The sequence below is a fragment of the Telopea speciosissima genome, chromosome 10, assembly GCF_018873765.1.
Source record: "Telopea speciosissima isolate NSW1024214 ecotype Mountain lineage chromosome 10, Tspe_v1, whole genome shotgun sequence".
Taxonomy (NCBI): Eukaryota; Viridiplantae; Streptophyta; class Magnoliopsida; order Proteales; family Proteaceae; genus Telopea; species Telopea speciosissima.
Window position 1 is genome coordinate 34,243,813 of NC_057925.1, and position 72,089 is coordinate 34,315,901.

Sequence of the window (72,089 nt, forward strand, 5' to 3'; positions counted from 1 at the left end):
GTAAATTTTTCTTACTAACCATACTCCTTACCAGTGCGGTTATGCCTTTCGGCGACACCATTTTTCTCAGGACTTCTTGGCATAGTAAACTGACCAACTATCCCAGAGTCCTCTAGGTATTTGGCAAACAGGCCCTTAAGCTGTCCAGCATCGCCATGTCTGCCATAATACTCACCCCCACGATTGGATCTAACAATTTTAATAACTTTTCCCAGCTGTTTCTCAACTTCAGTCCTAAAAATCTTGAACTTGTCAAGAGATTCAGACTTTTCTTTAATTAAGAACAAATAGCCATATCGGGAGTAGTCGTCAGTAAAAGTATTGAAATAAAAATCTCTACACAATGTGGCTGAATAGGGACCACTAATGTCAGTATAAATGACCTCCGAGAGGTCAGAACTACGGATTGCAGTTTTCTTCTTTATCTTGGTCATCTTTCCCTTACAACAGTCTACACAAGTTTCTAGATCACTTTTGAGAGTAGGTAGGATGTCAAACTTTATCAGCCTTTCCACTCTTACCTTAGAAATATGACCTAGCATCTTATGCCATAATGTGAAAAACCGTTTTTTAGGTAAGGGTCTTTTGCAAACGTTTTCAACATTATAGGAGGCGTAGATATCATTGGGAGATAAACACAATCTATACAATCCATTAGACATAATGTAGGAACCGACTTTACTTGAATTGAAAAACAAATTCACCATAATGTTCTTTATTTCAAAATGGTAACCACCAATGTCCAACACCGAAACCGAAATTAAATTCCGCCTGAAGGACAATACATAGAAAATGTTCTTTAAAGTCAAATTAAAACTAGAAATTAGTAATAAAATGATATCTCCCATAAACTTTGCATCAACATATCCATCGTTCCCTACGACAAGCCTTGATTCATCCTGATTTGACCTCTTCCAATTTATGAATCCCTGTATGGTAGAAGCATCATAGTTAGTTGCCCCACCATCTAGCCTCTAAGAACTGGATGAGGCTTCCGATAGATTAGATTCACAAACAAAAGCCAAAGAATCATTACCTGATGGCTTGGGTTTTGATAACCAATTTTGTATCTGTTGCGGTCCTTCTTTATATGACCCTTCTTCTTGCAAAAGAAGCAGCCATCACTCTCTTTCTTAAAAGAGTCTTTCTTGGGTCCCAAATTGTTATTCTGATCGAACTCTTTATTGGTAGACTTATGAGTATGGTTTTTAGATTTTTCACTCTCATGGGATTTGGAAGTACCAAGGGTAGTGTGGAGTTTATCTTTCTTTAGTTTCTCTTCCTCAAATACAACTCTAGGAATAAGGTCATTAATACTCTAGATACCATCCTGGAAAAAGTAGTTGGTTTTGATAATGCCATATTCAAAAGGTAGGGTATTAAGGATTTGATGAACAATCAAGGCATCAAGAAGAGCAATATTCAAGGTTTTGATTTTAGTTTGATAGTCAACCATCCAAACAATATAATCCCTAACACCCCCAGAACCATGATATTCCATCTTAAATAACCCTTGCAAAAGTCTCTCAATCTCAGCATTCGATGAAACTTGGTATCTCTTAGAAATTGCATCCAGCAATTCCTTGGCAGTACATTTATCAGGTAGACCACCTTTTAGGTGTTCCGGTATCGACCTCTTTATAGACAGTACAGCTAAACGCTCTTTTCCCATGCAGAATGCACATATTTTTCATCCTCAGTACTATCAGCTATTAGGCCCATTGGTTTATCTATAACAAGGGATGTATGCACATTTACCATTTTCATAGCAAACATAATGTCCTCTTTCCACTTCTTAAAGTTTGACCCAGTAAGAACCTCAATAGTGACCATGTTATTGTTGACAGAAAAGGTGACTGAAAATTTAAACAATGAACAGTATAATAATCAGCATGATACAAGTATAGCTTGAAACCTTATAAACTAATAAGAATTTTACACACATCGTTGTGAAAACACCTTTGGACTGAATTCCCAACATGCAATTGTAAAAAATCTCTGCATATCAGTGGTCATGGGAATACAACTCAACTTTCAAAATCCACCACCTTTGGGTGTATAGAATTCTAGGGTCACCTTATTCACATGCATACTGTATATGTACCCCTTCAGGTATCAATATATGACCACCACCTTTGGGTGTATGACCACACATCAAAGTTGAAGGACATCCCACAACTGTATGAGACTGGTGTTTCACAAATCCAATAAGGAAGGTTGCTTTGGCGGCTGCATCAACCCATGGAACCCTCTCTTGGGATTTTTCAAAATTACTTACATCCTTAAATAATTTGTGTTATTTTATGATTTATGACAAGGGGCTTAAATGTCTTAAAACTAACACAAAAGGCTAATAATTTTGTTCATCAAGGTAAGTATTCTAGCAAGTCAAAAAATTGGTTCAATTCCCAATTGAATGAACTGATAAATTCCAAAAAAGGGCATGCATAAAAAAAATACCAAAAATATTTAAAATATGTAAATCTGATCAAAACAGAGGGTACCACTGTGTAGAGCACTAAAAAATAGAGCCAACACAAAAATAGGACCCCAAACGGAGTCTTGTAGGCCCCAGAAAAGCCGATCAAAGTTTTAGGCAAAAAATAGTTGACTGTACTAGTTTGACCGGTCTGTATGGTCAAACCAGTTCAGTCAGACCGAATCAATTCCAAGTCAAACCCCGATTTAATCAATCCAGTTCAACCCCGGCCAAATTTTAGGCCACCGGATCGGGTCTTTGGGTAAAAAACCGGGTTGCCCCAACCCAGTAGGCTCAGCAACCCTTTATAGTTGTTAGGGGCGCACAATAGCAAAACCCCAGAATGTTGTTTTTTTTTTTTTTTTTTTTAACATCTACTGAAGAGTGAGATCTACTCGCCGTTGCAGCCGGCGTGTGAGGGCGCGTCTGGCGGCCACCGCCGACGATCCACCCACCGGAATGTCTAGTTTTTTATGCTCTATGTCCCTATATGATCAGATTCGACTTTCGCTGGAGAAAAATCCAACAGAATGCCAGCGTCCGTACTAATTTTTTCAAAAATTGAAAAAGCCCTAAAAATCTTGATTCGAAACGAAAACTTTTTAGTTCCCTTAGTGTGTTCTATTATTTTGAATCCATATAGGTTCAAGAATAGATCTATGAAGGCTTTGATACCACATGTTAAATTAAATCGATCCGAACAGGAACAAAATCCCAAAAGCCAGGATCTCCATAGGGCATTCAAGAATACAATCAAATAAATAATGAAAAACAGTGATAGAACCACCAACCTTGTTTCGCATCCATGGTGACGATGATCACAGGGAAAAATAAAGACCACAGATCTAGGTGCTTCTCCTCTATTCCCAAAGTAACTGGCTTAATGAGAATACCGAATGTACAGGGATGATGAACACTGAATATCTCCCTCTCTTACAAGAATGCACTCCTCAATAGCAATTGAGAATAATTAGTAGTGATGGGTAGAGGGGGGACCTAGCTCTGTGTTTGCATAAAATAATAACCGCAAGCGTACGGATCAATCGTAGCTACGGGTCGAACTCAAGGAGTTATACGCCACCCTATTTTCCTTACTTTAAAGCAATGCAAAGTGAACCAAATTAAAGTGTTAAATTAAACTAATTAAACAAACAAAAATTAACGCGTCCTAACTCACAAGCATATCTACCGAAATTACGCATCTAGGGAACTAAATTGGCATGAATTGATTGGCGTCCTAACACATAAGCATCTATCCTATCAAACTAGCGTGGATTGGAAGGAATAAATCGCAGCCACAAACCACAACCACATAAAAAGAACACAAGTAAAAGTAAAGATAAAAGATTAGGGAGGTAAACCCAAAGGTGCTTGAATTTGACTGAAATTGCTTGCTTCTCACACTTGAAATGATGCTATCAAATCTAAAATTAAAACAAAATTAATTAAATTAAGATCCTAACATGATGATAATAGTGAATAAAAAAAATAATAAGAATCCTAAAAGCATGATTGAACTAGAGAGATAGAGAATGAGAATAAACTAAAAATAATGAAGAATTAAAATTCCTAATAGAGTGGAGGGATTGGTGGAGATGAGAATACTAATAATATAAAATTAACAGAAGAAGAAAGAGGTAGAGAATAAGAAGAAGAAATTAGAAACTAGAAGAATTAAGAGGTTAAGAAGAGGAAGAACACAAAAATAAAAATAAGAAATTGATACTCCCTTCTACCCAAGTTGAATTGCATGAACTAATTAATCCTTGCATGAATGTAGTTAGTCTTCTAAATCTTCTCAACAGAATTTAGAAGCCTAGACTAGAAAGCTTGAAACTAAACTAGAATTATTATAACCATATTGAAGACATAAAATTAAAGCATGAATCAAAAGCATTACAACCATGGAATTAAAAGCATGAAATCAAACTAGAACTTAGAAAGCCAAAAACTAGAAGAAGAAAAGAATAAATTTCACTAATAATTTGAACAATTTACAAGCTTAAACCCATAGGGTATTTATAGGGGAAGGAGAGAGGAGAGAGAAGAGAGAAGAGGGGGAGGGGCTCCACGGTTTTGAGGCCTCTCTCCTTCTAAAAATGGTGGAGAGGAGAGAGAATGGGAGAAAGAAATCCAAAATAAGGAAATATTCCCTTCTCCTTCCTCCTTGATAATGCCTTGAATCCCAAGAAAAAATAGAAAAAAGAGAAAGAGGGAGAGAAAAGAATCCTAGCTACATAAACCTTCTATTTATTAAAAAGTAACCTTCTAATTCTAATCTTGTGCTTCCTTATCTTTGTAGGTGTCTTCTCCAAGCAATGAGATCAAGGCATCTTTGACTTTTCAATCTCCCAAGCATAAGAACATCTTTTTCAAAAGAAATCCATCCATAGTAAAATCCCAAAAGTGCCCTTAGAAAGTTGGAGGAGAGAGAAAGTGATGACTAGGCTTTCACTCAACAAATAATACAATACCCATCATGTCCTCCAAAAATCGTGGAGCCTTGTGAGATGAGAGATTTTAGGAGAGAGGGAAGAAAAAAAATAAGATAGAATAAAAATAGAATAAAGATATGTGTGAAAGAGAGAATAGGAGGAGATAACGTGGGAGGGGGGAGATAAAATAGGGTGGTGAGAGCCGTGATTGTGTGTGAAAGAGAGAATAGGAGGAGAGGTGCAAAGAAAGAGATGGAATGTAAGTGAAATTAGGAAGGGGGGGAGAAAGAAACGAGAGTGGTCGAAAGGAAGAGATGGAATGTGAGTGGGATGGATTATCTCTTCTTCTTTTTTTTTTTTTCTTTCTTTTCTTTTCCCTCCTATTTCTCTTTTCCTCCAATGGTGAAAAATGCAAAAAGAGGGTACATGCTTGAGAGGATCTCAACCATTAATCATAATTGTCTTCCTTGATGCCAAATATAACTCTCCAAAAATTCAGACTGGTCCGGGCTTGCGTTTTGGCTCATTTCGGGCCCATTATTCTTTTACGGTCCGAAAACGATAATTGCTTGCATGGAGGCCTAAAAGGATGCAAAGTTGAATTCAATCACATCCATCTTGCTCAAAATTTAGTTCTGAACGCAGCCATATAAAAATATTAGGCAGCTTTACGTGTAAATTTGGAGATGTAGTCCCCGATAGTCCAAAATAGCAATAAATAGCCCAAAAACCTGAAAAACAGGAGAAAACACCGAGTAACTCTATCCAGTGTGGTAAAATGTATGCTTTATGCCCTAAGATTTCACACATAAATGTGCTCATCACTCTGCTTATATAGCAATTCCTATAGAGTCTCACTCATCACAGTCCCAATAGGAATCTATATGCCCACACTAAAGCCAGTCCACATAGAATTCCTAATATAACCTAATGACCCCCTTAATTAGACCAATACCATAATTAGCCTGAGTTTTAAGTTATTTAATATTAGTCCATAATAGGTAATAAAGGATTCTATTCTAAATAGAATTCTAGCACTGCAATATCGACGCCCTTTCGAGTGGTTATTGGACAAGAGATGGTCAACTAACCACAAAAGTTGGCACCTCAGTCCATAGAGGCGCAATGGTTTTGACTTAAATGGTCAGGTATACTTTGCTTTGTCTTTAATCCGTAATAGGGATTCGATCCAGCTGGTTAAAGAGAGTTCTCCTAATCACAATAGCAATTTAAAGAAAGACACTAACGAAACTGAGCCTCCTTATCCAATGGATTCGCTACGATCTCAGTTGCTTCAATTTTATGTCTTCTACCCCATGAAGTTGGTAAGGATATCTTTGGTTACAAGTCTAGCTCAATTCAGATCCCTAATTTAATTTTAACCCTACTCAAGACATGATTCCAATATTTCTTCTCCCATGGTTTGAACAAATGGAATGAATGGATGATTGATGATGTGTGGGATTTTAAATGTTGAGTTTATTATTGATGAATGTGCTATGGTTATCCCACATGCCTACTACCATATTACGAATGCGTTAATGAATGCATGATTTCATAGGACTTATGTACGAACTAAGGAATGGAATGAATGTATGTATTCTTATTGTGTATGCAACTATGAATATGCTCCCTATGTATCATGTATATGAATGATGTTATAAATGATTTATGAAAAGGTATAAATAGTACACAATGAATGATCAAGGATAAGGAAAGAGAGTTATTTAGAGCCCTAAGTCAATAGACGACTCGGGATGGTATGTAAAAGTGCTTTGAGAGGCATTGAGGCCAAAGCCAAGACATGACCCGACACAATTGCTTTGATAGGTGTTTGATAAGAAAAAAATAACCACAAGCATATAGTATCACCTGTAGCTACAGGTCGAACTCAGGGAGGTCGAGTTGCTTAAATCTTTACTCTCAATTTAGGCAAAGTGTACTCAACAAGCAGTTTATATCCCTAAACTTAAACTAAGAAAAATACCAAGATCAGCTATCCAATTAAGAAACTAGGCTAAACTAGGGCAAACAGAATTAAAACAAAAAGTAAGAGAATGAGATGGGTAGATTCAAATTGAGATGGACTCTTGGGGATGGAATCCACTACAAAGTTAGGGTAATTCAATGATCAACACATCAAAGCATATATCATGGTCTAAAAAGGTCTATAGGAGATGCGGCAGAAAGGGCTAACATATCCTATGAGTAGTACACATTCAATACACAATTAGATCTTAAAAATCATGAACATGAATGGCATCACAATGGCTACGGCGACAATATTGCATCTAGTCCATTAGGATGACATGCACAATGTGGCGGTCAACAATTGTAAGCCCAAACAATGAATATGTCCATTAATACACAAGTATGCAAATCATCAACTCATCCTTCCCTCATGGCTTCATCCTACCCTAAGAGTTGAGGGTTTCGTTAGCCATAGAAAAATCGATGGAAGGACAGGGGGTTGATGAAGAGAACATTAAGACTAAACTATAAAAATAATATCAAAAGATTAAATAACTTAGCTTGTGTAGAACTTGAACTTGAACTTGAACCATTGAAGAAAAATTTTTAGCCTTAAACTTGAATCAACAACTTGAATTACACTACTGTATGAAGGGGATGAGGATTAAAAATCCTAAATTATATTAGATCTAGGAATGAAAAAGACAAAATTACATCAAAGTTCTAAGCTTAGACAAAGAAACTAGAAAGGAAAAGCCAAGAGAAAGAATGCCAAAACAAAAGACTAAAGAGAGACTGAATTTCAAGAGGGAAAAGACCTCCTATTTATAAACACAACCCCCAATCCCCCTTGCAAAATTCGGCCAGCCTTCCTCTCTCTTTCCTAAAAAGGTCTATAGGAGATGCGGCGGAAAGGGCTAACATATCCTATGAGTAGTACAGATTCAATACACAATTAGATCTTAAAAATCATGAACATGAATGGCGTCACAATGGCTATGGCAGCAATATTGCATATAGTCCATTAGGATGACATGCACAATGCGACGGTCAACAATTATAAGCCCAAACAATGAACATGCCCATTAATACACAAGCATGCAAATCATCAACTCATCCTTCCCTCATGGCTTCATCTTACCCCAAGAGTTGAGGGTTTAGTTAGCCATGGGAAAATTGATGGAAGGAGAGGGGGTCGATGAAGAGAACATTAAAACTAAACTATAAAAATAAAATCAAAAGATTAAAGAATTTAGTTTGTGTACTTGAACTTGAACCATTGAAGAAAAATTTTCAGCCTTAAACTTGAATTACACCAATGTAAGAAGGGGATGAGGATTAAAATTCCTAAATTACATTAGATCTAGGAATGAAAAAGACAAAATTGCATCAAAGTTCTAAGCTTAGACAAAGAAACTAGAAAGGAAAAAACAAGAAAAAGAATGCTAAAACAAAAGACTAAAGAGAGAATGAATTTCAAGGGGGAGAAGACCCCCTATTTATAAATACAACCCCCAATCCCCTTTGCAAAATTCGGCCAGCCAAGGGAGAGATTCCTTTGGTCAATATTTCCAGCCAAGAAATTCTAAATTTGATTTTTTTTTTTTAAAGAAGAAAGAGAGAGAGATTGAGATTTTTATCCAAGAATAGAAAGGGAGGAGGAGATTGGATCCACAACTCCAAAAATACAAGATCTTAATCAAATCACCAAGAAAATTGTTCCAATCTTCCAAGATTTGAGTAGCTTGCTTTGACTTGGGCTCTACTTCACAATTGAAAATACTAGATGTCACCAACAATGCACTTAGATAAAAATACCCCTTGGAATTTTCGATGGGAATATGGGCTGCCCCTATTGTTTGGGTCTTTATGGCCCAATGGTCCAGCCCATATATGAAATTAATTCTTGGGCCTATGGACATGGGCTTCTTTAAAACTTGATTCATTGCAATTTAGCTCCACAAAGGCTTCTTAACATAATTTGGGCTTCTCTTTCAAGAATGGACCTAAAACTTGAAAACACATAAGAACACCTCAAGTAGCTCTGTTCAAGCATGAAAATACAAGAATATAAAGATTTAAATTCACATAAAATTATATTAATCAAATAACCCCATACTTAAACTTTGTTAATCCTTGAGCAAACAAAAAGAAAACTAACCTAATGAAAATAAAGAGAAATGAAAAAAAAATCCTAACTCACTTTCATAGGAATCACGGTTGTGCTTAGCATGTGCAACAAGCCCTTAAACCCTAGGTCACCCTAGTGGACGAGTTGTGTCTCGTGAGTGTTTGCAGCGAATGTACACACAAAATTCAAAACCATGAAATAGTTGTAATCTTAACAAGGGCAAAGGAAAAATCCATCTCTACTCAAAATTGGAAAAAGAAAAGCGATGATGAAAACTCACGAGATTGAGATTCCTAATGGACACCCATACTTGAACTTTATTATTCGCTCCAATCCATGGAACTAACAAACATCTAAATTAAGGGATCTCCTCATATGTTTCACAGTATCAACCCCAGGGATCAAATCAAAGTATGCCCTCAAGGATACAGAAGAATCAGCTCGGAGCTTAAACAAAAAATTGAGACAAACGCACAAATTCAAATGTTCTTCTTCTTTCTTCTTTAGAATTGAACTCAGTTATCCCTATATTGCAATTGGCTTGAATGACATGCAGGGCTTGCACCAAACACCTAAGTTACTAAGTAATGTCAGAATTTTCTTATTGCATATATCTATGACTCCCACATTGATGCAATCTGAGTTCAAACTTCAATCACTTTCTTCTTTCTGATCCATGGTTGAAAGGTGTTTCGATCCTACGAACCTCGCTTTATGAGGCAGAGCACCAAGTTTAATACAACCAATAAACCAGAATTTTTTTTTTTTTTTTTTTTGAAGAACTTCTTTCAGGAATAATAACACTTTAATCTCAAATCTTTGTCTCAACTCTTATCTAAAACTCAAGTAGACAAGAAAAACTCATAAGATCAACCTTTTCAGAAAAAACAGTGTTATGCTTCTGATTTGGCCCCTACCTTGAGATATATATCAATTCCACTTCTTGAAACCAGAGCTTTATTACTTTAAAGCATAGGTTACCAAAGTCATCTCTCTCCCAATCAAAAATAAAAAGAAAAAAAAAGGTTCCAAAAAATTTTAAGATGGCTATAAACTCACCTATGCCTAAGTCAGGATCACAACATAATTCAGCTCAAGAACCTATCTCCCCCCCCCCCATACTAAAACTATGTAGTATCCTCAATCCAAAAAAGAAAGTAAAGATAAAGACAAAGGAGAGGGAAAATATTAGAGGCGATCAATCAGTAGAGTAAAGAGGCTCATAGAAATCCATGACCTCTTCCATAGTTGCAGTAGGCAACTCAATGAATGGCTTTAGGCGTTGACCGTTGACTTTAAAAATGTCATCATTCCCTGGATTCAAAATTTCTACTGCACCATGGGAGAAAACGTTATGTACAACATAAGGACCATCCCAACGGGATCTCAACTTACCAGGGAAAAGGTGTAATCGAGAATTATAAAGCAAGACTTTATCGCCTACTTGAAATGATTTTCGGAGAATATGTTTGTCATGGTAGGCTTTGGTCTTCACCTTGTAAATCCGAGCATTGTCATAATTATCATTTCTAAGTTCCTCCAACTCAGATAGTTGGAGTCTATGATGTATACCGGCATCAGACAGATCAAAATTCATTTTTTTGGATGGCCCAAAATTCTTGGTTTTCCAATTCAACCGGTAGATGATGCGCTTTCCCATACACTAGACGATAGGGAGATTGACCAAGATTGATCTTGTAAGCGGTCTGATGGGCCCACAAGGCATCTACCAATTGGTTAGACCAATCCTTACGGTTAGGGTTGACGGTTTTCTCTAAGATCTGCTTAATTTGCCTATTAGACACTTCCACTTGACCACTAGTTTGGGGGTGATAAGGGATAGCCAACTTATGGGTGATCCCATATTTCTTCATGAGGGCCTTGAAGGGTCTATTGCAAAAACGTTTACAACTATCACTAATCAAAGCACACGGTGTACCAAAGCGGGAAAAGATGTGTTCTTTAAGAAACTTGACCACCACTTTATGGTCATTGGATTTACTTGTCATGGTCTCTATCCACATGGAAACGTAATCTACGACCAATAGGATGTACAAATTCGTAAAAGAATTAGGGAATGGTCCCATGAAGTCGATACCCCACACATCGAAAATTTCAACTATCAAAATTGGGTTGAGGGGCATCATGTTTCTCTTTGTCACACGACCTAAAGACTGACATGCTGTACAAGCCTTACAATAATCAAAGGCATCCTGAAAAAGAGTAGGCTAATAGAAACCGCATTGAAGAACTTTGGCGGCGGTTTTCTTTGGACCAAAGTGGCCTCCACATGCCTGATCATGGCAAAAAGATAAGACAGAAAGGTGCTCATGATCAGGAACACAATGCCAGATAATCTGATCCTCACATGTCTTAAATAAGTAAGGGCCATCCCAGAAGAAATGTTTGACTTGGGAATGGAACCTATACTTGTCTTGGGTGGACCAATGATCAAATGTCACACCCGTAGCTAAATAATTGACAATATCAGCGAATCATGGTTTACTAGAGACCGCCAAAAGCTATTCATTAGGGAAGCTCTCGTTGACTGGGGAATCAACAGTCAAAGAATTGGGCAGCCAGGATAAATGGTCTGCAACTAGATCTTCAGTGTCTTTCTTATCCCTTATCTCGAGATCAAACTCTTGAAGCAACAAGACCCATCGAATGAGACGGGCCTTAGCATCCTTCATCTGTATGAGATATCTAATATTTGCATGGTCTATGTAAATGATGACATAAGAACCAATCAAGTAGGACCAAAATTTTTCTACAGCGAATACAACAGCTAAAAATTCTTTCTCGGTAGTGGTGTAGTTAAGTTATGCATCATTAAGAGTCCTACAGGCATAATAAATGACAGAGGGTAGTTTGTTAATCCTTTGCCCTAAGACAGACCCTATAGCAAAATCGCATGCATCACACATCAATTCAAGGGGCTCAGTCCACACAGGTGGCTGGATAATGGGTGCAGTGGTCAACTCCTTTTGAAATGCTCGAAACTCTCAAAGCAATCTTTGAAAAACTCAAAGGGCTGATCCTTAGCCAATAAAGTTGTCAGAGGTCTAGCAACCTTGCAAAAATCTTTGATGAAATATCGATAAAACCTGCGTGCCCCAGAAAGGACCGAATGTCCTTGACAGATCTGGGGGGTGGAAGATCTACAATCAGATTTACCTTGGCTTTGTCAACTCTAATCCCGTCCTTGGAAATCACATGTCTAAGAACAATGCCCTCTTTCACCATGAAATAGCATTTCTCTCAATTGAGGACCAAGTTCTTTTGTCTACATCTCTCCAAACCGAGTCAGAGATGATGAAGACACTCAGAGTAGGTGGATCCATGAATGGAAAAATCGTCCATAAAGACTTCAAGGAATCTTTCCACCATATCTGAAAAGATGCTCATCATGCATCGTTGGAAAGTTGCAGGGGCATTGCATAGCCCAAAGGGCATGCGTCGGTAAGCAAATGTTCCAAACAGGCATGTGAGTGTAGTTTTATGTCGATCCTCAGGGGCAATGAGGATTTGGTTTTAACCAGAGTATCCATCTAAAAAGCAATAATACTCATGGCACTCATGGCCGGCTAGACGCTCTAGCATCTTATCAATAAAAGCCAGGGGGAAGTGGTCCTTCCAAGTGGCCATATTTAGCTTACAGTAATCAATGCAAACTCTCCATCCCATTTGAATACGAGTTGGAATCAATTCGTTGTTAGCAAATTGAACTACAGTTATACAAGATTTCTTTGGCACAACCTGGACTGGACTTACCCATTGGCTGTCAACAATGGGATAAATGATTCCATTATCCATGTACTTCAAGATTTCTTTTTGGATGGCTTCCTTCATCACAGGATTAGCTCTTCTTTGGGGATCCCTAGATGGTTTGTGACCATCAATGACATTTATATGATGTTGCACAATTGAAGGGCTAATCCCCTTGATGTCAGCCATTGTCCAAATGATTTCTTGACATTAGTTGGTTTCAGCTCATGTAAGCCTAACTGCTAGTAGACAGAGAAAGGCAAGAGATTAACACTCGCTCCAAGATCAAGAAGAGTATGGTCAATCTTCGTGTTACCAATTACACAAGATATGGTTGGGTAGCCCGGGTCCTTATATTTAGCTACCATCTGGTGAGACAAAATGGAGCTAACATTTGCCGCCAAGAAGACTTTCTTGGGTACATTGGTTGTTCGTTTTTGAGTGCATAAGTCTTTGAGGACTTTAGCATAAGTGGGGACCTGAGAGATTGCATTCAGCAAAGGAATGTTGACCTGCACATTCTTGAAGACATTTAGGATTTTATCGATGGAAGCAATTTTCTTGTTATTCATTCACCAATCTCTTTGGGAATGGAGTAGCAGGCACATAGACTCGCTCAGGCTGCTCATCAATAATGGTTTTAGGTTCCTCAGATTAACCTAGCAGAGGAGATGGAGTACTGACCTTAACAGAAGGGTCCTTGGGATTTTTAGGTGATACAAGAACAACATCCCGTCTGTACTCATGACCACTCCTTAATGCGTAGATAGCAATACAGTGATTGGAGGGCTCTCCATGTTGTGAATTCCCTTGAATTGAATTTAGCGAATTAAGTTGTCCTTACTGAGTCAAATTCAAGTTCTTGGGATTCGAATAAGGTTGACTTGGCATCTTCTCTTTTTCCTGTTCATGTAAAGCCATAGCTAGTTGGGAGATTTGCTTCTCCATATTATGTTGGCTTGTCATGAAGGTACTCATGAGAAGTTCAATACTTTTCTCTAAAGAACTAATCCTAGCTGACTCACCTACTTTTGGAAACCCAAGGGGGATTGGACCTTTGGGAACAAACTGACCTTGATTTTGGAAATTGGGGGGTCCAGCTTGGTTATTCCCTTGGGTCCAGGAAAAGTTTGGATGATTCTTCCATCCAGGATTGTAAGTGTTACTATATGGATTGTTCGGGTATATGGCACTTACATTCTCATTGTCATTGCTCACCCCAGAAAGATTGGGGCATTCCTCTATAACATGGGTAGGGAGCATGGCAGTAATTGCACATAGGGACACTCTCTTTTATCTGATGTACTAGAGCTAGTCCCTTGACAACTATGGCTTCTAGCCTTTTAAGGAGACTATCTAATTGGGCTTCTTTCGCTACAAAACTGTCAGCAAAGAATCCTTTGGTAGTGATAGCTCTTCACTCTCCTAAGTTGACTCCCACTCCTGAGTCTTTTTGGCCAGCTTGACCAAAAAGGTCCAAGCTTCATTGTCGTCCATAAACGATGTAAACCCTATTGGGCACATAGCCTCCAACATTTGCTTGGTGTGGTAATGAATGCCCTCATAGATGATTTGGCACAAATGTCATTGGTTAAGGCCATGGTGAGGGCACTCTTGGAGAAGATCTGTGAATCTTTCTATGAGCTTGGAAAAAGATTCACTAGGTTTTTGCCTAAACTATAGGATGTTATTCCTAATTTTGTTGGTCTTATGCATTAGGAAGAATTTCTTCAAAAATTCAACGGTGAATTTCTCCCATGTGGTGATAGAATTAGTGGGCAACCCATACAGCCATTTCTTCGCTCCATCTTTGAGCGAGAAGGTGATGAATCTTAGTTTCACAGCATCATCCATAAGTTGCTGCAACTTGATTAGAGCGCACACTTCCTAAAATTCCCTAAGGAAGAGGTAGGCATCCTCAGAAGGCAGTCCATGGAAATGGGGTAACATGGTGATGAACTGAGATTTGAGTTCAAAGTTATTCCTCATGGCGTCTGGCAAACGTATGCATGAAGGTTGTGCCGCCCGGGCAGGATAAAACCTATCCCTAAGAGTCTTAGCCATGATTGGTAATTCTATTCGCTCTAGACGGTTTTTAGAGTTACGAGTCCAACCAACCATACACAGTCCATAATACCAAACAAAAATTAAAGAAACAAGATGGCAGCAATATTAGAAGCAATAACAAAAATAAAAGAAACAAGATGACAGCAATATCAATTCTTTCTTTTTTCTCTAAATTCGATGCGAATTGCTGGACTCATTTTGAATCGGGGTCAATTCAAAACCTCCTGATGATCAATGGCTTGTAGATCGGTCATACCTAGAACCACCTTAGGAAACAATGTCGTTATTGCTGCAGCTATTGGTCATTATTTCCTTTGGTAATTAGGTAGCCAGCATGCCTCATCACCACATCATGATCAAGATTGGACCATTGATTGTACTTCCCCAACAAAACGAATCGGAGGTGCAAAGAAATAAGTTCATGATCCACAAATATAGATGAGATAAGATAACTAGCTCAAAGTGAATCAAGATCTAACATTAAAAAAAAAAAAAAAATAAGCAACTAACAATGCAAAGAAGTTTTTTTTTTGGGGTTTTTTTTTTCCAAAATTAATAAAAGTAAATGAAAAACACTTCGAATCAATTGAAAGTGAAAACTAAACAAACGTCGTCCTCCCCGGAAACAAAGCCAAAAACTTGTTTGGTTTGAAAAATAACCGCAAGCACACAGTATCAGTTGTAGCTAAGGGTGAAACTCAGGGAGGTCGGGTTGCTTAAATCTTTACTCTCAATTGAGGCAAAGTGTACTCAACAAGCAATTTATATCTCTAAACTTAAACTAAGAAAAATACCAAGATTAGCTATCAAATTAAGAAACTAGGCTAAACTAGGACAAACAGAAGTAACACAAAAAGTAAGAGAATGAGATGGGTAGATTCAAATTGAGATGGGATCTTGGGGATGGAATCCACCACATGGTTAGGGTAAGTCAATGATCAACACATCAAAGCATATATCATGGTCTAAAAAGGTCTATAGGAGATGCGGCGGAAAGGGCTAACATATCCTATGAGTAGTACACATTCAATACACAATTAGATCTTAAAAATCATGAACATGAATGGCGTCACAATGGCTACGGCGACAATATTGCATCTAGTCCATTAGGATGACATGCACAATGTGGCGGTCAACAATTGTAAGCCCAAACAATGAACATGTCCATTAATACACAAGTATGCAAATCATCAACTCATCCTTCCCTCATGGCTTCATCCTACCCTAAGAGTTGAGGGTTTCGTTAGCCATAGAAAAATCGATGGAAGGACAGGGGGTTGATGAAGAGAACATTAAGACTAAACTATAAAAATAATATCAAAAGATTAAAGAACTTAGCTTGTGTAGAACTTGAACTTGAACTTGAACCATTGAAGAAAAATTTTCAGCCTTAAACTTGAATCAACAACTTGAATTACACTAATGTAAGAAGGGGATGAGGATTAAAAATCCTAAATTACATTAGATCTAGGAATGAAAAAGACAAAATTACATCAAAGTTCTAAGCTTAGACAAAGAAACTAGAAAGGAAAAGCCAAGAGAAAGAATGCCAAAACAAAAGACTAAAGAGAGACTGAATTTCAAGAGGGAAAAGACCTCCTATTTATAAACACAACCCCCAATCCCCCTTGCAAAATTCGGCCAGCCTTCCTCTCTCTTTCCTAATTCGGCCAGCCAAGGTAGAGATTCCCTTGGTCAATATTTTCAGCCAAGAAATTCTAAATTTTATTTTTTTTAAAGAAGAAAGAGAGAGCGGTTGAGATTTTTATCCAAAAATAGAGAGGGATGTGGAGATTGGATCCACAACTCTAAAAATAGAAGATCGCAATCAAATCACCAAGAAAATCTTTCTAATCTTCTAAGATTTGAGTAGCTTACTTTGACTTGGGCTCTACTCCACAACTGAATTTGCTAGATGTCACCAACAATGCACTTGGACAAAATATCCCTTGAAATTTTCGATGAGAATATGGGCTGTTCCTATTGAATTTCGAATTTGTTTGCTTGGGTCTTCTTGGTCCAATGATCCAGCCCATATATGAAATGAATTCTTGGACCTATGGACATGGGCTTCTTTAAAACTTGATCCTTGCATTTTAGTTCCACAAAGGCTTCTTAGCATAATTTGGGCTTCTCTTTCAAGAATGGACATAAAACTTGAAAACACATAAAAACACCTAATGTAGCTCTGTTCAAGCATGAAAAATACAAGAATATAAAGACTTAAATTCACATACAAATATATTCATCAAGAGGCGTTGAGGTTTTAGCCAAGACACTACTCGACATTAAAGGATACCACACCGAAAGAGGAGTTGAGACTAAGGCTAATAATGGAAATGTGTAACATATGTATGATTTAAAGAAAGACTACAATGATGTATGATGTATGTTACCCTAGGAATGGTAATGATTTATGTATATGTATAGATATGCATAATTTTTTATCTTACTCATTGGGTTGTAAAGCTCATTCCATTACTGTTAAATGTTTTCACAGATCAAGGAGCAAAGGATAAAAGAAAGGGAATAGTGATTGAGAAGGATCAATCAGACTGAAGAAGATCTTTCTATTCTTTCAGTTTAGTTAAGGTCAATATTATGGATGTTTAAACATTGTTTTGAACAATGTTTTAAAGATATTTTAAGGATGACTGTAAATGTTCAGGTTAGATGCCAATAATGTTACTACCCAATGAATAAGTATATGGGGTTTATGACTATTAATATTCATGTTTATTAATGTTTTATGATCCATGCATAGTATATGTTTTACATGAATGTTAAGTTTAACTTGCACAGACCCTAACTAGAACCGATGGCATGGGCCCCACTAGGTCTAGGCGTTCTGGGGGCGTGATACCAGTATTCGAAGAGAAGGTCTGGAAACTGGATCCACATAAGTTTACGCGATAGTTGATTTTGATTCACCTTGAAGTTGGTACACAAACGCTGGAAATATATGAATTGGCTTGAAATTCTAATCGGTCCTCTTTTCCAAATAGTGTTCATATTAGCTTCAGACAAAAACTGAAAATCACAAAGCCTTTACCAATTGGGATGATATTCACTTTCTCTTTGATCGGCCATGAAGATTTGACCGTCCTTAATTCCTCCAGTGGAAGAGATCGTTGATTCAAACGCCCGATTAGTGAAAACTTGAAAGATGATACCTGCGGTTCATAGATATTATGAGGAATCTTGAAACGATTTAACTTTCCCACGTTGATAGGATCGTGCAAGATATTAACGTTAGGCAAAACCCCAAACCCAATAGTAGCAGTAAATGACTTCTTGGTAGTAGCAAACGACTTCTTGTGGTAAACTTGAATTTTCAACTCGAGCATAATTCCTTCGAGTTCGGCTTAATGGAATCTTAAAAGTAGCTCTTGCAATGTTACTCAAAAATAATGACGAAATGAACAATTAATTCCATTAACCATCAATAATTAAATCACTAACCTTCAAAGACACCTGGAGTTTTAAAAATATCATTCCTAAAAAAAAGGCACATCCAAGCATCATTCCTTTTATTTCGGCTTAATGGAATCTTACAAAATACCCTTGCAGTGTTACTCATAAATAATGATGAAATAAACAATTAATTCCGTCGAGTATCAATAATTGAATCACAATTCTGCTCACACAGTGGTGGTGTCGAAACAACGAAATTATCAGTTGAAGGTCTCAATGGATCATTCCAAATGAAAATATGATTAATATTTCCTACTTTCCAACTCACCATTTTCTTAAACAAAGGTAACACATTATTTAAACCATTCCATATCACAGAACCTCTTTTAAATAAAGTGGATTAATCTCTAAACTGAATTGGCAAAATATGTTGCCTTCAAAATTTAAGCCCCCAAGTCAGATGGTCGGACTAATAATATCCGCCAAGCTGATTTAACCAACAATGCCTAATTAATGAATAACAAAACTTCTAAAACCAAGATACCATCAAAATTTTTAGGTTGATACATTGTTTTCCAAATATTAGGGACCATTTCTTATTACCATCCATTGATCCTTTCCAAAATCTAGAGTTGATTGAATCAATATTGTTACAAATAGTAACTGGAAAATAAAAAAATTCCAATACAGTAGGAATTGAATTAGAGACCGACTTTATTAACTCAGAACGTCCTGTCTAGGAAAGGAGGGGAACTTTCAAATAGCCAGAATCAACCACCTCCTTAGTTCCCATGTATGGAGCCACCGTCGCTTTCAGGTATGGCATGCTGATTACGCCCTCATCATTGTCCTTGATTCCAGTGTTGAAATTAGAATATTGGGCCATCCATCCTTCCTCCTATTGTTTCCACAAGGAATCTTTTGGTTGGCTCCGCTGCAGTATCGAAAGCCATCTCAATTGACAGCAGTTGATGATCGCCTTCTTGTTCTACAAATGCATACAATCAATAGTTCATGTCCTGTTCATCTCGGTTCTATGATCCACTCAGACTACACTTTACTCAGTAAGCCCTGCAATATCGGCTTCCTTTCGAGTGGTTACTGGACAAGAGATGGTCAACTAACCACAAAAATTGGCACCTCAGTCCATAGAGGCACAATGGTTTAAACTTAAATGGTCAAATATACTTTGCTTGGTCTTTAATCAGTAATTGAGATTCGACCTAGCCAATCAAAGAGAGTTCTCCTAATCACAATATCACTCTAAAGAAAGGCATTAACAAAACCGAGCCTCCTTATCCAATGGATTCACTACAATCTCGCTTGCTTCGTTCATGTTTTCCACCACACGAAGTTGGTAAGGATATTTTTTTTTAACGAGAAAAAAAAGAGTTTATATTAACATAAAAATAGAAGAGTTTGTACAATATTATCCGTGAGCCTCAAAAGTTTCATATAATTTGATACATATGTTCCCAAAAAAGTAAGAAGGAAAAGTTATCGAAGTTGGTAAGAATATATTTGATGCCTTTGATTACAAGTCTAGCTCAACTCAGATCCCTAATTTATTTTTAACCCTACTCAAGACATGGTTCCAAATATTCCTTCTCCCATGCGTTTAACACCTAATTTATGGATGATCATATCTTGAATAGCAGCAGAAGTAGCTTTACTAAACAAGACACCAATCAATGAGTTGAATCAGTATTGAAGCCATTTTTTTTTAAAAATCATATAAGTTTCTACAATGATTATCATAGAAATATCCCAAATTCTAAAATCATATTTTTTTGGTAACAAAAGGGACTTATTCTGATAAAGTACAAAATGGTATAAATGTTTTCTTTTTTTGGTAAACAAAACGGTATAAGCATACAATCCAACGTTAATAAGAGAAACATATTGTGAATTGAACCCTAAAGAAACGGGATTAAACAGTAGTAATACAATAGTAATAGTAACTGTAAACGGCTGTAGCCTGCGGGTAGTGGGTACGGCTCTTCTCTTAGGTATCTCAAGGAAGACAAGACGTAAGTCCACTGACCACTTACAATGGAGATGGGTCCATGCAGAAGACTTACCCCTATAAATATACAGGTCAGTTTGTTGATGACCTTTTTCTTCTGCTTTTCAATTTATTTATAATGAAAAATGGGAACTTGGGTTTTGGGTTCCATCTCGTTTGTCCCACTGCAAATTTGTTCATTCCATGTATAACGACTGATGAAGAATTGGGGTTTTTCAGATTCAGATCGGATCCTACTGCATGTAAGTACAGTGGGTCGTTTTATTTTGTCGGTCAAAACAAGTGTGGATTCTCTTGCATTCTTTGAGAAATAGTTTTCGGGGTAGAATTTGATGGTTGTACATTAGAAGGATTCTTCAGATATTTATTTGTGGGCTCTATTTTGCAGAATTGTTTCTGGGTTTTCTGTGTTTTTACTGGAAATGCCTTTGATATTTGTATGATGTAAGATGCGATGAAGCCTCATTTCTGGGTTTTGGGTTCCTGTGAGTTTTGATAGAAGTATTTATGTTTCTTTGTGTGTTTTTTGTATTTGATCTGGGTCGGATTTTGTTTGGTTCAGAGGTGTTTTCTGATTCGATTTATTTTGGGAAAAATGGGATCTTCTTTCCTATTTTATATATGTTTGCACCGGAAGTGTTGATAATATGTTCTATTTTCATTTCAAATGTGAAGTTGGGGGTTGGAGTCAACGTCTTCAAAGGATAGGTCAATAGTGGTTAATAACGGCTTTTGTTTTTCTTATTCGACAGTGGAAAATCTTTTAACCCGTTTTATAATCTTGTGCTTGAGTGACATCCCTTTTTCAAAAATTTCAGTGTAGATATGACTGAAGACCGAACACTCTTAGCACATTTAGGGGTTTGTGTGGATTAATGTGTTTGAAGTAATTACTGGTCTTTTCGGTCTTGTGTGTTTTCTGGCTTGATTGAAAATTTTTGGTGGTTGTATTTAGGCAGTTCAGGTGGATCTGTTAACAGTAGGAATCTAAACTTGCCTGTTGTGGATTCTAGGGTTTCTAGGGTTTTTGCAACAGGGTTTTTAGTTTTGTGGTATGGAATGGTAGTTTTAGGGTGACTGTTCTTTGAATGGGGATTCAGACAATGGGGTCTCAAGGTGGTGGTGGTGGGCAGCAGTTGTCTCGTCAAAGCTCGTTCTACAATCTGACTCTAGATGAGGTTCAGAACCATTTTGGGGACTTGGGGAAACCACTGAGTAGCATGAACTTGGATGAGCTTCTCAAGAATGTGTGGACTGCTGAGGCTAACCAGACCATGGGAATGGACACTGAGAATGCTGCCTCTGCTGGACAACTTGCTTCGGCTTCGTCTCTGCAGCGTCAGGCGAGCCTGACATTAAGTAGGGCTCTGAGCAAGAAGACTGTTGATGAAGTTTGGAGAGATATCCAACAAGGGCAGACGAAGAATAGTGAAGAGAAGAAAGCCCAGGAGAGCCAACCCACTTTGGGTGAGATGACATTGGAAGACTTCTTGGTGAAAGCAGGTGTTGTTGCTGAAGCTTCTACTGAAAAACCGAATGCTGTGCCTGCCACAGGGGCTGATTTGATGGCAGTGTCCCCACAAAGTTTCCCACAACAGGCCCAATGGTTGCAGTACCCACTCAGTTCAGTGCAGCAGCAACAACAGCAACAGCAGCAGCAACAGCCACAGCCTCAACATCCACAGAAAAATATGATGGGGATTTATATGCCTACACGCCCAGTTCCGCAGCCTCTTACTGTGAGTGCAAGCCCTCTTTTGGATGTGGGGTATCCTGACAGCCAAATGGCAATATCATCCCCTTTGATGGGCACATTATCAGATACACAGACACCGGGGCGGAAACGGGTTGCCCCAGGAGATGTCATGGAGAAGACTGTTGAGAGAAGGCAGAAGAGAATGATCAAGAATAGGGAGTCTGCTGCCAGATCACGGGCTAGGAAGCAGGTGAGTCTGCAGCTCTATGTTGGTTCTAGAAGTTAATTGCAATGCTGGTTTTTCTTTGTTTTGATAATGACCTCAAAGTTACATTTGGCAACGGATAGGCATACACTAATGAACTGGAGAACAAAGTTTCACGTCTGGAAGAGGAGAACGAAAGGCTTAAGAAACAGAAAGTATGTTTCTGTCAGCTTTTTCCATGCACTTGTTCCCCCCCCCCTCTCCTTTACTGGAGGCCTATTATTTTTTGCCCTTTGTTTTCCAGATTATACATGATGATGCAGTTAAGTTTATGACTTGTTCTGTTTTAGTTTCAGTTTTTCGCCTTTTATCTTCCAGATTATAGATTATGATGCAGTTAAGTTATGACTTGTTCTGTATTAGTTTCAGTCAAAGGGGTGTTGGGACTTGTTATACTAAAGTATGGGAAAAGTAAAAAGAACAGGTTGCCTATCTGGCTTCTGACTGGGAACAGGAGTGCAGAAATTTGTTGGATGTCTTGATTCCGAATGGCTTCTGTTTTGTATGATTGATAGCCATATGCATCACACCCAACACATTGTTCAGGCATTAAGTTGTTTTGAGTATGGATTCTGCAGGCATTCATTTTGATAAAAAACATTGTGTATGAGAGGAGGGAAGTGTTTGTTTGGCTGGGGGGGGGGGGATTCGGGTTAGTTTGGTGCTTCTTCATGCTGAAGCCTAAAGGTGCCACATCAACTCAAGTTTTTTAATGGTGTGATGTAGAAGCAATTCCTTGGACCGGCCCAAATGCGTTGGGGAATCCATGTGAAGATGAACCGGGTCCAATTGGGTTTTTGGGTTTAGTAGGATATCTTAGTTTATTTATTAAAATTTTATTATTTGGGTTTATCTGTAATTGGGTTGATTACTATTGATGGACTCCTAGATAGGGTTGAACTAGAGAGAGCGTGTAGCTGGTTTTCAAAGTCTTTTTAGAGCTTTATTAGGAATTTATTTATGAGTCCTAGTTAGAGTTAAGGTTAATTTCAGTTTTAGATTACTATTACGAGACTTTTATTTTCTTTGAAAAATAGATTGTGATCATGCAAGATTCAGAATTTGGAACGATGGTTTTGAATAGTTTTGTTACCAGAATGATACAAATCAGGTTGTGAGACCTCTTCTCCCTTCTCTCTTCTTCTCTCCAATCCTTGTTGATCTGTTGTTTTCTTCTCTCCTTGTTCTTTTATCTTTATTTCTGCCTTTTCCTATTCTGTTTCATTCCTTGGTCCTGCCGTGGGCGACACTTGCAGCTCTATATATAATCTATGAACTCCCTTAATAATGGTTCTTTCAGCCTAAGATTTTAGGTGTTAGGTGTCCACCCTAGTGCAATCCATACCCAAAAGCTTCCCTTGCTCTGAAATTCGAACCTTTGAAGAAACCTGCAACTGAGAAGTTCGCCAGTTCTGATTTCAGGGATTAAATACTCCTTGTTTAGTTGATTTCTGCGATTAGTTCTTGCTGGAATCAATAGAACATGGTGTGGCGACGCTTCGTCTGAAGTTTTAGACTGGATCGAGAAGAGTTGCTATCTCCTTAGTATTACACTGTTTTCTGTCCCTGGATGAAGTCACAAGGTTGAAGGCAACCTAAAATCAGATTGTGGGTTGTTACAGACCCTTATTTTTGTTTTTGTTTTTTTTTTCCGAAGGTACCTTTCCTTCTTTATTTCCCCGTTGTCCACATTTTACATATCCTTCCAAGTATATCCCTATTTAATAAATCAATCCCCTTTTATGTCCTTTTTTCTTTTATTACTTTTAATCCTTTTAGATTCTGCTTTATTACAAGTTTGTTATCTTTCTTTAAAAACTTGAGATTATTTACAAAATTGCCTTATCATCCCAGTATTTGAGTTTTAATTGTTTGAGTGGGCCCATAAGTGGTCCAAGTCGGGTTTTGAAACCCTGGATCCGCGTCATGGTGCCTCACTGATTTAGTTAGGATAGATTGATTTACATATTTTTTGCACTGGGAATTATTATGAAATATTGTTTCTTTGATGAAGAAAAGGCTGTTCCTTCCTATTGAATTCATTGCACTTTTAGCTTAGTTGTTTAGATATGGTATACATGATAATAAGTTGGATGTGTTTTTGTTATATCAACAATAAGAATATTATTTCAACTTTTCCCTGTATGATGCTAATACATCTCAGTAATTAATCAAATCTTTGGTACTGATTGTAGACATGACTGTACTTTAATGTGACCCTTATCCCGGCTATTTGTGGTTGGCTGGTCTATGTTGATGTCTTTCATGATTGTAATAAATTTCCTCTCTCTGAGGCATCATGTGGAGGCAGTTCTTCTGATCCAAAGCTTTCTTGTGACATGCCCCCAATTTCACCAGCATTTGTTGTTTCCGTCTGAGAGATATTAATGCAACCTAGGGTTCCAAAACCCTAAATTTGGTCGCTATGGACCCCTTTTGTGTAATAAACAGAATATGAACAGAATAGTAATTAAAGTAAAGAAGGAACAAATCTGTAATTTCAGAGGAGATAGGGTAAAAACAGAAACAAGTTAAGGGAATATGGGCTTTTCTGGAATTTTATAAAGACAGGATAAAATAAAACAAAAATCAGAAAGAAGGGAGTTTTCAGTAATTTGTGTAAGTACTGGCCTTACATGCAAATAAGAAGACTCAATTCTTCTACCTCATGACACAGATATTAGAGGGAGAAAATGACATTAAGCTGTTACCTCAAGGGTGGAGCTGTAACTTGTTAGAAACAGTGGAAATAGAGCTGAAACTTTGAGAGCAGCATCACCCGCCCTGGTGGATAGATTCAGCCCGGAAGATAACACTCTAATGGAGGATGGGATGGTGCGATGGATAGTTGTAGGGCAAAACCAGAAAACAGAGCAGGTTATGTAATCGGCATATAAACCGATGTAATAATTCATAAGAAAGACGTAATCTAAGAGGACTAAACAAATAAGGCTCAGTTATGAAATTTGGTACCAATCCGATCAGAAGGTAATCAGATGTGGAGGTTTTAGGCTTGCTAAAAGTTGTCAGGAAAACAGGGTACCACCAGTAAGGAGAGAAAACAGATAAGAAGAAAATTGAAAGAAAAGAAGAAGACTAAAGAAGGACAAAGAACGAAAGGAAAAGGAATTGGGAAAACCTACTTGAGGAAAGAAGGGATTAGGGAAGATGAGAGGGAACCACAAGCATTGATAAACTCTAGTAATCGGTCACGTAGGATGGCAGCTCAATGACGATAACCAACTTCAATAGTCAATTTGTTCCAATCTACCTTTTGATTGAAGGATTACATCCACGTATAAAGAAGAAGAAAAAATATTCCATAACTGAAACAACTCTATCTCCTATGACCCTTATCTTTGGCTAAAGTGGAAGAAAATATTAATATGTTGCAATATGGTGTGGCTGTAGTGTTGTCATTGTTGTCGACACTTCTATACACTCCTGAGGTGATGGGTGGATTGCCGTGGTTGGAGTAGGTCTGTTGTGAAGAAAAGGCCAAGTTTCAGCAAAAGGGAGAAATGCGGCACCTGCCCAGATTCAACATCGAAAGCATAAAGTTCGACATTGAAAGAAGGATATTTGACGCCAAACCCATGTCCGTCGAATCACTTGATGTCGAGTGGATATTTTTTTTGTCGAATGGCATGATGACAAACTCAACATTCAGCACTCTCTGTTCGACATCAAAAGAGGGTTCAACACCAAGTGAAATGAGGTCGACAGTCATTCAATGTCGAAGGAGTGTCGAAGCCTGATGTATCCGTGTCGACATGCATGACTGGCAAACTCGACCCTCAATAGTTTCTGTTTGACACTTAAAGAGGGTTGTCGATGGTGAGGCCATGTTGGTCGATGCTCGCTCGACGTTAAGTTATTTCGCATGTCGAGCTCGACACTCATGGGCCCTTTGTCTTCAAGTCACTTAGATTATTTAAGTGGGTAGTTGTTATTCAAAAAATAGAGAAGAAAATCCCCACTCGAGAGAAAGACAAGAGATTAACTCCAAAGGAGAAGACACCCTAGAGCACAACCTTCAAGGCCTTTATTGGAGCTACCTACCATCCAAAAGAAGGTTTCCTCGTATTTTTTGCGAAGACAATCAAGGGTTTAGAAGAAAAGTGGAGAAAAGCTTTCTACAAATCCAGGGTTTTTGAAGAGGGCTTAAGGAAGAGTTCCATGCATTTGTCTACACCATGTGAAGTCTTTCTCGTGCTGAGGAGGAGTTTAGAAGTAGGAGAAAAGAAGATGCAAGGTTTATTGTGACTAGACTCTCTATTTGCATTTTCCCTTCCGTAAGTGTTAAAGACTGTAGGCAAGGTATTTGTCAAAAGCCTAGTCAAATTTTGGGCTTATATTGGGCATTTTGTGTTTGCCATTTTATTATATGCATTGTAACAATCAAATGGGTGATAGGGGATTGGGTGCTACAAGAACCTAGAGGTTGGTGCTCCTTGCGGTGGGTGCCACTAAAAGTGTATACTGCATTATACCTAGGATGGATTTGGGTTGTAGCCGAAGAAGTCATTTGCACCGTGGACATAGTCACACTGGTGAACCACGTATACCCTGTGTTGTGATTGCCTCTCTTGTGGTTTGCTTTGTCTTGTCTTTATATTCTGTCTATGGTGTGTGGAATGTATGTGGATGATTCAAATGCTAAGAATGCAATCATGAGTGGCTAGTTGACAATGAACTTTTAAAATTTATGGGCTGCAAGACCTCGAAGGAAATATGGGACAAGTTCAGAAGCATCCATGAGGCAATGCCAAGATTAAGAAGGCAAGCTTCAGTCTCACCGGGGTCAGTTTGAGAGCCTGAAGATGAATGAGGAGGTGAACATTGAAGGCTATATATTGAGAATTAATGAGGCAGTGAATGCTATCACTAGGCTTGGAGAAGAAATCAAGGACCCAGTGATAGTGAGGAAGGTACTCAGATCTCTACCCCCTAGATTTGATTCCATGGTCTCCACCATTGAAGAGGCAAAGGACTTGGACGTGGTCAGTATGGATGAAATGCATGGCTCCTTAACTGCATAGGAGATTAGAATTGGCAGAACAAAATCGACTGATAAAGAAGCAGCATTCAAGGCTCAACAAATCAGAAAGCAAAGCAAGAGACGGAGGATGAGAGCAGTGATGATGAGATGGAAGCAATCTTTGTCAGAAAACTGAACAGAGACAAAGGAAAGTACAAGGGAAAGTTACCCTTCAAGTGCTTCAACCATGGAGGTGTGGTAATTGCTTCAAGTAATATCGTTGGTCATAAAAATTCCACTTGCAAGTTCAATGTGAGGCCAAGCACCTTTGCAAGCAGAAACTCATTCTCACCCTTGATGGCATATAGCAAAGGAGTGTAGAACTGTGTTTCCATCTATGCCACCCCAAGTGAGAAGACAGAACAGATAGAGCCTCAGAACTAAGCCTCAAAGGAAAAAAAAGTAGAAATCAATTCAGAATATCAATGTCAAGTAGAGGGTTTGGAAGGAGAAGACAGAACAGAAACTAATGTAGTCCTAGATAGCATGGGATCCTACTAGGAGCCAGGTGGACAGAAGTTCTGAAACTGCTAGCCGATTGGGACAGATTGGGGTATTTTAGGTCAGATCTAGGGGGTTATACTTGGGAGAATGTAGTTGGGTTTTATTTGGTAAAACTAGGCAGGTTTTAAGGGTTTTAATGAACTAAGTTTGATTAAGTTTGAATGAGATTTTAAATTTCAGAAAATTTAGGTTTAGGGTTTCAGGTTTTGGAAATGAAGGGAATGATTAGATCTAGGGTTTAGAGGGGGAATTAGGTCAAGGGGTTCTGGTCGAGTGATATTGGCAGTGAGAGGGTGGTTCGAGTGTATTATGGTGTGATTTTGATGGTTGGTTAGGTCTAGGCTGGTTTAAGGGCTTTAGGGCTTTATTAGTGTTTAAGGGAAATTAGGGTTGCAATAGTGGAATGGGGCAGGGGCTGCTGTCGAGTGTAGGGATGATGGTAATGGAGTTGTGGCTGAAATTAGGTTGAAGTTAATGGAGGGAATTAGGTTTTATGGACAGTAGACGAAGCTAGGGTTTAGGGGATCAATTGGGGAATGTAGGTCTAGGTTAGAGGATGAGAAGAAGAAGGGTTATTTGCAGAATTCTGTAAATAACTTACTTGTAATGGAAGAACTTCAATGGCAGCAACCTGTAGACAGTTTTGAAGAACCTCCCGATCTACAAGATGCAAGGAGTCGTAGGAGATCCACCTACCATTCCACCTTGATATGACTCACAAGGTTGTCTTGATATGACTCACAAGACTCACTCTCAAAGGAGATAACCAGCAGCAACAATGGCAGCAGCAAAGAGATCGAATTTTCAAAGTCTAAATTGTGGGGGAGCCTCCCATGTTTTCATTAATAAATAATATGGCCCAAGGCCCAGTCCTATTACAAATCTAAAAGCTCTTCCTCTAAAAATCGTGGAGGGGTGGGGGACAAAACATAGCTTTAAAACAATTACTTAAAAGATGCTCTAAGAGCCAATAGGATTAAAACAAAACTAGCCAATAGAAAAGAGTCACTTATATTGGACCATTGGTTGGACCGGTTCAATTTAAGAGCTCAAAAAAAAAAAAACTAAGTATAAAATGAACCAAAGCTAAAATAAACTAAGTATAAAACTAAACTAAGGCTCCAACTATGGCCCTATGGTTAGGGCAGCTTGTCTTCCTTGCGGATGCTTGGATCTGCATCAACTCTCCCCGTCTTAAAAACATTCATCTCCGACGAATGGGTGAACTTCTTGCATCATCTGCAGGATTCCAAGTGCTGTCCCGGCTTGAAGAAATCTGACCTCGAACTTTATAGTGATGAGGGCGAAACAACATGTGATTAGTAGCTTTAACACTTCCCAGATAGAATTCTGGTGAGGCAGGAACATTAGGAATAAAGTCTTCTAGTCGTGGAACCTTCTCTTTAAAGAACCAAGGTGGCATCACAAACTCTATATGGTCTATCTCTATAGGGTCTTCTAATAGCCTTCTCATCGAGCTCTACCTCTTCAAGAACAGCATCTTGAATGTCATTGCCTTCTTGTGGAATGCTCTCAACCACCTCTTCATCTTCTGCCACTTCATCCATCAAGACTTGAGTAATAACATGAACACCTCGAACATCACCACCCAAATCGTCATAGTACCTAGCTAAGTCATCATCATCGGATGGGGGATAAGCAGATAAACCATGTTCATCATTATCATCAGAGGTTTCCTCTGCCTTTGCAGCCACATTAACAAGTTTATGCTTTTGTGGGGCACTCCCTAGCATAGTGTCCAATCTCATTGCAGTGGAAACACTTGTGAGGATTACTATTGTCCATGGGGGCTTTAACCTTGTGATCAGCATGTGGAGGAGCTATAGGGCGAGAAGAACTACCAACAGAGTAACCTGATCGAGTAGGACCAGCAACAGAATTTCCAGCTTGAGTGTGACGATTGGTAGTAGACTTGAATGCTGGAAAAGTTTTGTTGGTGTCTTCAGTAGAGGAATCAAATCGTCTATTTCCAGCCAATAATTCTTTAGCCTTCAATGCCTTCTCAAAACAATCCTATACATCTCTGATATCAGCTACTCCAATACCTCTGACAATATCAGCCCTCAATCCCAATCGAAACCGAGATAACATCTAGGCAGTACTCTCTCTCGTGCCAGTGCGAGAAGATAGAGCATCGAACCTTTGCATGTACTTAGATACAGTCATAGTCCCTTGGCGTAGAGAGTTGAATTGATCTTGTACCTGTGCTCTGTAATGCCTGGGCAGATATTTCCCCCTCAAATCATATCTCATATCAGCCCATGTAGTGGGTGCAAGGCCATCAAGCTCCATGTCCCTTTCTACAGTTCTCCACCATTCTCTGGCAAGGCCAACCAACTTGGTACGTGCCAATCTCATCTTCCTGTCTTCAGGCAAGTCATACTAGTCAAAGTAATCATCAAGGGCAGCAAGCCAATCATAAAATGCCCTAGGATCATGGTTCCCATCGAACTCCTTTAACTCGAGCTTCACCTTCTGAGTGTCATACCTTTGATTGGAAACTTCATCTGTAAAATAGGACCTCATGTATTGTTCAAAATTATGCCTCCTAGGCTCTTCTCTGTTTCTGTTCCTATCTTCTCTGGGCCCATCTCTGTCATTTCTGTCATATCTATGTCTGTCTCTGTGATCTCTGTATCTTTCCCTGTGATCTCTGGAGTGCTCTGTGATCTCTGGAGTGATCTTTGTGACCTCTGGAATTGTCTCTGTGAACTCTGGATTGATCTATGTGATCTCTGGAGTGATCTCTGTGATCCCTTTCTCTTCCCAGAGTTCCATGTAATTCTGAATCCACTTGATATCTATCTTCTAATAGAGGACTATTACTGTCCCTATTAGGAGTGTTTCTCTACTCTTCCAATCTTGTCACTTTGTCATTCAATTTCTGCAGCATCTCTATTATAACAGCCATAGGATCAGGTGGGGGTGGTAGTGCTGGATCCACAATTGGGTTGCCATGTTCATCCATGGCTTTGATACCAATTAAGGTAGTCCTAGATAGGATAGGATCCCACTAGGAGCCAGGTGAACAGAAGTTCTGAAACTGCTAGCCGATTGGGACAGATTGGGGTAGTTTAGGTCAGATCTAGGGTTATACTTGGGAGAATGGAGTCGGGTTTTATTTGGTAAAACTAGTCAGGTTTTAAGGGTTTTAATGAACTAAGTTTGATTAGGTTTGAATGAGATTTTAAATTTCAGAAAATTTAGGTTTAGGGTTTCAGGTTTTGGAAATGAAGGGAATGATGAGATCTAGGGTTTAGAGGGGGAATTAGGTCAAGGGGTTCTGGTCGAGTGATATTGGCAGTGAGAGGGTGGTTCGAGTGTATTATGGTGTGATTTTGATGGTGGGTTAGGTCTAGATTGGTTTAAGGGCTTTAGGGCTTTATTAGGGTTTAAGGGAAATTAGGGTTGCAATAGTGGAATGGGGCAGGGGCTGCTGTTGAGTGTAGGGATAATGGTAAGGGAGCTGTGGATGAACTTAGGTTGAAGTTAATGGAGGGAATTAGGTTTTATGGACAGTAGACGAAGCTAGGGTTTAGGGGATCGATTGGGGAATGTAGGTCTAGGTTAGAGGATGAGAAGAAGGGTTATTTGCAGAATTCTGTAAATGACTTACTTGTAATGGAAGAACTTCAATGGCAGCAACCTTGTAGACAGTTTGGAAGAAGAACCTCCCGATCTACATGATGCAAAGAGTCATAGGAGATCCACCTACCCTTCCACCTTGATATGACTCACAAGGTTGTCTTGATATGACTCACAAGACTCACTCTCAAAGGAGATAACCAGCAGCAACAATGGCAGCAGCAAAGAGATCGAATTTTCAAAGTCTAAATTGTGGGGGAGCCTCCCACGCTTTCATTAATAAATAATATGGCCAAAGGCACAATCCTATTACAAATCTAAAAGCTCTCCCTCTAAAAATCGTGGAGGGGTTTGGGACAAAACATAGCTTTAAAACAATTACTTAAAAGATGCTCTAAGAGCCAATAGGATTAAAACAAAACTAGCCAATAGAAAAGAGTCACTTAAATTGGACCATTGGTTGGACCGGTTCAATTTAAGAGCTCAAAAAAAAAACTAAGTATAGAATGAACCAAAGCTAAAAGAAACTACGTATAAAACTAAACTAAGGCTCCAACTATGGCCCTATGGTTAGGGTCGCTTGTTTTCCTTGCGGATGCTTGGATCTGCATCAGAAACTAGTGACAGTTCTCTAGTTGCATAGATGGCATTCAAGGCACAAGAAGACCTTCTCTCTAGATTCTTCAGTGGTTGCTCAAGTCACATGACTGTTGGCAAGAGGGGAGGTTTGAGAAACTTGAGGGAGGTTTAGTGATGTTTGGCAACAATGATGGTGCCAAGATTGTTGGGAAGGGTACAGTCAAGCCGAACAATAGGAAAGTAAAGTCCAATGATGTTATACATGTGACCGGACTAAAGCACAACTTGTCAAGGTCCTAAATCTTGGTTTCGAGGCTGGTTGGCCGAAACTGATATTTCCCAAGTTTCAACCGAAACCTGGTAGTTTCTAGGCAAAACTTGACATGTCATGGGCTGGTTAAAACTTGGTCGAAACTAGTCAAAATTGGTATTTTTGGGTTGAAACTACCGAAAGGCTAGGAGCCTGGGAGGATGCCATAGAGGAACTACTAGCCAGAGAAGTCTTTTAGCAAGCCACAGGCTAGTGGTTCCTCTATGGCATCCTCCCGCCGAAGCTGCCGAACCAAGAAATAAAACAGTGCAAGGATAGGGCAGAAGAAGAAGAATAAAGGAAGGGGAAAGAGGAATCGTACCTGAGATACAGAAGCATAAATATGAAACAAGAATAGGAGGAGGATGAAAGCACTGCCTTACCAACAGGAAGTCACACAAAGCTTCTCAATTTCACCATCGTGAAGAACCAACCAATATCAAAATCTCATTCCATTTATTCTCCATCATTGGTTACACATAAATGTAAAGGAAAAAAAACACGTTTATTCAAACTCTAAATCTGTGGTAGAGTTTGAAACAAACTCCTCCTCTACCCACTACACGCTAACAAGAGAAGAAAGATTTATTGGCTGGTTTAGTTTAGTTGTTATTTACTTAAGTTTCTATTTTTATTCACATGGTTACTGTTCACATAAACTTAGTGTGGGTCCCATTGAAGATAGCAAGAGAAGAAAGATTTGTTGGCTGGTTTAGTTTAGTTGCTGTTTACTTGAGTTTCTATTTTTATGTTAGTTTCTTTTTTACAGTTTTTATTGGCAGCCAGGCAACCTCCCCATGATATCGGGAGTTGCTAATTTTGTAATGACTATGTTAAAGCATTATAAATAAAGAGAACGGGCATGATTTGAGTTTAAGAGAAAAAAAAAAAAGGGCTTTATGCCAGTTTGCTGTTTGATTCAGCTGCTGTGAGAGACTGGGTGAGATGCCCTTGTGGAGATAGGTGGGATACCTTCTTTACTGTAGGTGAGATACCTACATATCTTTCTTCTGTCCCCTTCTTTCCCTTCTTCTCTATTTTCTGTTTTGTTTTTTGTTTCTATTTTATTGTTCTGTGGGTTAACCTACACCTGAGAGACATTCGAAGTTTCTATTACCAGTGCTGGAGTTGTTGGAGATCAGTCCATTGAGTCCCGTTGAATTAAGACTTGAATATCCCAGTTTCACCCCTTGCGGCTCCTTGTTATTGAAGGATTCTGCAGAGATTTTCGAGTGGCGATAACTCTTGATCCAGCCAGCCAATACAGTCCAGGTTTTGTCAATACAATACCCTCATTGAATCTTTCCTTCGGTGGTAAATTGAATCCAATCCATTGGTCAGGTTTGATTATATATGTGAGTTTCTAAATCTGAATTTAACCTTCTAATTCTGAGGCCTATTGATATCTCAGTATCCAACCATTGATCTTGGTTGAAATTTTGAAGGAGTGTTCCAACCATAAGCCCCTTCCTTCAATTGGAACAACAGTTCCATCCAAGCAACCTAGTTGCTATTTCTGGTTATTTGGCTTGTTGCATACCCTTCTTTTCCATCTTCTCTGTCGTTTCACTATTACTAAGTTTCATTGGAGAGTATTAAGACCATCTAAGGAGGTTCTAGCAGGGCTGTTATAACTTTTTACTGGTGCCTTCATTCCCATTTGATATTCTGAAGATTGGAGGCAGGAGCAGACCTGCGGCACCTTTTGTTCTGTGTTTCTGGAGAGCAATATTCAGCGATGAATTCTTACTCAACCAACCAGTAGAGTACTTCCAGGTTTTGTACCTTGATCCTTACTGTAGGTTGGGACATCGGTACCCTACTCCTACATTATATGAAGGGCGCCTCTCTGATTTGGCCAACAACCCAAAGGCTTATGATTATATTTTTAGGGAGTTGGATGCAACTGAATCACGAATTGCTCGATTGGATAAACGACTGGTTGGAATGCAGTGAAGTATGGGCATTCCAGAATCATGTATAGCACCTCCTTGGGAAGAAAAGAGACCCCTTTGCAAAGCGAAAGAACTTGAAGTTAAGGTCAATGTTGCAGAAATTCCAGCCATGGTTCAAGAACTCAGTCGGAAACTACCAGTTTCGACCGAGATATCTCAGTTTCACAAGAAACCGAGACGAAACTGAGGCTCGATACCAACTTGTGCATGGTTTCGACCTGTTTCGACCGAAACATGGTTGGACCAAGGCTTTAAAAGACTCAAACTTGATCGAAACTTGCTCATTTTGAGCAGTTTCAACCAAGAGACAGTGGATTTCGCAGGTTTCGACAGCAGGGACCAAATTCTGCCCCAAAACTCTACTTTTTGGCCTCAATTCAACATCTAACTTAGATTTCTTGCATCCACCACTTCAATCAACCTTTCTATACACTCATTTGGAGCTTGAAGCTTCAAGGTAATAATGTTTTTTTTTCTTCCCAAATTCAAATTTTTTTGTACAATATACTACAATACACGGTAGAATTCTTTCAAAACTTTATTTGTTTGCAAGAATGGCCTGATCTACAACTCTACAGAGTCGGATTATTTTTTGTGCAGTTCAATTAATATTTTATTTTAAAAAGCATTTTTCCACAACATATTTTTGGAAAAAGTATGGGTTATATATAATGGATGGACACCTATTTAATATATGTTGGACATCGTCGGCCGATCTACGGTGTGACGGTGTCGAAATTTTTTTACTATTGTTATTTTTTCCAGTAGTTTATCTATAAGTTGATTTAGTGTTTATAATAAGCCTAGCGTACACTGTATAAGATCATTCAGCATACACTAGCAAACTTGGGTAACAACCACAGGTACCATTTTGAGTATATTTTTAATGATACTACTTAATGGATTATGTTCAAAATGTCAAAAATAGCCTGCTCAGGAAAAACCAGGGCAAAGAACAACTGTTTGGCCCTCAAAACTATGGTATAGAGTTGGCTGAGAAAAAGCACCAGGTTTCGACCTGGTTTCGGTCGAAACCTGGGAAATCTCCATTTCCTGGCTGGTCGAAACCGGCCTCGAAACCGAGATTTCGAATCTTGATTCCAGCAATTTGTGATGCCAAGGAAGAGCCAGTTCCTATTGTCGAAGCTTACGCCGAAGAGTTTGAAGCAGTGGATGATGAGGAACTTGGCACTACAGTTGAAGAAACAACTGAGGTGACTATGGACCACCAAGAAGAAGAACCCTGAGAGCTTGAGATTGTAGTGGAGTTTGAAGAGGTGGAGGTCACACAATGGAAGAAGACTCTGTGGATACAGCAATCAAGTACATGTCTGATATTGAAGTTGAACACATAGAATTTGTTGTTTCACCAGAATACTTCAGAGATCGGACTCCTTGCCTTCAAGACTTCATTCCTAATGTCAAGGAGCTACCATAATTCTGCTATGGGTTTAAACGAAATGTACATTAGCATTACACAAAGCTTATCCCTATACTTAATAAAACACGAGGTTGAGTTTCTTTTAAGTGGGGGGAGAGTTGATGTAGATCAAAGCATGAAGGAGAAGAGGACCCTTGATCAAGATCTTCCCAAAAGGAACAAAGCCCTTGATCTCTGAATGGCATATAATGCCATGAATGTCAAAATAATAAATGGAAGATCAATTTGATTACCGACATTTAAGCACTATACAATGTCCACCTGGAGTGTCAAAACATCGTCTTGGTGCCCACTCCTAGGCAGTATATTGTACCCCACAATTGTGCTTAGAAACCTCTATCGGTTTCTTAGACTCATCAGCTTTACTTTATGATCATGCTCATATTTTTTGCAGATGGACTCATAGACCTCAGACTTGTCTGCCACTTCCCCATTCTGATCATTAGGGTAGAAAAATACCCCACGTCCTTCGCAGGACAATTCCAAAACTCACCAAGTTATGCTGCACTGAAGAATATTTCAACTCCTTTCACATAGCTCTGAATATACTCTTTGCCATAATCTATGGTTATGGACAAGTTGCAAAAGAACAGTCTAACTAGCCTAGGATAACATAACTCTGGGATTTCTAGAATTGACTCCCATCCTAGGGCATGAAGCAAATCCTCAATCTCATAGTCCACCAAGTGGGTTTTATTAACGTACCTTCCTTGAGAGATTTTTCAGTTCTCATAGAACTCCTAGAGTTCTTGAGTCTTAGCCTCTTAGGTCCAGCATATATAGCATTGTCATAATCTTTTCTTCCTTTCTTCTCTTTTCTGGGGTTTCCAGAGCTAGACCCTACAACGTGATTTCTTTTTTCAGTCTTTGGTGCCATAGATAGTGACTTTCAGTGAATAGGAGAATGGCAGGATCCTTTGGAGATTTGCTCAAGGGGATGCAAGGTTGGATGGAGAAATGAAGAGCCCCGGTCGTCCTGAAGAGAAAAAAACAACAGTAAAAGTGAAAAAAAGTCATGGGCCCTGGTGATTTAAACCCGCTGCGATGGTCGACCATTGATATGGTCCGGTTGACCGCTTATTCTAGCAGGCGGGCCCTGTGGAAACTGTACTAAAATAGAATGAAAAATACAATCCTAAACTAACATACTCAAATATTTAAACAAAAACATCTAAAGCATGCTCAAGATGAATGGCTAACAAGACATCATAAGATGATTGCTTAAGCCAAGAAATTCAAATGTCTGAAAATATCTGATTTAGTAAAATGAAGCATTTCAAAGGTGCATAGCATGGTCTATGTGAGTGATTCAATATTGTGAGTTCAACACCAATGCTACAAAGGCATTACTAGTAAGGTATTGTAAGCATGTATGCAAATATGGTGGTTCACATAGAATGACCAACTAATGAGCATATTGAAGAAACTAAAACGAGCTAATTTGCAAACTAAGTGATAAAACACCGAAAACAAAAACATCACAGAACTTCAACCATTGAAGTACATGCACTTGTGATGACTCAGGACGAGGCCATCACATCATGATTGCCACGATAATTTTCTAAACATGCTTGAGGAGTCCAAAGTCATTTGTCTGAAAATATGAACTACGAAGCATTCTTATAGCTCATGGTATGATCTAATAAAAAAATGAGACCAATGCGGTAGATATTACTAGCATCAAAGGTTTGGCAAATGTAGCTTCTATCAGAAAAAATTATACTCCAGATGCAGCACACTCCCCCAATTTGAAAGATTCCATGGGCCTTTACCATATTTTTTTTCTTGAGTGCCGTTACACCATACTTTGGGCATTGAAACTGAAATTTTGAAACCAAAAGGAATTGATTACTAGAGATTTATTCTGACCAGATAAAAGTGCCTGTCTTAAGCTATCCTTTTTTCTAGGGTCATTCATCCCTTCTTGGAATATGTCCCCATTGTTTGATACATGCAAAGAGGATGTGGTCAATCGTAATTGTCCACCAAATAAGTGACCTTTTCGATTGACCATTTGTTTGATACTTTAGCTTGCATCAACTGTATCCTGCATCCTGCCTGTATCCACTTTATGTCTTCTCCTAGCGACTCCAGTTGATGGAGTTTAAAAATTTTCCATAAGGGAAAAAGAAAAAGAAATTTTCTGCCCACATGCTTGGGATCTATTGGGATAAAAGTTTCAACCACAGCAGTTGGCTGCCTAAGCCGCATGACATAATAGGGCATCATTGAAACATTGATAATTAATGTACACTTTGTGGTTGAAGTTGTGAATGTCCTCGTTTATATCCATGAGTACTCGAGGTAACATTGAATCCGCTTGAAATTTGTCTTAATTCTGACCATGGATTCTCAGGATGTTGTAGCTTAGGTAAAGTAAGTGTGCTACCAGTCTAATGCAAATATGAAATTGATGTCTTCATGTGATCCAACTTAGAGCTTTGACTATGATTACAACTATTTTTTGGGACTTTGTTTCCTCATCTGTCTGCTGAGTAAGTCCTGTTCATGTTCATTTTGTGACATTTGGGTAACCTAATCAGTTTTCCTACTAAACGGATCTGGTTTACTCATCCCCTATCTGTAGATACGAATGGTTGTAGAATGCTACTATTGTTCTTTTCCTCCCTCCTTTTCCTTTCTCTTTGGCAAGTGAGAACCTATGAGGAGACACATGCAATGGTTACTTGGTTCTAGTGGGGCATCATTGAAACATAGTCAATAAACATGAATTCACTCCGGTTGAAGTTGTGAATTTTTGTGTTTATATCCATGAGTAAATGAGGCAATATTGGATTGGTTTCAAAATTTGTCTGACTATGGATTCCCAAGATGTAGCTTTGGTAAAAGTGCAGCACTAGTTCAACAAAAATATGAATTTGATGACTGCATGCAATCCAAATCAGAGCTTCAGCTCTTATTGCTATTATTTTTTGACTTTGCTTCTGCATCTTTCTGCTGAGGAAGTCCCGTACTTGTCCATTTTGTGGCATGCTTTTGCTGTGCAATGCTGTATTCAATTGTATGGTGAGGCATTTCCTGATTATAACTTGTTTTAGGCTATTGTCAACCTGAACTGAATGAACTGCATTTTATAAAGAGATGCAAGTCACAATCAGTCTGGGTCTATAACTCAATTTGAGATAAATGCTTTTTGTGCTGTAATTTATTGGGAGATATCATCTCATCTTCACCTGATATTGCCTCTCATCTTTAGCCTAATGAATAATAAAAACACCTCATGTAAGTCTTGTTCAGTGCTTCCAATTTTATGTTCTGTGTCTGCTGTGTGTTTCCGACTCCAAACTCACCCCTCCCAGGACCCCACATAGGCTGAACCAGCACTGGGTAATGGCCCTTTTTTTTGGTCTGCTGTGTGTTTCCGAAATGGAATGAATCTTATTGCTGCACCTCCTGACAGCATTTTTATGTTTTAAAGCAGTGTAGAACAATAGTAATCTCTTTTCACAGTTATCTCCATCTGATGTCGAACAATAAATTCCTCAAGAGTACATTATACCTTAAGACTACATTGATGATGAATGCAGGAAGTCCTTGTTGGGTTGTGGAATGGAAGAATGAAGTTTTCTTTTGCTCTGCTTTCTCTGTTTCCTGGAAGCCCTTATAAATCAATCTTTGCCATCTTTATTTGCAGGAACTGGAGAAGATGTTGCCATCTGCACCACCTCCTGAACCAAAGTATCAACTTCGAAGGACAAGCTCTTTCTGACTATTGTGTGTTCATATGAAAGTTTTGAAGAGTTGTTATGGGGTACATTTCCTTGGATTTTTCATTAAAAGTGTTCGATAACCCTTGTTTCTCAACCTCAAGACATGTTGGGGCTATCCTTGTTTGTGGCAAGGGCCTTGGAACTTTTCTTCTCAGAGGTGCTTGTTGGTTCTGCTGCTGCTGTTGTTGTTTCTCTTGGCTTTTCCCTACCTTGAGGTGTAGGGTGTATGTACATTAATTAATAACTTAAAAAAGAGTTTTACCTTTGTTGGTTGCAGTATTAGGATTTGATGTATCCCGTTGTTACCTTCCTTTTTCCTTGTACTTACTACCAATATTCTAGAAAAAAAAAAAGGCTGTCAGGTGTAATATAATTTATGTTAATCAGTCATGTAGCCCCTGCACCAGCATGGTAGCCAATGAAAGTGTGCACAAAGGCATTGGTTTGGATGCGATTTTTAATTTCATTGGGGCTGAACAGTCTTTTTCATGCTTAAAGGTATTGGTTTGTATCTAGTTAGGCATAGGAACTATGCTAATCACGCAACTGGTTAGCATTCTTTTTTCCTTTTTCCCTATAATTTATAACATGTGTATTGTTTATCATGGAATGTGAGCTTTGAGTTTCTGGTTTGCTACAACACCCAAATGGAGATGTGGGCAATAGGAGTGGTGGATCTTTATCCTCTCAAGTCCGCAGTGCACCTTAAAGTGCATCCGATGGTGGGCAGTGCATCTAGTCACCTTTAAAATCCGAGAACATGTTTTATCTCATAGTCACTGTCGGATGCTCAATGCATCGTATTTGAGAGGATAAAAATTCTAGGAGCGGTAGGAGACGAATCCGTAAATAGGGGGGTAGAGGAGAACATGTGGGGCCCATATTTATGTGCTTGGTGTGCAGTTTGAGTCACACATTTGTGAATTTTTTACCGTTCATTTTTTTTTTGGGGTACTAAAGCGATCATTTATTAGTGAGAGATGAGTGAAGGTGTCCAAATTACAAATATTAGACAACCAAGGAGTGGAGGATATTTGCCATTCTGTCCGATGCGCACAGGACAGGGCTCTCCGAGCCAAGGAGTTTGTAGTGTTGTTAGTCTCCCTGGGAATGAAGGAAAAGGAAATTGGTGAAACATAGGGAGACAAGGTAGTTAATATCGCCTAAAATATTTGAAACTTCTGTTGGCGGTGAGACATGGTTGCAGGACAGTAGCTGAATCATATCCCTATTGTCAGACTTAACCTCAATATTTAGGAGATCCTCTGAGATGCATTGGAGAAGACTTGCTCAAACTGCCACCGCTTCACCTTGAAGAACTGAGGAGAACAGTTGTGGATCAAAAATTGTTGCTATAGTGTTTCCATTAGAGTCCCTAATTATGAATCCAATTCCCCCTTTTCCATTTTTCAAAGAAGCATCTAAGTTTACCTTGAATTTAGGAGGGGGAGGAGGGGTCCAATGAACCTCTTTGCTGAGAGGAAGAGAGTTCTGTAGGCCTTGAGATTTAGCTTGGGACATGCTTGAATTCGTCGAACTCTTTCTCTGCTTGTTGGATGACCTCTACTGGAGTATGGAGAGCATTTGCCTTTGAAAATGAGATCATCGCGCTCTCCATATGTTCCAGCATACAAATGATGCCACCCCTGCGATTTCCTTCATATGATGCTTATCTGCATTTGTGAAAGTTTCTAACATAAGTATAATATGGAAAAGATGAGGACCATTTTGAGGAAGGATAAACACAAGTCTGGAAGCAAACCAAACTTCTCGGGTAAAATTGTAGTTCAGTAATACATGCATGATCTGTGGTTTCATTCCCTTGTCTACATCTTGGGCATGTGGAATCAATAAGGATTTGTCTCTGATTCAAAGTTGATGTTGTCGCTAGACCTCCGACACAGGTCCATAAAAAATTTTGAACTTTGGGGAGGGTGTTACAACTCCAAATTTTCCTCGTACTTCATGTGGAACAAGGGAGTGTGAGGCTAGATTTGATGTAGATGCAAAATTCCTCTCTTTTCCATCTCTCACATTACTTAGGAAGTGATAATCTGATTTCACCGAATAAATCCCATTTTTTGATCCTCTTCAAACTGGAAAATCTTGCCTTGGAAATAGATCCAACTTGATGTTTTTGGTTGCTGCAATGTCCTCTGGATGGAATAATTCAATCAAGCAGTCATCTCTCCAAGTCCTATTTTCACTGTCAAGAAGCTCCGAGACAAAGGTTCTTTGTTGTTGCTTGAAGTTGGGATATTGAACCTTGAAATTTGGATTATCTGGGATCCAATTATCTTCCCATATCCGAATGAGGTCTCCAGTTCCAATTATCCACAAAAGACCAGCTGAGATGACTTTGCGGCCCTCCAAGATGCTTCTCCACTCCCATGAGGGGGAAGATCCTAACTTTGCTGAGAGAAAGTTTGAGTTAGGATAATAGACCTGCTTAATAAACGTTGCCCAATTTGAATTAGGATCCTTCCTTAAGCGCCATGCCAACTTCCACAATAATGCTTGATTGTGAAGGAGTCATCTCGAAAGCCTAATCCACCTTTTTGCTTTGAATTACAAAGGCATCTCCATGAGATCCAAGGGATATGATGCTTATCATCCTTGCCTCCCCAAAAAATTTTTGAAGTTACTTGGCGGATTTTTGGAAGATGTGAAGCTGGTAGTTTGTAATGGGACGCAACATATGTGTTCATAGAGAGAGCAACAGACTTGATCAACACCTCTTTCCCAACTTTTGATAATAATTGTTGTTTCTACCCTTGCATTCTACTTTCAGTTTTCTCATTTATCTCCCTGAATAGATCCCTCTTTGACATGCCAAATAGAGTAGGAAGGCCCAGGTATTTCCTCGGAACTGGCCCATATGGAATGTGAAGAATACGAGAAAACCATCGTCTGAACTTTGGGAGGGGGGGTATTAGGGTTGTAGGTAATACAAGATTTGTAGAGATTTATACTCTGCCCATTGGCTTGACAATAGATGTCCAAGCATGCTTTGAGTAGGGGTGCAAGTTTGGCCATGTCGGCCCGAACCCGACCTGGCCCGCCCTGATCCCAAATAGGGCCTAAGCTAAAATACCTGTCCCTGAGGGCGGGTCAGGGCTGGAAATTTTTTACCCTGAGTCAGGGTCGGGTTGGGCCAGGGTTGAGGCCTCGGGCTGAGCCCGACCCGACCTAGCCCAACCCTATTTAAAGTTATACTATAAAATACATATTTGTTAGAAGTATGTTTGGATGGGTAAAAGGGTCCAAAACCCCTCTTAGAACTAGCGTCAGAATTCTAGCGCTAGTTCCAATAGGGCTCTCTCTTTTACCCCTTATGTTACTGTTTTACCCCTAATTTGGATGCCTAAATAATGATATTTCCTGGCCTCTCTTAGTCACTTCCTCTCATTCTCTTCTCTTCTCCTTCTCTTTCTTTTCTCTTTTTCTATTTACATGGTATCAGAGTTGTTATGATCAAAGAGGGCAACCTTCCACTTCTTCTTTCAGTTACTTTCTTATTTCCTAATCTAAAGGAAGAAGGTGGTACAGTCTCCATCGAGTTTTGAAGACCCTCTAGGGACCTATGCTACTGTAGGGGGTATTTTTACCCCATCTTATGAAGCCTTGAAGGTGTTTGAAGGAATGCTGCAATGATTTAGAGACATCGACTCCTATTCCAGATCAGGTTCAATGCTCTTTGTGATGTTATAGGGTTGTTTCGGATATATTCCTGAATGTTTTTTGTGTTCTTTTAGTGGTCGATGCTCTTTGTATTGTTGGGTTAGTTCTTTTGGAATGTCTTGGCCTAGATATTGAGCTTTTCATTTCTTTCATGGACTGTTTGTTGACTATTCTGTTGTGGTTAAGCTACTGTTATGTTGTCGGACAGCTCCTATTGAGCTGGTTTGCTGTTTGAAGGGCCCTTATATGTGGGTTTTAAGTGGATTGCTATTGATATCTATTTGAGCTGCTGGTTTGAGCTCCAGTTTGCTGTCTATTTTAGCTACTGGTTTGTTGTATGCACTTGTTTGAGTTGGTTTAAGTGCTGTTGAGTGCTATTGTTGCTGTTTGGTGGTGATTATGGGAGAGACATCAACAAACACCAAGGCTGTGACTGAGGTTGTATCCTCATCGCCTAATTTTCTAACCTATAAGAAGCTAGAGGGTAGTCAGAAATATCAACAATGACACAAAATTGTGACCACTATTCTCACAGGAAGAGGTGAGAAGTATCATTTAACTGGCATGAAACCTGCCACCATGACTGTTGAGGCTTGGGAGGTTGCTGATGCTCGCATCTTGGGTCAGATGCTCAACTCTATGGACAGCAATACTATAGATCTTGTGACCCATATTGACACTGTTAAGGATTTATGGGCGTATCTAGCTGTACTATACTCTGGACACAATAACCTCTCCAGGATTTATGAACTCTCTCAAGAGTTTTATCGAGTTGATAGAAAGGGTCGACCATTGACTCAACACTTTGCTGATTTCAAGAGGATGTATAAGGAGTTGAATGCTTTGCTGCCCATTACCTCTGATGTTACTCAAATGCAGCAACAACATAAGCAACTAGAAGTTATGAGTTTCTTGGGCAGTCTAGGCCCTGACTTTTACTCTGTCCGATCTCAGATCCTTGGGGGTGTTATAGTTCCATCTCTTTTAGACACTTTTTCTCAAGTTCTTCGTGTATCTCATGATCCTACTCGAGTCTCTTCCGGTGATAGTTCAGCTCTTGTGAGTAGTGGCCGCAGTGGGGGTCTTCAGTATACCAAGACTCCCCCTGCTGCACCTTCTGCTAGTACCCATGACTTGTCTGAGAAGTCTGAGAGATCTAGTCCTTCAAGGACTTGGCATCATTGTGGCAGATCTGGTCACATTCAGCATTATTATTGGAAGCTACATGGCAAGCCTGTAGCCAAGTTGGCTAACACGGCCAATGTCGATCCTGCAGCCCCACTTATACCGGTTGAAGAGTGTCGTGTGACCTTGACTATGATAGAGGAGGAGTATGCTAGCTACAGCCAAGGCAAGGCTGCTCAGGACATTTCCTCCACTGCTACTGTCCAGAAAGGTAATGCCACTGCGTGTCTCTCCACTTCTAGGCCTTGGATCATTGATTCAAGGGCCTCAGATGATATGTCTGACATCTTAGGTATCTTTTCCTCTTTGCAACCTTCTCATTCAAGTGTCACTTTGGCTAATGGTTCCTGTGCAACCGTCAGAGGCATTGGTACTGTTAAGCCTACTTCTTCTTTATCCTATCCTCTGTTTTATATTTTCCTAAATTTCCTTTTAATCTCTTATCTGTTCATCAACTTACCAATGCCTACAACTGTTCCATAAAATTCTTTCCTGATTCTTATGTCTTTCAGGATTTGCGGACGAAGAGGACAATTGGTAGAGGCAGGGTCTCAGGAGTGGGGGAGCTCTATCTTCTTGAGGATACATCTTCTATTGCTTATTCAGGCACAACCACCCCACATCAGCTTCATTGTCGCCTTGGTCATCCGTCTTTACAGAGTTTGCAAAAACAATTTCGTAGTTTGCGTTCTCTTTCGATTTTAGATTGTGAATCATGACAGTTTGGGAAACTCCACTGTGTGAGTTATCCCCCTCGTGTCAATAAACGGGCTTTACACCCCTTTTTTTAAGTTCACTCAGATGTATGGGGTCCTTAACATGTGTCTTCTAAGTTGGGTTTTGCATACTTTGTTACTTCTGTTGATGACTACTCTCGTGTCACATGGTTATACTTAATGAAAAATTGTTTGGAGTTGTTTTTTGTCTTTTCCTCCTTTGTTGCTTAAATTAAAAATCAATTTGGGTTTTATATTAAGATGTTGTGCAGTGATAATGCACATGAGTATTTTTCTGCTCCTTTTTCTGACTTTATGATCGCTCGTGGGATGATCCATTAGTCTTCTTGTTCTAACACACCCCAACAAAATGGTGTGGCTGAACGGAAGAACCATCACATGATGGAAGTGACTTGGTCCCTTCTCTTTAAAATGAAGGTGGACAAAACTTTATGGACTGATGCAGTGTTGGCTGCTTGTTATCTTATCAATCGAATGCCCTCCTCTATTCTCGGTGGGAGCATTCCTCATGCTTTGGTCTTTCATTCTGAGTCTTTATTCCCATTGTCCCCACGTATCTTTGGGTGTGTCTGATTTATTGGTGACCATACTCCTAGGTTATCAAAGTTAGACCCCAAAGTCATCAAATGTATTTTTGTGGGTTATTCTCGTGTTCAGAAGGGGTATCATTGTTATTCTCCTGTACTTCGCAAGTATTTTGTTACTGCTGATGTTTCTTTCTTTGAATCTCAATCTTATGTGCATGAGCTTGTTGAGGATCCTTCCTTGGATGAGGATCTTCCTCTTTGTGTTATTTGGTCTCTTGTTATACCATCTCTTATACAGCCCCTTGTTTGGCCTCCCAGCATTCTTGTGTATCACCATGAACCTCGTCAAAGAGAAAATGTTGCTGCCCCTATTGATGCTCCGCCTATTGCCACATCTTTGCCGTCTGTGGATCCTACCCCTGATCCTCCCTTTTCTGATTTGGATCAACCCATTGCTTATCGGAAAGGTACCCGTTGGTGTGTTACAGACCCCATTTCTTTTCATGTTTCTTATTTTGGTTTGTCCTTTAGCTTTCAAACCTGTCTTTCCATTGTTGCATCTCATCCTATTCCTAAGAACATTGCAGAGGCATTATCTGTCCCTGGCTGGAGGACATCTATGGAGGAAGAACTCCAAGCTTTGGCACATAACCACACTTGGGATCTTGTTCCACTGCCACCTGGGAAGTCTGTCATTGGTTGTCGGTGGGTCTATGTGGTCAAGGTTAATGTTGATGGTTCTCTTGCTCGCCTGAAAGCCCGATTGGTGCCCAAAGGCTATACACAGGTGTATGGTGTCAATTACTTGGATACTTTTTCTCTAGTTGCCAAGCTCTCCTCTGTTTGAGTTTTAATCTCTCTTGCTGCCTCTCATGGGTGGCCCTTGCATCAGCTCAATGTTAAGAATGTCTTCCTCCATGGCGATCTCCAAGAGGAAGTATATATGGAGCAACCTCCGGGGTTTATTGCTCAGGGGGAGTGTGGCTTAGTTTACAGATTGAAAAAATCTTTGTATTGGTTGAAACAGTCTCCACGGGCTTGGTTTGGCCAATTTACAGAGGTGGTTCTTGAGTTTGGTTTGTCACGCTGCAATAGTGACTACTCTCTCTTCTACCGTCGGACAAGTGCTGGAAGTATCTTTCTGATTGTATATGTTGATGACATTATGATTACTGGTGATGACTCTATAGGAATCGATAGTTTGAAAGCTCATTTACAACAGAAATTTCAAACTAAAGATTTGGGAAAGTTGAATTATTTCTTAGGAGTTGAAGTGGCACGATCGAGGAAGGACATATCTCTCTCACAGCGGAAGTATACCCTTGACTTGCTTATGGAGAGTGGGATGCTAGGGTGTAAACCTCTTGAGAACCCAATGGATCCCAATATCAAGCTTGTTGCAGATAAGGGGGATCTCCTTGATGATCCAAAAAGGTACAGAAGGTTGGTTGGAAAGCTGAATTACTTGACATTCAGTCGACCTGATATTTCATTTGTGGTGAGTGTTGTAAGTCAATTCATGTCATCTCCTAGGACACCTTATTGGGATGCTGTCATTCGGATTTTAAGGTATCTCAAGAAGGCTCCTAGACAAGGGTTAGTGTACACTAATCATGGTCATACTCGAGTTGAGGGATTTTCTGATGCAGATTGGGCTGGATCTCCAATTGATCGGAGGTCAACTACAGGCAATTGTATATTTGTTGGTGGAAACCTTGTTTCCTGGAAAAGTAAGAAACATAGTGTAGTGGCTAGATCGAGTGCAGAATCCGAGTATCGAGCCATGACACATGTTACTTGTGAGCTGGTTTGGTTGAAGATGTTGTTGACTGAGCTAGGGTTTGAGAGCTCTACACCAATGCAATTGTGGTGCAACAACCAGGCAGCAATACACATTGCCTCAAACCTTGTATTCCATGAGAGAACCAAACACATGGAGGTGGATTACCACTTTGTAAGGGAGAAACTCCAACATGGCGTAATCTCTACAAAGTATGTCAGGGCTGGAGAACAACTTACTGATATCTTTACTAAGTCTCTGGTTAGTGGGAGGGGTGATTATATTTGTAACAAGCTGGGCATGATTGATATATATGCTCCAGCTTGAGGGGGAGTGTTAGAAGCATGTTTGGATGGGTAAAAGGGTCCAAAACCCCTCTCGGAACTAGCGTCAGAATTCTGGCGCTAGTTCAAATAGGGCTCTCTCTTTTACCCCTATAATTTGGATGCCTATATAATGATATTTCCTGGCCTCTCTCAGTCATAAGAGAGACCCGCTTCCTCTCATTCTCTTCTCTTCTCCTTCTCTTTCTTTTCTCTTCTTCTATTTACAATATTGATATACTATATATATTATAAACTTCAAATGTCACACATATTTTGTTATATAATATATTATGGGAAAAAGTTCTCTATCCGGGAGTGTGGCCTACGCCAGCACTTCCATGAGTCTATCTCTCTCCTCTCTATGTGAAAAGACACCTCTGCCCCCTTGTTTTAAGGAGGAGAGAGATAGACACATGGGAGTGCTGGCGTAGGCCACACTCCTGTACAGAAAACTACTTCCCATATATTATATATCAAGATAAATAAGTGATAATATATTTTATTATAGTGTTATTTTATATAAATTTGATAATTTTCTCCCCGACCTACCCAACTTAGTCTAGTCCATGCATCTCTCCCTTCCCCCACTCCATGATCAGGGCCAATTAGGGTCAGCCTAGCCCGACCCTGAGGGTGGATCAGGGTTTGATTTTCCAGGCCCTGATTCAGGGTCTGGTCAAACCTGGGCCCAACTAAGAGGACTCAAGGTTGGGCTGAGGTCTTAAAAGCCCGGCCCAACCCGACCCTGTTGCAGCCCTAGTTTTGAGGTTGTGTACTTCATCTGGCTTGACCTTTGCAAATAGTAAACTATCGTCAACAAATAATAGATGTGAGAGGGGACTCGATCTGTTGCGGATTTTAATCCCTTTGATAAGACCAGCTTATTCTGCTTGTGAGAGAATGGCACTCAAACCTTGAGAGCAGAGAACAAATAAGGCCGATGAAAGTGGGTCGCCTTGGCGAATTCGACGGGAAGGGGTAATGAGGTCCCTGACAGCACCATTAATCAATAGAAAGTATGACACCGATGAAACACATCCCATAACCAATGAAAACCATTTTCTATGAAAGCCAAGCCGAAGTAAAATACATTCCATGAACCTCCATTCAAGGCTATCGTAAGCCTTTCTCATATCCAGCTTTAAGGCCATTAGCTTCTTCTTCCCTTCTTTTTTGATGAGAAATATAGTGGTAGGCCTCGTGAGCCATAGATATGTTATTGGAAATTGACCTGTTAGGGACAAATGTTGATTGCACTGGGGGAAATAATATCGTCCAAAACATATTTGAGGCTAGTCACCATGATTTTAGTGACTATCTTCATGATAACATTACACAGGCTTATGGGGTGATAATGTTCCACCTTCTCAAGGAGATCAATTTTCAGAATAAGGCATATGAAGGTGGCATTGGATGAAGGAGGTAGCATACCTTTATGGAACACTTCCTGTACAAAACTACAGACATTACTACAGACGAAGCTCCAGTATCGTTGAAAGAAGGCCGACGGGAGTCCATCGGGACTAGGAGACTTGAGAGGAGCCATGCTAAACAATGCAAATTTAATTTCATCTTCATTTGGAGTCTTTCATAAAGCTTCATTAATGTGAGGCTCAATTGAGGGATTAATGGCTTGAAGAATCAACTGAAGAGCTTCATCATTTACATCACTTTCTTTAAAAATCAGATTATACTTCCTATTAATTTCTTGACAAATATCAACTTCATTCTTTATCCAACTGCCATCATCAAGTTTCAGCTGAAGAATATTGTTGTGGTTCCGTCTTTGTAGAGTGGATTCCTGAAAATATGTTTTATTTCGATCCCCACATGTCATCCAGTGGTTCCTTGATTTTTGGTGCCAGAGAATTTCTTCCTTCTTCAATTCTTCTTCCAAAAGATCACGAGTTACCTGTTTTCGAGCTTGATTCATGGCCCAAGGGGGGCAATCATAAATGAGCTCTAATTCTTTGATAAGCTCGGTGATTTTGGACCGAATATTGTAATCATATACCAACCATGTAACAATCATCTTCCCTTTTGTTTTTCAATTGTCGATTTGGTTTAACTATTGTTGGAAAGTACATTTTTTAAATAGATTTTCAAAGCTTTAGTTTATGGGGTAAGAAGAAAAATATCATTAAACTAATATAGAACATACATTAAAATTATCCAAGAGGTTCTTAGAATGATTAGACTGAGCATAGACTGCTAAGAAGTGAGCTATCGAAATTAACTTCCTACTTTGATAATAGAAACAGACTCAAAATGACCAAGAACACAAATATCCCACAGAAACTTAAACAGCTCCCATGGTCATTGTTCCTTTCCTTGGACGAGTAAATCAGACAGAACAATGCAGTCAGTCTAGATGATGACATTGGTGAGTCCTAATTACTTGGCTTTTTGAATTCCCTCGAACAACCCTCTTGCGTCGGATTCTTATGCGATCCCTACAAATCCAAAATTGAAAGTTGTAGTTATAACGAATTTATTAACTATTAAAACTAAAGCCCAACCCGCTTCACATGTGTTTTTTAAGTAATTGCCATCACAGATAATGACATTTGAAAATTCAAGTAATGTTTCAAAGTATTTTTTTTATTTTTTATAAATAGAAATATCATTACCAAAGAGAAGAGAAAAACATCCCTACAAAAAAGGGGGAGAAGAAAAAAGAATACAAATACACAAAGGCTAAAAGCTCAAGAAGAGGAGCTAGAGGCCCAAAGGGAGGAGAGGGGAATCACCCAGGAGACAACAATATGCTTGTTCCTTGGGGAGTCGATACAAGAAAATGGAGCAGCCGGGATCTTGGCTTTAATTTCAAACAAAATGGAATCCCAAATCTGACTGAGATTTCTAGAGTTGGGGGTCCATTTCCTGAGATTACCCTCCATCCAAATATGGTTGATGGTCGCACAAAAATATAGCTTGCCAATTAAGTCACAGAGAGAGTTCTCAGCAAAGGTCATATTCACCCAAATCTATTCTCTAGCAAAAGGAAGAATTCTTTGGCTTCTGGGCCAACATTTGGCTAAGATACCTTTCCAGTTAGAGGTAGAGAAAGGGCAAGAGAAAAAGAGATGCACAATGTCAATGGAGAGACAACAATCTACCAATGACGGAGAAAAAATTACATTGGGAGACAGTTGGTGAAGATACGCCAGACCGTGAAGCTGTGGTAGGGAATATGAAACATGAACCAGATAATCTTCCACCAAGGAACAACAAGACCTTTTGGACGAATACAATCCAAAGCAGCTTTGGACCTAAACATGCCGAAGGAGACTGGCAGCCAAGGAACACAATCATCTCTACCAGGTGGCCTTCTGATAATAGAGGGCAGATCATTCCAAACGCTACGGAGCCCAAGATGGAGAGAGAGACGGGGGCAGCTACCATGATGAATGATGTCAGCAACGATTGAATGTCTATTGAGGCTCGAGTTATAGATAGCTCTAGAGCTGATGATATGAAGAAGGATCCCTTTAGGATGCCAAAGGTTCAACTAGAGAGACATATATCTACCATCACCAATAAGAGACCGGATAGCTTTAGAGACAAATGGTCTGAGAGCAAGGATCTTGCACCAAACCCACGAAGCATCTATGGAGGTAGAGACAGTCCAAATGGAGTCTGAACGAAGAAGCCCTGAGTAGACCCACTCCACCCATGTATTGCTATGCTTAGAAGCTAATTTCCAAATCAATTTGTACCTGCTGAGTTCACCTCTTTGATTCTGCGGATAACCAAACCCCCTCCTCCTTGGGAAGGCACACAGAAGCCCAGCTAAGAGGGTGAAGAAATTTGGGCGAAGCTGAACTTTTCCAAAGAAAAGAAGACATAAGAGATTCTAATGACTTGATGGTGAGCTAGAAAGACCATAAATACTGGACCTATAAATACAAGAGGACTGTAGGACATATTTAATCAGAACAAGCCACCCAACATAAAAGAGAAGCTTGCCTTTCCTGAGTTGGAGTCTTCTCCTAATGAGATCAGGCATAAGAGAGCAATGATGAGCTGTTAGCTTGGTAGGGATTAGTGGAAGACTCAGATACTTGACCGAAAAGTGACCAATGGAGAACCCCGATAAACCAATCAAAGCAGCTTTATCAGCCTTAGCCACCCCAGCAAGAAAAAGGAAAGACTTTCTTAGGTTGATCCTAAGCCCTAAGAGGTTATGGAAATGCTGCAAGCAGTACATAATGGCCTCAAAGGATCTGATAGAAGCCTTGGAGAAAATCATAAGGTCATCCGCGAAAGCAATGTGGGAAAGCTTGAGGGCCTTGCATTTGGGAATAGGGGAAATGAGTTGTTGATCCGTATAAGTTTGTAGACTTCTAGAGAGCACTTCCAGGGCCAGAGAAGATATAAGGGGAAAGGGGGAAGCCTTACCGAATTCCTACAGAGGAAGCAAAGAAGCCAGCCAGACTGCCATTAACCAACAATGAAAATCTTAGAGAGGATATACAATAATAAATCCAATGAACAAAATCTGGAGGGAACCCTATTTTGGACAAAACTTTGACAATATAATCCTACTTCCAAGAGTTAAAAGCCTTATGGATGTCTATCTTCATAAGAGCAGAAGGAAGATGATTCTTCCTACCAAATCCTCTAACAATCGCATGGCAGAGCAAGATATTATTTGATATACTTATGCCATGAATGAAAGCCGATTAGGTGTTACTGACCAGCAGATCCACAACAGCCTTAAGCTTGATAGCTAGAGTTTTGGCAATGAACTTGTAAAGCAAATTGCAAAGAGCTATTGGCCGAAACTCAGACATGACTGAAACACTTTCCTTCTTAGGGATGAGGCAAAGAAAAGTATGATTTACCCTTTTGATCTGGCTAGGGTTGAGAAAAAAGCTCTTGGTAGCTTTTAACAAGTCATCCTTGATGATATCCCAAGCAGCTAAAAAGAAGCCCATAATGAAGCCATCAGGACTTGGCTTTGAGGGATCTAATGGCAGCCTAAATCGCAGTCTCAGTGGGAATAGAGCCAAGAGATGAGGCCATCTCAAGTAGGAGGAACTTGTTTGCAAGAAATAATAACCGTAAGCGTACGGATCAATCGTAGCTACGGGTCGAACTCAAGGAGATGTACGCCACACTATTTTACTCACTTTAAAGCAATACAAAGTGAACCAAATTGATTAAAAGGTTGAATTAAACTAATGATAATTAAATTAACGTGTCCTAACTAGCAAGCATCTAGCGAAATTACGCATCTGAGGAATTGAATTGGCGTCCTAACACATAAGCATCTAACCTATCAAAACTAACGCGGATTTGAAAGAATAAATTGCAGCCACACATCACAACCACATAAAAAAAATAAAGGAGAGAGATTAGAGAGGGAGAATGAGACTAAGAGATTAGAGATGTAAACGAAGGGGCTTGAACCAGATTGAAATTGCTTCTCTACCACACTTGAAATGGCGCTATCAAATTTGAAATTAAAACAAAAATAATTAAATTAAAATCCTAACATAATACATAATAATAATAGTAACTAAAAAAAATATAGTTCTAAAAGCATGATTGAATTAGAGAGATAGAGAATGAGAATGAAAATAGAAATAATGGAGAATGAAAATTCTTAATAGAATGGAGGAAATTAATGGAGATGAGAATACTAATAAAATAAAACTAATAGAAGAAGAAAGAGGAAGAGAATAAGAAGAAGAAATTAAAAACTAGAAGAATTAAGAGGCTAAAAAGAAGAAGAACAAAACAATAAAAATAAGAAATTGATATTCCCTTCTACCAAAGTTGAAAGTGCATGAATTAATTAGGCCTTGCATGAATGTAATTCGATGAAGCTTGAACACTTGATTAATCCTTGCATGGCTTTCTCTTCCAAGTCTCTAACTCTTCTCACTAGAATTAGAAGCCTAGACTAGAAAACTTTAAAACTAAACTAGAATTAAATTATTACAACCATATTGAAGACATAAAATTAAAGCATGAATCAAAAACATTACAACCATGGAATTGAAATCATAAAATCAAACTAGAACTTAGAAAGCCAAAAACTAGAAGAAGAGAAGAAGAAATTTCACTAAGGAATTGAACTAGTTTACAAGAGAGAACCATGGGGTATTTATAGGGAAGGAGAGGAGAAGGGAGAAGAGGTAGGAGAAATATTCCCTTCTCCTTCCTTTACATAGCTTGATCCCCAAAAAAAAGATAAAAATAGAAAGAGGGAGAGGTTAAAATCTTAGCTACAAAAACCTTCTATTTTCCAAAAAGTGACTTTCTATTTCTATCTTGTGCTTCCTTATCTTTGTAGGAATCTTCTCTAAGTAATGAGATCAAGGCATCTTTGATTTTTCAACCTTCCATGGATGAGAGAATATTTTTCAAAAGAAATCTATCCATAGTACAATTTCAAAAGTGCCCTTGAAAAGTTGGAGGAGAGAGAGAATAAAGGTGATGACTAGGATTTTCTTCAAGAATTAATTAAATCCCCATTCTGTCCTTTAAAAAATGTGGAGTATGGGATACTTATAAAGGCCTCATTGTTTCATTGCTTGCGAAAAATCACCCAAAATAGACCCAAATTTCGTCCAATTTGGAATTCGGGAGCACAAGATATCTCAAGTTGAAGTTGGACTGCTCCAGAGCCTTCCAAATGGAATCTTTCGGCTAACAGAAAAGATAACTTCTGATAATTGCAATATGGCCCCTCGAATCCGAACTTCCGCTTTACTTTGTCCCTGGCCGATTTTTGATAATTATAAATAAATCCCTACGTGCCATTTTCACGTGTTGTTACGGAAACGATCGTAACTTCTTCGTTTCAACTTGGAATCAAGTGCCGTTTGAACCGTTGTGAAGCTGACTCGATAGGCTACGCATCCACACTACTAACACCTCAAAATTATGCTAAGGGGCCCACTGTAATCACTTTCAAAATTGACTAATTGACGTGATTCTTTCAGTGCTCAATCAAAACTTTATTTTTTCGACTCCTGGTCGCTTCCGACTACTGCCAAACACCACTAAACAGCTTAAAAATGGCTCCTTAGCATCATTTGCTCCATTTTCATAAGAATTCACCTAAAAACCTGAAAACACAAATAAAAACCTCTAGTAGCTCCGTTCCAAGTATAAAAATGCATGCTTTATGGCCCTAATATTTCACACATAAATGTGCTCATTAGATTCCCCCACACTTGAACATTACTTGTTCTCAAGTAAACAAAAACAAAAAATTAATCTAGAATGCAGAAAATCCTAACTCACTTTTGTAGGAATCACGGTTGCACTTAGCATGTGCAACAAGCCTTTGAACCCCTAGGTTATCCCTAGTGGACGAGTTGTGTCTCGTGGGTGTTTGTGTGAATGTACACCCAAAATTCAATAAAAAGAAAGAATACTGTAAATTTTAATCATGGCATAAGTAGGATAGTGCACACAAGCTCTAAGAATGCTCAACTAAAGATTAAGGAGCCAAAGGTTCCCCCACATTTGAATTTTATCATCCCACATCAATTCAAGTAACAAGCATGCATCAAGATCAAGGGATCTCCTCATATTTTTTGAATACTATTCACCTTCAAGTAAACCACTCATAGTATCGATGGAACCAAAGACTCAGGCTTTGAGTATTTTTTACCATACTTTCTTTTCAGGCATTAAGGCAATAACTTTTCTTTCACAACAATAAACTTTATTTCTACTCCACTACTGTTCCCTGAATGACATGGTGGAGCATACACCAGACACCCAAATACTTGGTAGCTTCACTTTTTTGCATATATCCATAAAGACTTTGAGACATTGATGCAAGAGTTTTTTTTTTTTTTTTTTGAGTTTCCTTCCAAGGAATTTCGAACAAGTCACCCTGCTTCCTGAGGCAACAATGCCCTGTCTAGTCCCAAGGAATTCCACTTTCCTTTCTGGTTCTTTTTTTTTCCTTTTTTTTTTTTTTTTCCCATTCACTTTCATGCCTGCCTTGCCACAAACAAATTGGTCTCAACTACTAGCCAAAATATCAAAGGGCCCATAAAACACTAAGAGAAATCTAGCCATCAAATGAAATAATGCTCATATTTTTCAACTCAATCCCTCTCACCGGATACAAACCAATTATCGTCCTTGAAAAGGGATTTTTTTTATTATTTTCGCATGCTAGGGCACCTAATTCCCTCTTTCTCTCGCTTCACAATCAAAGAAATGTATGCACAAAACCAAAACTAACTACCGCCACAATCAAAATTCACCAATTAAGCTCATCCCCCCTCCAACACTTAATTCATGTAGTGTCCTCAATGCATGCAGAAAAGAATGAATAAGGACAAGGGAGGAGATGAGGGGGTTTACCAGATATAATCAACAAAGAGGATCATAAAGAGTTATGAGCTCTACAAAAAGTGCTAGGAGCATCAACAAAATCTCAATCCATGGCTAGTAAGTGTAAAAGAGCTTCAGAACTAGAAAATACTCGACCATGAATTTTAGTAAAGCGAGAAACAACATGGAAGTTAAGCACAAATGAGAAATATCCAACAGGAAAATCTATCCACATGGGACAGTGGAATATGAAAGCAGTGAACAATAATCCATGTAGACAAGTCCTCCCATTCCCTCCCTTGGTCAATGAAGAATGCATGTCATTATCGTAAAAACCAATCAAGAATGGATCATAGTAAGCATCAAAAGGATCATGAATATCAGTAACCTCATCAAGATAATCATAAAAAATGAGAGATTTACTCAAATCAATCCTAGCAATAAAACTATCCGCCCTTTGCATAACTTGGTTGCCAAATAAGGATCACGATAATACGCTTGAAGAGCATCATGACTAACATTATCCTCCTCAATAAAATCATCAAACCTAGGAGGTTTGGACCAATCAATATACGGGACAATTGAATCCTCAAAATGATAATTATCTGGGTTTTCCAAATAGAGAGGGGGAGATTGAATTTCCTGGGTTTCTATGTTATCATGAAAATCTGATTCTAAATCAGTAGAAACACTAGGTGCACTAAGATCAGAAATTTCAGGCAAAAGTTGTACTTCCCCAGGTGGCTCATCAAACTTTGCTTCACTAACATCTTCAGGAGACTCAATTTCAACAAATAAATCATCTTGAAAATCATTTTGTTGGGGTAGACTCTCATTGTTACTGGGGATGGGGTGGTTCATTCTGAACTGGAATCTGATAACATGGATTAGGTTCAGGCTGACTAGGTAATGTACCCATTTCCTCCTCCTGTAACATGATGATCAATTGAGAGAGTTGCTTCTCCATTCTATTACTACTTTCTTCGAAAAGGGCAACGTTCTTGTCAAGCTCACTCATTCTGGCCTCCTCACCCATTTTCTGAAACTTAGGGGGCTCATTGAGATTCAATGGAGGGTTGGGCATTGGAGGATCAAACTGACCATGATATTGGAAATGGGGTGGTCCAGCTTGGTTATTCCTTTGATCCCATGAGAAATTAGGATGACCATTCTACCCCTGATTGTAAGTGCCAAAAGAATTGTACTGAAATAGAGGACTCACATTCTTATCACCATAGCTACCCCCATAAAGATTAGGGCATCCTTCCATAACATGGATAGTTTGGGGTTGTGACGAATCAAAATTTTCTGAAAGCCCATAGTTGGGTTGGGGAACGAAATTGTACTGGGGTGGTGCAAAGTGGTTCTCTACCTCACTACATTTGACCGCCCTAGCCTGTTTAAATCTTTCCCCCAAAGTCATACGTGTCTTAGCATGGTTCCACCTTTCCCCCAAAATCATAGGTGGAGGTGTACCTTCCATTATTCCAGACATTCATAAACTAACCACCTATCCAAAATTGAGGTCTCCCTTAGAAAAAGTAAAGAAAAATAAAGAAATCACCAAAAACAAGAGAGAGTCCAAGGTAGTTAATGCATCTGTCCCTCAAGAATCGAAACAGTGGTTCCAAAGCTGTAAGGTTGCCATATAGGTTGATAGCAAGGGAACCCGTATAGTCTTCACGAGCCACCTACAGGCGACTCCAAGTGGATTCTGATGTAGAGTGGAGGACTACTATACGTTTCTGTTTTCAAAAGCACTCACTATGTTGCTTTCTTGTTATCAAAGTTGGTCACCTCCAAAGATAAGTCACATGCCAATCCACCCAACTAAGTCAAGATGCAGCGTCATAGGTAACTTAATCCTATGAGGGACACCAAAAGAGGTAGGCTTTGGGCATATGAAGGACTTTAGATTGGGTGCACAATCTTTCAAACAAAAGAGAAACAAGATGAGGTTCTTAAAAACTTTTTTTCTCTCTTTTTTTTTTTTTTTCGTTGAAAAAGAAGAGAAGGAAAAGAAACTAAAGCACTTCGAATTACTTAAAAATAAAAAAAATAAAGTGGACAATAATCTCCCTTGCAACGGAGCTAAAAACTTGTTTGCAATAAATAATAACCGCAAGCGTACGGATCAATTGTAGCTACGGGTCGAACTCAAGGAGATGTACGCCACTCTATTTTATTCACTTTAAAGCAATGCAAAGTGAACCAAATTGATTAAGGGTTGAATTAAACTAATGATAATTAAATTAACGTGTCCTAACTCACAAACATCTAGCGAAATTACGCATCTAAGGAATTGAATTGGCGTCCTAACACACAAGCATCTAACCTATCAAAACTAACGCGGATTTGAAAGAATAAATTGCAGCCACACATCACAACCACATAAAAAAAACAAAGGAGAGAGATTAGAGAGGGCGAATGAGACTAAGAGATTAGAGATGTAAAATCCGAAGGGGCTTGAACTGGATTGAAATTGCTTCTCTATCACACTTGAAATGGCGTTACCAAATCTGAAATTAAAACAAAAATAATTAGATTAAAATCCTAACATAATGCATAATGCATTATGATAATAGTAACTGAAAAAAAATAAAGTCCTAAAAGCATGAATGAATTAGAGAGATAGAGAATGAGACTGAAAATAAAAATAATGGAGAATGAAAATTCCTAATAGAAGAAAAATGAGTAAGAAGAAGAAATTAGAAACTAAAAGAATTATGAGATTAAGAAGAAGAAGAACAAAAAAATAAAAATAAGAAATTGATACTCCCTTCTACCAAAGTTGAAAGTGCTTGAATTAACTAAGCCTTGCATGAATGTAATTTGATGAAGCTTGAACACTTGATTAATCCTTACATGACTTTTTCTTCCAAGTCTCAAACTCTTTTCACTAGAATTAGAAGCCTAGACTAGAAAGCTTTAAAACTAAATTAGAATTAAATTATTACAACCATATTGAAGACATAAAATTAAAGCATGAATCAAAAGCATTACAACCATGGAATTGAAATAATAAAATCAAACTAGAACTTAGAAAGCCAAAAACTAGAAGAAGAGAAGAAGAAATTTCACTAAGGAATTGAACTAGTTTACAAGAGAGAACCATGGGGTATTTATAGGGAAGGAGAGGAGAAGGGAGAAGAGGTAGGAGAAATATTCCCTTCTCCTTCCTTTACATAGCTTGATCCCCAAGAAAAAAGAGAAAAATAGAAAGAGGGAGAGGTTAAAATCTTAGCTACAAAAACCTTCTATTTTCCAAAAAGTGATTTTCTATTTCTATCTTATGCTTCCTTATCTTTTTGTAGGAGTCTTCTCCAAGCAATGAGATCAAGGCATCTTTGAATTATTAACCTTCCATGGATGAGAGAATATTTTTCAAAAGAAATCTATCCATATTACAATTCCAAAAGTGCCCTTGGAAAGTTGGAGGAGAGAGAGAATAAAGGTGATGACTAGGATTCCCTTCAAGAATTAATTAAATCTCCATTCTATCCTTCAAAAAACGTGGAGTATGAGATGCTTATATAGGCATCACTGTTGCATTCCTTACGAAAAATCACCCAAAATAGACCCAAATTTCGTCCAATTTGGAATTCGGGAGCCTAAGATATCTCAAGTTGAAATTGGACTGCTCGAAAGCCTTCCAAATAGAATCTTTCGGAAAATAGAAAAGATAATTTCTGATAATTACAATATGACCCCTCGATTCCGAACTTCTTCTTTACTTTGTCTCCGACCAATTTTTGATAATTACAAACAAACCCCTATATGCCATTTTCACACTTCGTTACGGAAACGGTCATAACTTCTTCGTTTCAACTCGGAATCAAGTGTCGTTTGAACCGTTGCGAAGCTGACTAGATGGGCTACGCATCCGTTCTACTAACACCTCAAAATTATGCTAAGGGGCTCACTATAATTACGTTTAAATTTGATTAATTGGCATGATTCTTTCAGTGCTCAATCAAAACTTGATTTTCTCGACTCCTGGATGCTTCCGACTACTGCCAAACACTACTAAACAGCTTAAAAATGGCTCTTTAGCATCATTTACTCCATTTTCATAAGAATTCACCTAAAACCTAAAAACATAAACAAAAACCTCGAGTAGCTCCGTTCCAAATATAAAAATGCATGCTTTATGGCCCTAATATTTCACACATAAATGTGTTCATCAGAACTTGTTGAGCAAAGCATCAGGGATAGGACCTAAATCAACCAACTGTCCAGTGAATATCTCTTTAAAGTAGTTGGCAGTCGATAGGAGATCCATCAGTGACCGTGAGATGAGAAATAGAGTTGACATTTGTTCTTGACTTCAACGAACGGTGGAAGTAAGCTGTATTAGAGTCACCAAGCTCCAACCATTTGATTCTCGACTTCTACCTAAGAAAGTTTTCTTCTTGAGAGAGGAGAGAGGAGAGCTCAAAGGAGACAACTTTTTCCACCTCCGCTAGGGGGCATTATGGCAATGTGATTGAAGTTGAACTTGAATGCATGAGTCTATCCTTACAATCCATAACACGGGTAGAGATTATTAGGGAATTCTATTCCCTCCTCCAGAAGTGTTTTGATGATAACAAACATGTTAGAAATGGTCTTGTGTGTGTCTTTGTATCAACAGGACGATAAGTCACAAAAGTGAGAAGGCACCAAGTAAAAGTCATTCAAGAACAAATCATTGAAGTACGAGACCTCGAAGGCACGTCATGTAAACAAGATTTCAAAAGGATCTTTTGAAGATTGAAGAACATCACTTGAAGAAAGAGACCAAGACCTTCATCAAGACTCAAGATGCTCGTGTGCACATACTTAGACACACAACACTACATACTTATAATCGCATTTGCATTAAATAAATGAAAAAAATATATGCATCTTTTAGGGACCTTAGGAGGTTTTAATTGAACCCCTTTTGACCTTAGAATATATTAATATTGGTTGGAGAAAGTCCCGGACCAATCCTCACAGGCAATCGGTCAATATCATGCCTTTACTGTGATCCGGTCTGAGCATCCGGTCTAAAAGATGCAGTCTGAGTCCCGGACTTGAATGCCTTTACTGTGATCCGGTCTGAGCATCACACTCCTTGCCTAGGTAACTCTTACCTTTATTCTCTTTGTATTAGTTTATGCTTTTAAGTTTATAAAGCATTGTTGTATTAGCCTAGACTGTATTTAGGTTTTACAAGGATCCTCTTATCCTTAAAAGATTGAGATCCTCTTATCCCGTGGAAAAAGATTGTAAAGGTGTTCTTCCCACCTACTGTACTGAAAGGAAGTAACAAGTGAAATTCTCTCAAGGTTGAGAGGAGTGGACGTAGGCTAGTTTAACCGAACCACTATAAATTCTATGTGTCCTCTATTTGCGTAATTTTTCTCTCTATCTTGTTTTTAATTCAAAGAAAATTTTTAAAGGATAACATTTCACTAGTGGTAACCTATTCACCCCCCTCTAGGTTATCCCACATTTGGTATCAGAGCAGGAGCTCATTTTATTTGAGACTTAAGATCTATGGGATCGCATTACAACAATCCACTTGAGGGACTGAATGTCTCTAGACCTCCTCTATTCGATGGAGATAATTTTTCATATTGGAAGATTAGATTCAGAAACTTTACCTGTGCTCATAATCTTGAGGTATGGAATGTAATTGAACGTGGACCATACTCTTTCACTAAAATTGTGGAATGTAAGAGTATTCCTAAGGAAACCTTCGAATTAACTTCTGCTGAAAATGAGAAAATTCAATATAACTTTAAGGCTATCACCTTCTTACAATATGCCTTAAGTGATTTCGAATTCAATAAAATTGCCATGTGTGAAACGGCAAAAGAGATTTGGGATACACTTGTGGTATCATATGAAGGAACATCATAAGTAAAAGAATCTAAAATTGATAAACTCGTGCATGAGTATGAATTATTTAAGATGTTAGAAAATGAGAATATTTCAAATATGTTTTTACGCTTTACTAATATCACCAACAAGTTGAAGGACTTAGGTAAAACATATACCAAGTCTGAAAATGTAAGAAAAATTCTCAGGTCACTTTTCCCCAAATGGAGATAAAAAATAACGGCCATAAAGGAAGCAAAGGACCTCGACAAAGTGAGCCTGGACGAATTGCTTAGATATTTACTCACTCACGAAGTCAAATTGAATGAAGACGAAAGATGGTCGAAAATAAAAAAACCAAAGAAGAAGACCATAGCTCTCATGACTACTAATCCATCTGATGAAGAGAGTAATGAAGAAGAGGACATCAATATTTTAGAAAAAGAAATGTCTCTTATTACCAAGAAATTTCAAAAATTCCTCAAAAAGAAAGGAGAAAAATATTTCAACAAGGGACAAGCAAGCAAAGGTAAGAATCTATCCAAAGATAAAAATTTTCCTTCTAAGAAAGATATTGTTTGCTATGACTGCAGAAAGCCTGACCACTTTAGAACTGAGTGTCCAAAAGGACAAGAAAAGAAAAAAGCATATGTTGCCGAAATTTCATGGAATTTAAGTGAAGAAGAAGTGGTAGGAGATTCTGATGAAGAAGTCACAAATCTAGCTCTTATGGCAACAGAAGATGACATAGAGGTAAGTTCAGCCTATCTTACTTCTAATTCGAAGTATAGTGATTCAATTGAAGAAATAGATACGGATGACATAGATGAAGATGATATTAAAAAGGATTTTGAAGCTCGCTATGAGGCAAGTCGCAAGCTTGAAGCTTCAAACTCCTTTTTAGAAAAAGAAGTAATAGAATTACATAATAAAATAGATGATCTTCGCATCTACATTGCTCAACTTGAAGGAAAAAATAAGAGATTGACATCGGCCTTGCTATCCTTTACCAAAGGACAAAAATCGTTAGATACTCTTCCTGGTACACATCAAAAAGTATTACAAGATAAAGAAAGACTAGGCTATAATGGGAGAATCTCATATCATGCCAAAGGTAAAGAGAAAATGGTGTACATAGAAGAAGGAAGAACAAATCAAGGTTAAACAACAATCTCTCATGTTCCCCCTTCAAGGAATCAAGGATATAGAAATCAAAGGTATAGAAATCAACATCACCATGCATTTCAATATACCTCTCAAAGAAGGAATAGACCTCAAAGGGAATATATTCCTCAAAGACCCCAAAGGCAATTTCATAGACCATAATTTCCTTACTCAATAGAAAGAAGCTATAGACCTCAACCAAACCATAGGCCATATATGAATAACTCATATAGACCTTATGACCATCAATTTCAAAGAGGTAGAAGGACTCAAAATTCTTTTGACTGGCAAAGATCACAAAGATAAAAAAGAGCACCATCTCCATTTGATATTTGTGGTCCTAGAGGCCAACGACCCAAGAACTATGTTTCGGACACAAACCATGACTCCAACATGAACCATACATATAAGAAGGTTTGGGTACCTAAGAAATCTTTCAACTCTAACAACAATGGACACATGAGATTATGGGGACCACTGCATGTGTAAACTTTGTTTTGTAGGTATACTTGAAGAGCAAAGACCAAGTAGAATGGTATATCGACAGTGGATGCTCCAAGCATATGACGGCAAATACAAAGCTATTTACAAAGTTGAGAAAGTATGATGGAGGATGGGTGACCTTTGGAGATAATGGCAAAGGAAAGATAATCGGCATTGGAAACATCAACATAGGAAGTACTTCCATCTCAAACGTCTATCTGGTAAACAAACTTGCCTGCAACCTACTTAGTGTAAGTCAATTATGTAGTGTTGAATATAAAGTAAGTTTTGATGTTTCACATTGTTTGGTGTTAAATACAAATAACAAAGTAGTATTGAAAGGAACTAGAAATAACAACATATATACTTACATTATTGATGAAGCTAGTTCTAGCAATACTTGTTTGCTTTTCTATGAAGATTCAAGTGTTTGGCATAGAAAACTTGGATATATAAATATCAAACTGATTCAATCAATAGCTTCCAAGGATCTTGTCCGAAACTTACCCAAACTAAAGTTTGACCAGAATTATTTTTGTGATGCATGCCAAAAGGGTAAACAAGTTAAAGTTTCTCATAAATCTAAGAACATTGTTTCATCTTCTAGACCACTTGAACTTCTTCATTTGGATCTTTTTGGTCCTATCCCAACTCCTAGCTTGAGTGATAAAGTATACACTTTTGTCATTGTTGATGATTATTCTAGATATATTTGGACCTCTTTTCTTAGGCATAAAAATGAGGTTTTCAATGAATTTTCAAAGCTTTGTAAGAAAATCCAAAACTAAAAGGGCTATTTGGTCACTACAATAATAAGTGATCATGGTGGTGAGTTTGACAACTCAAACCAATTTGAAAAATATTGTGATGATGAAGGTATCACTCACAATTTTTTCGCTCCTAGAACTCCTCAATCTAATGGGGTTGTTGAAAGGAAGAATAGATCTCTTCAAGAGACTGCCCGGACTATGCTTAATGAATACTCTCTACCTAAATGTTTTTGGGCTGAGGCTGTGAATACTGCATGTTATGTTTTAAACCGTGTTTTGATTCGAAAAATCCTATCCAAAACACCTTATGAGTTATATTTTGAAAAAAAACCCAAAGTTGATTATTTTCAGATTTTTTGTTGTAAATGTTTCATTTTGAATACTAAAGACTCCAAAGGAAAATTTAATGAAAATTCAGATGAAGGCATTTTTCTTGGGTACTCTAGCAATAGTCGTGCATATAGAGTATTCAACAAAAACACCTTAGTAGTGGAGGAATCTATGAACATTAGATTTGATATTTCTCATCCAAAAGAAAAGTATAAACCTCTCATTGATGATGATGAGGATGTTATATCCGAAATCTCAAAAGAGTTGAGACCACTTCTTTAAATGAGAATAATTCTCCTTTAGACACATCAAATGAAGACTCATTAGAACTTCCTAAAGAAGTTAGACCAGTGAGAAATCATCCATTAGAACAAGTTATTGGTGATTTAGAATCAGGTGTTCAAATTAGGTCTAAACTTCAAAACACTTGTAACTTTATTGCATTATTGTCCATGATAGAACCTAAGAACATAAAAGAAGTTATAGTGGATAATGATTGGATTTTGGCCATGCAAGAAGAACTCCATCAGTTTGAAAGAAATGATGTATGGGAGCTTATGTCAAAACCCAAAAATAAATCCATAATTGAAACAAGATGGATTTTCAGAAATAAATTTGATGAAAATGGAATTGTTGTTAGAAATAAGGCAAGACTAGTGGCACAAGGGTATAATCAGCAAGAGGGAATCGATTTTGATGAGACTTATGCACCTGTTGCTAGATTAGAAGCCATTAGAATGCTCTTAGCATTTGTTTGTCATAAAAATTTTAAACTTTATCAAATGGATGTGAAAAGTGCTTTCTTGAATGGTTTCATTGAAGAAGTGTATCTCAACCTCCAGGTTTTGAAAACTCTTCTTATCTTGATCATGTCTTTAGATTAAAGAAAGCATTCTGTGGACTCAAACAAGCACCAAGAGCTTGGTATGATAGATTAAAGATATTTTTGATTGAAAATGCATATATCATTGGTAAAATAGACACTATATTGTTTGTTAAGCATAAGGGTTCCAAATTAATCATAGTACAAATATATGTAAATGATATTATCTTTAGTGCTACTGATGAATCTCTATGTATTGAATTTAGCAATTGTATGAAAAATGAGTTTGAAATGAGTTTAATGGGTGAACTCAACTTCTTTTTAGGCCTTCAGATCAAACAAACTAAAAATGAAATTTTTATCAATCAATCAAAATATATTAAAGAATTATTGAAGAAATTTGACATTAATTTTCAAAAGGCCTCTAACACTCCCATGAGTACCTCCATAACTCTCTCAAAAGATGAGAATGGAACTCCTGTTGATCCTACTCGGTATCGAAGTATGATTGGAAACTTGTTATACTTAAACTGCTAGTAGACCTAACATCATGTTTAGTGTTTGTGCATGTGCTAGATTTCAGGCTAGTCCTATGCAATCACACTTGAGTGCAGTTAAGGGAATTTTCAAGTATTTAAAAGGAACTATCAATATAGGATTATGGTATCCAATGCTTAATGATTTTGAATTACTTAGCTTTTCTGACGCTGATTTTGCTGGGTGTCATATTAATCGCAAGAGCACAAGTGGTACTTGCCATTTCCTTGGATCATGTCTCGTTTCTTGGTTCATCAAGAAACAAAACTGTGTGGCACTCTCAACTACCGAAGTTGAATATATTACTGCCGGCAGATGTTGTGCTCAAATACTTTGGATGCATCAAACTCTTCTCGATTATGGAATTTCTTTTAATCCCTCCAAAATTTTATGTGATAGCACCAGCGCCATCAATCTGAGTAAAAACCCTATTCTTCACTCAAGAGCAAAGCATATAGATATCCGCCATCATTTTCTTCAAGACACTGTCCAGAAGGGTGAAGTTGTCCTCGAACACATTAAAACTGAAAAGCAAGTCGTCGACATCTTCACCAAACTTTTATCCGAAGAACGATTTTACACTCTTCGACGTGAATTAGGTATGTGTAATCCGTTTGATTGAGTCACATTCCTTGGATTTTGCCCAAATAGGTCTTACGATCAAATTTTGGGCTGGACCGGCTTAAAATGCATAATTTAGGTCATCCGATCGATCGGATGGTCAAAACCGATCGATCGGATCGCGGACAGATTGGTTTTTAACCCAGTCCGTGGGTCATTTGACTCATTTCCTTTTGTGCAAAACCCTTCTCTCTTTTCTCCAAAAACCCTCTCTTGAGTTTCTAGGGCAAAATCCTCCAAAATACTTGAAGATTATTGCTCTATTGGTGATCCAGACTCACTTTCACCATCAAATCTCTAAGTTTTCCTTCTTCTTTTCTCTAAAACCTTTTCAAATTCCTTTTTCTCCAAAACCCTTGCTTTCAATGGCTTCCAAAGGAGAATCCTCAAAGAATAAAAAGATTGTTGCTTCAAAAAAGGATGCATATGATGGAACAATGTTCATCTCAAAGGAGGCTTCGATTTAGTGGAAGCAATTCCAACTCAAGAAACTCATTAGGGAAAGGCTAGTAAGTGTCACTGAACTTAACAATATTCTCCCTTGTGAAATTAGTACATTCTTTGAGATGTTGGGATGGGATTCCATATTCTATCTCCAAGAGAAAGCCTATCCTAGGCTAGTTCAACTGTTTTATTGCAATCTCCAAGTGGTTGGAGTTGAAGGAGACTATACCATTACTTCTCTTGTCAAGGGAAAACACATCTCTTTTGACACTGTGGAATTTGCCCAAATCATTGGAGTAGATGACTATGGAGACCGCAAGTATCTCCATACCAAGACCTCTCCAGAAAATTTTATGAATGTGGATGAAGTGTATGGTGCAATTTTCAAGGACTATATAGGGGAAACCAAGGGTCTTACAACTATAAACCTTGGAGATATTCCTAGAGTAGTCAATCTGATTTTAACTTACAATATCCTCCCTCTTGGAGGGCATAGAGATGTTGTTACCCGCTTCCAAGCCTATCTGATTTGGTGCATTGCCAATACCCATCAAATCTGTCTTTCATTTGTGATAATGAAGACTATAGAGTTGGTGGCTGAGAGAGACTCCAAGGCTAGCCTCCCTTATAGTCGTCTCTTGTCTATTATCTTCAAGCATTTTGAAGTGGATTTCACTGATGAGATTCCCACAACAAATCCCACCGCCATTGATACTTCTACTTTGAAGAAGATGGCCATTCCTGCTGGTGTTTCTAATGCTCCTCCTCCTCCTCCGGGTCGCCAAGCTAGGCGCAAGCAAGCCTCTTTGTCCTTTTTTGACAGTGATGCTTCTGATGATGAAGATAGTGAGGATGAAGAATATGTGACGACTAGGGCGGAGTTTGCTGCATACCAGGAGAAGGTTGACTCCTACCTACAGGGCTTTGATGATCAGTTCGCTGCTCTTCGTGGAGACAATAAGGAGATCATGGCACAGCTTCGGATGATTACTCAACATTTTCACATCTCTACCCCTCCTGTAGATGATTAGTTCTATTTACTTATGTTTAGTTCTAAAAGACAATTTGGGTTGTAATATCTAGATTTGAGATAACTTTTAAACTGCTGCACTTCTCTAGGGGGAGAGTGCTTTAGATTTGGACTATTTGGTTTAGAACTTTACAACTACATGCTTGCTTTGCTTTAGACTTTAGTACTATGTGGTTGACTTGTTTTGAATTTACTGCCATCTTTTGTTTTTTTTTCATATGACTCGCTATTGCAGGGAGGAGCCTTCTCTACACCTTTTTGTTGTTGAGAAAGGGGGAGAAGATATAATGATCTATATAATGATTTGGATATGACTTGGATGCATTTGACCTTTTGATCATATGATGCATGATTATGACTTGACTACTGCTTTAAAGTTATAATTGCTATGCTATGAATGTTATGCTATGCTATACGGTACTACCAAATCATATGTTTGTTATCATCAAAAAGGGGGAGATTGTTGGGGAATTCTATTCCCTCCTCCATAAGTGTTTTGATTATAACAAACATGTTAGAAATGGTCTTGTGTGTGTCTTTGTGTCAATAGGACGATAAGTCACAAAAGTGAGAAGGCACAAAGTAAAAGTCATTCAAGAACAAATCATTGAAGTACGAGACCTCGAAGGCACATCATGTAAATAAGATCTCAAAAGGGTCTTTTGAAAATTGAAGAACATCACTCGAAGAAAGAGACCAAGACCTTCATCAAGACTCAAGATGCTCGTGTGCACATACTGAGACACACAACACTACATACTTATAATCGCATTTGCATTAAATAAATGAAAAAAGCATATGCATCTTTTAGGGACCTTAGGAGGTTTTAATTGAACCCCTTTTGACCTTAGAATATATTAATATTGGTTGGAGAAAGTCCCGGATCAATCCTCATAGGCAATCGGTCAATATCATGCCTTTACTGTGATCTGGTCTGAGCATCCGATCGATCGGATCTCAGGGTACACATCGACCGGATCTCACAGTGGGCTCACGGGTACGTTCCCAGAATTGATCCGGTCGATCGGATCAAGTGGGACGATGATCCGGTCGACCGGACATTGATCGGATGCCCCTGTAGCTTTCAAACGGCTAGTTTCTCCAACGACTATGATCCGGTCGATCAGATCAATCTTCAGGTCGACCGGATTAGTAAAAAATAGATCTGTTAGAGCACATTTTGCACATGTTCTAAAGGCCATTAATGAGCCTATAAATAGAGAACATGTCAGTCATTTTCACCTATCTACTACAGTCCAAATTAACACTTTTGTGAAAGGTGAAAAGTCAATTCAAGCTCTCATTTGTTGAAGTCTTCTTGTCCTCATCAAGTCTATTCCAAGGTTGACTTCAAAGAGTTAAAGACCTTCATATGCTTGCACTCTAAAGAATAGTCTTGAAGAATGTTATCATTACAAGCATTCATTCTTGCATCATTTTGACACTTGCAAGGAGTACACATCACACTCCTTGCCTAGGTAACTCTTACCTTTATTCTCTCTGTATTAGTTTATGTTTTTAAGTTTATAAAGCATTGTTGCATTAGCCTAGACTGTATTTAGGTTTTGCAAGGATCCTCTTATCCTTAAAAGATTGAGATCCTCTTATCCCGTGGAAAAAGATTGTAAATGTGTTCTTCCCACCTACTATACTGAAAGGAAGTTACTAGTGAAATTCTCTCAAGGTTGAGAGGAGTGGACGTAGGCTAGTTTAGCCGAACCACTATAAATTCTGTGTGTCCTCTATTTGTGCAATTTTTCTCTCTATCGTGTTTTTAATTCAAATAAAATTTTAAAAGGACAATATTTCACTAGTGGTAATCTATTCACCCCCCTCTAGGTTATCCCACAGAGATGTTCCCAAAAGTGTTGATATTCCAAGCTTTAAGAGCACTATTCACATTTCTGAACTTCCTGGCAAAGGTAATGAGAGGGGAAGAGGATGCTTGGACCGGCTTATCCAAGGCTTCCCGAATAGTGACCAAGAAGGAGGGGTAAGAGGACCACATATCAAAAAATTTGAAGGGATTGGGGCCAAAGGAGATGTAAGGTTGAACATGGATGGCTTTGGGGCAATGGTCAGAAACACCCGGGGTATCAAAAGAGGCATGAGAGGATGGAAAAGTGGAAAGCCAAGCTTCATTGATCATTAATACTCTATCCAATTTACAAGCAATACGAGAAGAACTAGCTCTTTTGTTATTCCAGGTATATTTGGGACTTGTCCATCTGAGATGATCCACTCCAATATCCACAATACAGTCATTGAAAGCACCCACAGAATCCAGATCCACAGTGTCTCCCCCTTGCTTCTCATGATCATACCTGATCACATTGAAACCAAGAGAATCCACCCGCAGCAATAGAGAGAAGATCATTCCAAAGAGAAACTCTCTCAATAGGGCAGTTAAAGGCATAAACAACAGTGAACATGAAGCTTGAGAGTCCAAGGCAATCAAAAACTTTTAGATGAAGAAGCTGATAGGAAGAGGAAACAAGGGAGATGAGATTTTTGAGGAATCCCATATGACCCAGATTCTACCATTGGGGTGATGGGAATAATTAGAAAGCCAAGACCAGCCGGGAGCAATAGAATGCAAAATACGAGAGACATTTGTCTCTTTGATATGAGTATCTAAGAGACAACAAAAACTGAAGCGAAGAAGCTTGATACGAGAGGGAACAACAGCCTGCTTAGAAGAGGAGTTTAGGCCCCTGGTGTTCCAAAAATGACACCTAGTTTCTTGGTATTCTTTACAAGACATAAGAAAGTTTTTTGAATCATCTGTATCCTGTTGGAGATCTTTACTGATAAGGTTAAATCTGTAATCCACTTGTTTACATTGGATAAGATTAGATTAGAATCTGGCGTCTTCTTTGTGATAAGACATTGATTTCTAGAATAACAAATAAAGTAGCAGTGGATGGCAAAACTTGATATGAAAAAACTAAAATCAACTTTGGATTGAGACAAATTTTCAAAGCTAAAAAACATCTCTTATGATTGACCCGCTAAGATATTCAGTCCTCAGACCCAAATCTCCAGCTGCCCAAATTTGTTTAAGTAAATGGACAGGAGAGGAACAAGTGCCAATTTGTTTCTTGTGCATTTCCGCCAAAAAAAAAAAAAAAAAAAAAGAGGCAATGTTCCTTAATAGGTAAAAACCTACACAATTTAGCACGCGAGGTAACACCATGATGTAGTATCTTTACCTTAAATTTAGGATGAACTTTAGATTTCTATAGGAAATTCCAAAGAGAAGATCGTTGGCCATTAATGCTATAGGATCGAGCGAGTCTCATTGCTAAAGAAATGAAATCTTCATGGCTATTAGTAGCAATAGGAACATAAAATATTCTAGAGATAATTTTGGAGTTAAAAAGAGACTTAATTAAAGACATGTTCGAACCTCTACCGACAAGCAAGTCTGAAACGCAATGATATCCAGAATTAGAATTTTTTTTGTTTTTTTGGAGAGAGAGAAGAATATAAGTAAGACTATTCCATACCCAAGAACTTTTTTTAGGCTGAAAATCCCTTGAGACCGAGTATGCTAGTATGAGGAAAATATTTAACCTTCCAAAACCTACCCCGCAGAGAAGAAGGATTGATAACCAGCCTCCAACCTATACTTAACAACAAGGCTTCACTATGAGTAGAGTTTAATCTAAAACCCAGCCCTCCTATTTTTTAGGTTTCCAAGCATTGGTCCATGAAATAGGAGATAATTTCTTCAATTTTTATTCTCTCCTCTCCTCTCCAGAACTGGGCATTGATGGAATCGTTATCCTCTCCTGTTACAGCACGGTGCAGTACTGCAGAGGCCATGTGCACCATGTGGGATCCACTGTGCCACATGGCCTCTGCAGCGCCGCACGATGTAGTACTGCACCGTGCTATAACAGGAGAGGATAAAAATTCGGCATTGATGTTGTCCAATTTGCATCACAGAGTCTTTGGAAAAAGAAAAAAAAAAGCCATTAAAATATGTTGGGAGTTGGGCAAGAACAAATTTAATAGAAACTGATCTCCCAACTTGGGATAACAGATTGGCTTTCCAAGTAGTAGCCAACCG

At 38.6% G+C, this 72,089-nt stretch overlaps 1 protein-coding gene across 4 annotated transcripts; it reads left to right on the plus strand.

Annotated features, from left to right (window-relative positions):
- The first annotated feature begins 20,380 nt into the window (after window positions 1–20,380).
- LOC122642948 (ABSCISIC ACID-INSENSITIVE 5-like protein 2) lies at window positions 20,381–39,698 on the plus strand. Of its 4 annotated transcripts, none has more exons than XM_043836565.1 (4): window positions 20,381–20,533; window positions 21,392–22,237; window positions 22,336–22,407; window positions 39,344–39,698. In XM_043836565.1, the coding sequence occupies exons 1-4, from the start codon at window positions 20,489–20,491 to the stop codon at window positions 39,416–39,418; spliced, it is 1,038 nt and encodes a 345-aa protein (XP_043692500.1). In that variant the 5' UTR covers window positions 20,381–20,488; the 3' UTR covers window positions 39,419–39,698. The 4 variants fall into 4 exon arrangements, with proteins under 4 accessions (XP_043692500.1, XP_043692502.1, XP_043692501.1 ...); XM_043836567.1 differs by having other exon boundaries at window positions 20,383–20,533; window positions 21,358–22,237; XM_043836566.1 differs by having other exon boundaries at window positions 20,393–20,533; window positions 21,305–22,237.
- The last annotated feature ends 32,391 nt before the right edge of the window (window positions 39,699–72,089 follow it).

Coding starts and splice junctions, on each gene's coding strand:
- LOC122642948 (XM_043836565.1), top strand. CDS start 20,489: ATGAAGAATTGGGGTTTTTCAGATTCAGATCGGATCCTACTGCAT. Junction 22,238..22,335: donor GATCACGGGCTAGGAAGCAG/GTGAGTCTGCAG, acceptor GGCAACGGATAG/GCATACACTAATGAACTGGA. Junction 22,408..39,343: donor AAAGGCTTAAGAAACAGAAA/GTATGTTTCTGT, acceptor CTTTATTTGCAG/GAACTGGAGAAGATGTTGCC.